Source organism: Benincasa hispida, chromosome 12 (assembly GCF_027475165.1).
Source record: "Benincasa hispida cultivar pf3 chromosome 12, pf3_genome.v1.1, whole genome shotgun sequence".
In the NCBI taxonomy this organism is placed as follows: domain Eukaryota; kingdom Viridiplantae; phylum Streptophyta; class Magnoliopsida; order Cucurbitales; family Cucurbitaceae; genus Benincasa; species Benincasa hispida.
In genome coordinates, this window is record NC_143489.1 from 55,538,025 (window position 1) to 55,610,113 (window position 72,089).

The 72,089-nt window shown below is 32.3% G+C and overlaps 1 protein-coding gene, 1 long non-coding RNA gene and 1 pseudogene across 2 annotated transcripts; 1 reads left to right on the forward strand and 2 right to left on the reverse strand.

The window, feature by feature from the left end:
• Window positions 1-7,639: 7,639 nt before the first annotated feature.
• Window positions 7,640-23,247, reverse strand: LOC120068055 (uncharacterized). The gene is made up of 24 exons (XM_090308540.1): window positions 23,053-23,247; window positions 21,141-21,358; window positions 20,943-21,048; window positions 19,959-20,060; window positions 18,943-19,002; window positions 17,496-17,574; window positions 16,823-16,970; window positions 16,393-16,516; window positions 15,109-15,289; window positions 13,317-13,345; window positions 12,987-13,135; window positions 12,011-12,116; window positions 11,740-11,835; window positions 11,603-11,658; window positions 11,237-11,360; window positions 10,256-10,318; window positions 9,781-9,840; window positions 9,504-9,665; window positions 9,088-9,161; window positions 8,868-8,961; window positions 8,530-8,663; window positions 8,337-8,417; window positions 8,132-8,237; window positions 7,640-7,855 (listed from the first exon to the last, which is right to left on the reverse strand). The coding sequence occupies exons 1-24, from the start codon at window positions 23,224-23,226 to the stop codon at window positions 7,784-7,786; spliced, it is 2,598 nt and encodes an 865-aa protein (XP_090164666.1). The 5' UTR covers window positions 23,227-23,247; the 3' UTR covers window positions 7,640-7,783.
• Window positions 23,248-25,304: 2,057 nt separating this feature from the next.
• On the forward strand, window positions 25,305-26,629 carry LOC150032078 (uncharacterized). Its single transcript, XR_016525467.1, has 2 exons — window positions 25,305-25,923; window positions 26,105-26,629. It is a non-coding gene; the product is annotated as an uncharacterized LOC150032078 (long non-coding RNA).
• A 12,849-nt stretch (window positions 26,630-39,478) lies between these two features.
• LOC150032079 (uncharacterized) lies at window positions 39,479-41,963 on the reverse strand (annotated as a pseudogene).
• Window positions 41,964-72,089: the final 30,126 nt, after the last annotated feature.

Below are 72,089 nucleotides of genomic sequence, written 5' to 3' on the forward strand. Positions count from 1 at the left end.
TATATTCAAGTGTATCAGCAATGTATAAGGTATACGATATTATTGAATAAATAGTAAATATTTTAGGTAAGACATAAGTGTATCGACAATATATCTAACATTAATCAACATTTCAATTTTGTTGCTACCAACAATGAAAATTCAATCAATAAATTTAATTTTCGTTTATTTTAGTTTTTGTTACACATGGATACTTGCTACGCTATTATATCATTTTTGTTTTGTGTTTTTCCCTTTTTTGATGGTGTATTGTTTAATATAGTACCTAATATACTACTATTATAATAACTAATATATATAAAACGAAGTACATCCGTGTAACATTCATAGACATCATTTTAGGTAAATTAGTTAATTGATATACTAAATTCATTAATGAAGTAAAATTGAAGGATATAATATATATATATATATATATATATATATATATATTTACATCTCTCATTTTTAATTGAAATGAGTTGGGCTGGGCTGGACTTTGCAATTTTTGCAAAACAAAAAAGTGATGACACGCATGTCTAATTTTGTAAACATGCTTCGCTAGTTGCACAATATTTGAAAGTTGAAACCTTGATTGATTCATGAAGGTTTTAAAAATAAAAAATAAATAAAATCTCATTGAAAATTTTATTTGGATAATTGTAAATTCATTTAAAATTTTGGAAATTCAAATAATGGTACAGAAATTGGATGAAAGATTTGAAAATTTATGTCAAATTTGATAAAAAGAAGTAAGATTTGATAAAAGATTTAGAAACATTGCACAATATTTTTTGAAAAATTTATAGAATTTCGATTTTTCATCGAAAAAGCCCAAGATAATGGTTAAAATAAAAGAAGTAAATTTTTTATTTAAATCTTGATAGTCGAACCCGTCAAAAGGATTGATCTAGAAAATTTATTTTAATGAGAATTTTTTTAAAAGAATACTAATTATAAAAATAGAAATGTTTCGGGATTATTTTTTACAACTTTCCTAAAAAGTAATATATGTTTAGTGATGGAGATACAAGACCATTCAACATAAATTTATGAGCAAACAACGGTACTTGGTATATTATCTATCTACATATCAAATCATGCCAGCTAATTCACATAATTATAATTTTTCGGAATCCATTTTCTTTGTCATTTTTCTAGATTGTGTTCCTAATACTATTTTCACGGGAAAATTAAAAGGGTATTCTCCTTTTAGAAACTATTTAGGAAAATATTGTTGTTTTCAAATTATTTGTAAAAATATATATATATTTTTTTAAATAAGTCGAGAGTTGAAAATTCGACCTAGATAGGTCGAATTTTGAACCATCGACCTTCCTTTCATTTGTATGTCGAACTTTGAACCCTCGACGTTGCCTTTCTTAATATTATTATTGAGTCTGTTTAATTATCATTCCAGAGACCTTCCTCTATCAAAAGATCGTATTTCTAAATTTTCATAAGGTCCCCCTGGAATTCCTTCCAAAGCTTGTTGAATAATTTTTACGGATTCTGTCATCTCAGCAAGTCTGACTAAATAACGAGCTAATGAATCTCCTTCTTTATGCCACTGAACTTCCCAATCAAATTCGAGAGCAAGATTATGAGAGAGAGCGAGATTTTGAGAGATGAGATTTTAAGCGAGAGCGAGAGCGAGAGCGAAATAGCGAGATTTTGATAGAGAACGAGAATACCGTACAAATTTTCCCTTTTTTTTCTTTTTTAATTATTACACATTCCACCTTCTTCTTTCTAATCATTTCTCTTTTTTTTTAATTTTCAATTTTATAAAAATAATTTCTAAAAATATTTTATTATTTTATTTAAACTCTAAAAAGAATAAATTAAAAAAAATAATAATCATAAAAATAAAAAAAATTAAATTAAATATCTCATTTATATAAAAATAATTACAAAAATCAATGTGTCCCACAATGCGGACGTCGTCGATTTCGAGCTGGTTGTCGTCGTCGACTTCGAACTTGAGGTTGCTCGGGTTCTTCTTGATGTTGCTCTGGTACCTCTGCAAGCACTTCATAATATAAATATTCATTATGTTCTTCAAGACCCCGACCATGTCCATGCACGTATGAAGACGAAGGACCAGCCTCTGAGTCATAATGTCCTGAACCAAATGCTGGCATCATCATCATCGGACTAACATAATCAATTTGACTCTGCGTCTGCATCATAGGGGGCAACTCTTCTACATTATGTGCAACCTCATCAAACTCATCCTCTTATCGAACAGGTCCTCTACATCTAGGAGCTAGTGGAGGAACAATAGGTATATCGTACATATAATGAATTTCCTCCATATAGCTTTGGTTGTCACTACATATAGCAAGAACCTGGTTCGAATCATTTGCAATCTCATGGAGTCTACTGTTGTTCGATCTCTATGAATTATAAAACAATTAGACAATATTTAAAATAAATTTAAATTAAAAAAATTAGATAATATTCATTCATTTACCAGATGACCCATAGCTGCTCCCGGACGAGTGACGTAGCGCCTTATGATTTTATTATACCAATGAATATATTCTGGAGTGACATCTGTGTCAAACTATTCAAGAGAAACCCCCACTGCAATAAACCTTGCATGATAGTGCCATCGCACTACCAAATGTGCGACTTTTTCGGACCAATCTCCAGTTCTTAGGTCAATATCATGCAGTACGGGTTCAGTATTACAAAGCGATGAGACATTCTGCTGAAAACCGAATTGTCTTATCACCTTGTCAGGAATATGCCACTTACCAATGTGAAAACATATGAGAGGACTCATCGTCCGCCATATGTTTTGACCATTCGTACAAAAATTAGGCAAAGTATGCACAATAATTTTGTACGGCTCCCAAATAACCTGAAACACAAAATATTATATTAGAGAATATTAAAGACAAATACAATAAAAATATGAATAAAATAATCAATTAGGTTTAGTGTAATGTATCTGTTCAGGTTGAAGCAGATCAAACATGTATCTATACTGGTTGACTACATGTGTGACTGTCCTAGCTCACAAAATTGTGTTCCTAACCATATTTAATTTAACCTCGATCCTTTAATCTTGTCGGCAGGTGGGGTCGCACCGAGGTACAGTTGACAAACTTCTAACCAGTCATCGTACATCATTCTGGTGATCGGCTCACCATCAACAGGTAACCCCAACAACACTTCTATGTCTTGTAGAGTGATAGTGCACTCTCCAACAAACATATGGAATGTATGCGTCTCGAGCCTCCATCTTTCAACCAAGGCTGTGATCAGATGCCAGTCCAACTGAATAAATCCTAATCGGCAACCCCATAGAATCCAGATCTACGCAGTAGTAGTAGTATGCGAGGGTGGAGCAGGATAGTGCGCTGGAGAACTGCCTCTCAACGTCTACAAGATATTTCTCCAGTAGTACGATGGTGACATTTATACTTTTTATTGAAGTTGCTGACGATATGTCTTAAGCAGAAACGATGGTGACATTTCGGTCCCCTCCAACCTTTGCTGGGTTTTTCACTACTGTAATTATACCAGCATGTCGATCTAAAATTAAACACACCTCTTCGTGTGTTACAATTTCTCTCAGGTGTTTCAGGAACCATCCCCATGAGTCTGCGGACTCTTCATCAGCAACGGCAAAAGCAAGTGGAAGTAGATGGCCGTTCAAGTCAACTGATGTAGCAATCAACAGTTTTCCTCTATATTTGCCGTACAAGTGTGTACCATCTATCTGAATGATCGGCCGACATTTATTAAAAGCTTCTATACAAGGACCAAATGCCCAAAATACAGAAGTTAGGATGACATGGCCTTCAGTAAGCGTTTCTTTAACTCTCTACTCTACACGTGTTCCGGGATTAGTCTGCTTAACTATATATAACCACCTGGGCAACAATTTGTAAGACTCATCTCAATCACCGAACACTTTAGCCAACGTTTTTCTTTTTCCCTCCCATACCCTATGGTAAGGAACATGATATCCAAACTTTGATTTGATGTCGGACTGCAGTTGTGTCACACTGATAGATGATTTTTCTCTTACGGCATCACAGAACTCTAGTGCAATCATTGATGAATCCAATTGCACGTGACTTTGACTTAGTTCTGAATAAAAACAGATATGCTGCTCATCATACTTAGTGATCTCGAACAAGCCATTTCTTTATTGCACGAAGCCTCTACTTGCAACCTTCCTCCCACTTCTTACACCGAATTGTCCAAATCATCAGTGTAGATTCAACAACCTCGTATGGTGCGTGACACTTTATTGCAAAATATTTGACCGTGTGTTGTAGCATTTCCTTGTCTTGACAAATCATTCCTTTATACAATTGTATATTGTCAACGTCCACAGGAGCTACAATTAGGTCATGTTCCCGAATACTATCCAATACATTCATATCCAAATCATTGAATGTATCTAAAAGAATCTCATGTTCACGACCATCGAAATCCAACTCTTCAAATTCGTCATCCGTTTCTAGTTAAGTGATGTATCAGGATCCACCCCTATCATATTTACATTTACATACAAATGTACTACATTTGGCACTGGTATTGCCATTGAGAACATCAAGTTCATAGCTTGTGCATTCGAAATAGGGAATGACATATATCTTATTAATCCTGATAGTTCTAGATTGGGATGTCTATATATTATTTCTATCTGATTTGCTCTCATATCTACACTAAGTAACATCCCAACCATTTGAATGAATTGTTTAAATACAATTCCACTATTCACATTTATGGTAAAACTCCCACTTGGTGGTTGGCCATACTCAACTCCATCAATACCATCAATCATATTACCATTTGTAAACAACAAAAATCCCAAACATTTGCCTGCCATTTTCTAAAAAAAAAAAAGACAAACATCAATTTTTTGTATTATACTTTTTATATGAAGTATATTAAAAAATATTAAATTTTTTAGTATATAAACATAAACTTTTTAAGTTTTATGAACATCAACTCTTTAAACATAACAATAAATTAAATTTTTTATAACTATTTTTAAACATAGCAATAAATTAAACTTTTTATAACTATTTTTAAAAATAACAACAAATTAAAATTTTCAAATTAAAATAAGGTAAATTTTTTTAAACTATTTTTTCAAATTTAATACAAAATAAAAAATTAAGGCTATGGCAGAGGGGCATGAATACGTCAATGAATGCATGGAATCGGAGCAGGGGAATCAGATAACGTCAATGCATGTAGGGAATCGTGCAGGGGAATCAGAGTAGGGGCAACATGGTGACATATATGCACTTTTTTAGACTTATGGAAATTAAATAAAATGAAGACGATTTCCATGTGGCAGACCACGTCAGTTGACTGGTTGACCGTTTAATCTATGTGGCAAACTCAATCTCGCTCTCTCCTACAATCTCGCTCTCTCCTACAATCTCGCTTTCAATCTCGCTTTCAATCTCGCTTTCCATCTCGCTCTCTCCTACAATCTCGCTTTCTCTTACAATCTGCTTCACTCACTTATCTTCCTTGTCGAGGGCTGAAGTTTCGACTTATGTATGTCAGAACTTCAACCTTCGACAACCTAATATACAAAATTAGCGAGATTCTCTTCTAGAGTGAGATCCTCATAAAAAAATTAGCGAGATTTCCTTTTCCTTGTCGAGGGTTGAAGTTTCGACTTAAGTCGAAACTTCAATCCTCGACAACCCTAATTTACGTATTGTTTCCAAGTTTATCTTTGTTTGTCGAGTTCTCAACGTTCGACCTCTACATTAGTCGAATCTTCAACCCCCGACTTCTAGCCTCGAAATCCCAAAACAACAATATTTTTCTAAGTTTCAAAACAACAATATTTCTCAAATAAGTTTTGAAAACAACAATATTAATATTAAAGGTCCCTATTTTCGCCTTTTGTTTTCCATATGGAAATAAAATAAAATAAAAAATAAATAAATAAGAAAACAAAAAAAAGAATCAAGTGACTGCTAATTTCCTAGCTGGTGAACTTATAAATGCTATTTTAATCACTTTCTATAATAATATTAAATTTCTATCCATATATTGATATTTTCATAGATATTTCTATATTTTCATAAATATGACATTGATATGAGGAGTGAATCGATCTTTTTATTATATCATAGAAAAATCTATGAAACATAAATAAATAATAAAATGTCACTAATGTAAATATAATATAAATAATAGACATGGTGATTTATTTAAAAATAAAAAATACTCCCAAAAATTATAAATATTTATTTACTAATTTAAATTTATTTTTTGAACTTTTGTTTTTAAAATTTTCCAGAAATATCTATCAACATCGACATTTTATCGATATTTTCAACAATATTTTTGTAAAATTAAAACCTCAATATATCTACTCATGTGTTTATGAAAGTGAAATCAAATTTTAAAAATTTTAAAAAGTAAACTCTGTTTGGATATGAGTTAGACATTTTAAGCCCAACAATTTAGAAATCTTATACGAGTTCCATGTGTTTGAAATATAAATACCATCTCTTAAAAAAATTTATTTTAATTACAATAACAATTTTTCAAATACTCTCTTCTATTTTTTAATGTTATTATTATCACTAGATTATCTTTTTTTAATTCTCTCTTTTCTTATATATTTAAAATAAAGTATCATCATATTATATAATTATCTCTTTGGGATTGAAAACTATTATTCCTTTTTTTTTTTATTATTGTGCTCTGCACACGATACCTCTACATGACAATGATAATATTTTTTGTTAATTTAATTTAATAATATTTTTAATTTTAAATAAAAATTATAACTCAAATTTTAGGTTTTTTTTTTTTTTTTTGTTAATTCAAACTTTAGGAATTAAAAATGAAATTTGGTGATATATAGATATATATATGGTTCAGTAATTGATTTTAAGTTAGTATATTATAGTTAAAAAAATAACATTTTGAAATTAATTAAAGTAAAAAAGTCTATGAAATTTTATTTTAAAATATAGTAAACTTAAAACATTAGATTATAAATGAAACAAAATTACATTGGAGTCAAATCTCGATTTTAAAATTCAAAACAACAAATTTAATTGAAATTGAGTTGAATTTGAATTACAAACCACTAAACCAAAATTAATAAAATAAAATTTATTTAATTTTAAATTAGTCCTATTAAACAAGTTTTTAATCTACAAATTAAACTTATTCAAGGCAAAAGAAATATATGTATGATATTCAATTTAATATTAGTACATACAAATTATGTATATATTTCTTTTTTCTTTTTAGTGATGATAAATTTGAACTAATATAAAATCTACACGGATTAAATACAAGAACATATTTCCTTAACTCAAGGTTCATGTATAAATCTACATTTTATTTTTATCCTTCCTAACTTTCATTCCAAATACATATTACTTAAAACCAGAATTTCCAAGTCTTTGCTTCATACACAGTTTTCTTAAAATATATATTATATATCAATCTTGAGGTCAGAGGTTCGGTTTTCTCATCCAATATATAGTATAACAATTTTTTGATATTTACCACTCGTAAGAGACTAAATTAAAAATATTTATATATATATATTTCAAATGGTAGAGATTGAGTTTGAAACAAATACATTACATAAACAATTATAGTTTGGTCCAAACCTTTTTAACTAATCTATAATATTCGGGGTAAAATTTATATCACTGTTTGGTATTGGTAATTCTTATAAAAAGTTCAAATTTAGGAGTAAAATGTATGATTTTTATTCCTTACAAAGTAATAAATTGCAAATGAAAAGAGAACCTTACACCTTAAAATTCTTATTAAAATCAATTCAATTTGCTGAAGGAATTCCTTGATATGGATCGCTGAATGTTGCAATATTTCCAGGCCTTGAAAATACGATCTGTCAAAGGAAAGAAGGGAATGTTTAAGGTTGGATTAGACACAATCTAATTTAAGATTTAATTTAAGTTCAGTAGATTAATTAATTTTAAAAGATATTCGATACTTTAAAAGGCCACTAGACACCAAATTAAAAATTCAGAAAAATGAGATTAAACTTATGATTTAACCTAATAAATATTTTTCCCTATTTTTTAATTTATAAATTACATTCACGAAGATAATAATTGAGATTTTGATATTTTATCTCTTCATTAAACCGAAACCATATACTTACTTGATAATCTCCAATAGTGTGTGATTTAAAACCAGCGGAACAATAATCAAAATAGTATATCCAAGTGCGTATGAAACTTTCATCAAATCCGAGCTCGAGTATCTTGCTGAAACATAAAATTTTCATTGCAATGCATTTATAGCAAGCATATGTTTAATAGCTTTCTTCCAAAATGTGACATGAACAAATGATAAAGATTCTTTACCTCTTATTATTTATGAAATTCTTTCTCCAACACCTCAATGTTTGATAGTAATGAATTCCAATATTCTCTAAATGTTCCACACTACAAATAAGAAAGTAATTCATTTAATTAGTTCTTTTTAAACAAGAAGGGAAAAAAGTAAATTAAAATTACCATAAAGAAATCTTAAAAAGATTTAGTGGAGTTTATTAACCAAAGTCTTGATGCTGCAACCATGGCTGTTGTTACTCTATTTAATGATGGAAGGCATCCACCTGGAAATATTTCCTTCATAAAATCAGGACTTAGACGATGTTCGTCATAACGTTGATCCGGTATTGATATGAACTAATGAAATAATCAAATTAAGACATTATTAGTTAACTTTGCATTTATTGTGTAAATACAATAATAAAATTTTCTTTTTTATCAAAGTAAATATAGTTAATTCGACGGTAATTGACATACACTTCTTATTATTTATTGTTTTTTTTAAAAAAAAAAAAAAAAACTATTTTTTCTTATATAGAAATTAAATAAAATTTTTGTAACCTGCAGAACAAAAAGACCATTTTCTGCTAACACTGATTCACAAGAACCAAAAAAATCTTCCATGAACTCGTGGCCAACAGCTTCTATCATCTCACTGGAATACAAAAATAATAATAATTAATTTATATAAAATTAGTACGTTCATATGCGATTATATCACAATTTTCTCAATTTCTCAAGTTGTCGAGCTCATTAAGAAAAAATTGAGGAAAAAATATACCATGATATAATCCTATCATATTTCTTCATTTTCGATAATTGTCGATAGTCACAAAGAAGAAAATTGATCTGATCCTGCAAAATTAAACCAGAAATGAAGCATGGAAAGAACTAATTGAAGTGATAATATGTTTCTTTTTTAAAAAAAAAATAAAATAAAATAAACTTCTCCTTCTTTGTAATAATAAGCTAAAAAATAATTGAAAAAATAAAACAAATTCACAAAGAAAAAAATACCAGAAAAGACATGAACTACCTAAAGAAAATTCATTGGATGGAATTTTCTTCAATCATACGAAATTCTCTTTTCAATCTCAATTACGAAATAATAAAATAATAAAAAGAAACTCTCTGAACGTCGTACCACTAACATAAATTAGAGTTAATACATAAATTTTAGAAACGGTTGATTAATACCTGAAGGTCAATATCTTTTACTTTCTTCTGTGCATATTCTAATTGTTGTTCAGACAAAGTAATGCCAGTATAATGACAACCAGTTTGCTTCACAATTTCAATAGCTAAGCTTCCCCAACCGCATCCAATTTCTAGAACATGATGCTTCTTGTCAATTCTTGCCTAACATTAATTAAGATATATATAGAATATAGAATTAATAATGAAAATAAAACTAATTAAACTGCTCATTAATAAATTATGCAATAATTAAAATTGGCAGTAGAATAGAACTCACCTTTTCAATAAGAAGAGATATTTTTCTCAACTGTGCAACTTTGAGATCTTCGTCTTTTGTCTATTAACAAAAACGAGATAAGAAAACAAAACGAACACCCATTTGTAACTTTTTTATTCTTGTTTCTTGTTTCTTTCTTTATCTATCTTAATTTTTTTTCAATAACCTTTTTTCTTTTTTTATAGTTTTAAAATTAATTATTGAAAAAAATTAGTTATATTTATTTCTAGGTATGTAATATAAATTTTTAAAGTAAAAAATGATAAAATGAGAAGCTTGATTTCATTGATACAAAAATTATCTTCACAAGTTTGAAAACATTTATAAAAATTGAAAAAAAAAAAAAAGTTATCAAATTGTTCTAAAGAATCTTAGTTGAGAACTTAGTTGAGATGTTTTGATACACCTTCGGATCCCACTTTTCTTGAGTACCTTGTTAAAAAAGAAATTTTCTAAAAAATATATATATTCTCACCTTAAAAATAGCGCACGAGTATGTCATTGTTTCATCCAAGAATAAAGAAAAAAGTTGGTTGCTCTAAAACACAACAAAGAATCCAATGATATCTATTAGCCAACAAAGATTAAAGAAAGAAATGACACAAAATTTAAACAAATGAGCTTGAATAATTGTTTTTCTTTTTCAATTATTCTAATATATTCAAATTAACCAAAATAAATTGCTCTCATTTTGTACATTTAAGTAGGTTTCTCACCTAGTAGTCTTGATAAACTATTCTCTTTTCTCATAAAGCTAAACAAAATTACCAAATTTAATTGAAAATTATCAAATACAAAACTAAGAATTTTGACCTTCAATTCCCTAGCATGAAATGGACTAATTATTAAATAATTGGCCATAAGATTAGGTTTAATTTAATAACTCATATATCTTATAAATCAAGTCTCTCATCTTTTCAATTTGTGATCCTCAATTTCAAGATAATACTCTTCGAGGTCACTATTTAATACAACAAATTGAGGTATTAGGTCAAATTCATAGACGAAAAGAAAAATCCATCCCTAAGTTTGAGAGAACGCACTCTAAAAAACAAAGGTTCTATTCAAATAGATTATAAAAAATTCTCTTAATAATCCTAAATGATAATTAACTAGTTAATTGTGACATACTAACTAAACACATTAATTAATCTACATTAACACTGAACAAATATTAAACTCGAACATACTAATTATCCTATTATTCTCCTCGTCACTATTCTTGATTTAGATTTTTTTTTTACTAAATACCCATTTGGGTTTATGCCTTTGGTAATGTATTAAATAAATTTGGAGTCTTATCTCAAAAACAATTGACTATAAGAAGTGTATTTCATATATCTTATAAAGGTTACGAAGTTTCTTAATTTTCTAACGTATAGTCAACATTTATATTGTCTCATTTCTTTTAAAAAGAGAATGAAGAATAAAAAAAAAAAGAAGTAAATATTAATACCAAGTCATAATGACGAGATATATTGGTACGAGCCTGTGTAGGAGTGTTGTTCCTTAAAGCATGTTGTAATGAAGACTTTGCAAAAGCAAAACTGGCTGTAAATAATGGAGGCGTCCACCATCCCCTAAAAAACAATATTAAATGATATATATTTGATTTTTTTAAAATATATGAAAATGAATCAAAATATTTATAAATATAGTAAAATTTTATTGTCTATCGCAATCTACCATAGATGTACTGTGATATTTTACTATTATTTATAAATATTTTCAACAGTTTTATCATTTAAATAATTCTTTTATATATTTACCGAAAAATAAATAAAATTAAAATATAAATTAACAAGTTGATACACATATATACCTTTTCCTCCTTGATTTTGCAAGGGAAGAATTTGTATCTCTGCTGGCAATGAGAATCTACCAAAAAAAAAAAAAAGTATGAAACAAATTCTACCCAAAATATTTTATTAAAGATGGATTAAAATAAACTAAGCTCACCATAAAAAGATTGAGAACATCTTCATCTTTATCCACAACAGAAAAATCTCTATTAATATATGCATCAGCAAGACCCAAATCAGCTCGTGTCATAATCTGTTATTATATTTTTTTATTGATGATCGTTAAATAACACCATAAATTTATGTCATTAGAAAAATGTAAACAAATTTGAAAAGTACCTAAAACTCCATTTTATTGCCCAAAAAATAGAACCTTGACAATTCCAAATGTGTAAAATTGTAGTAAAAACACATTAGAAATTACATACCTTCCAATAAAATTGAGGAGTATGAACTTTTAAAGAGACCTTTAGATCAATAAATTTTTTACTTCTTCCCTCAAAGTTGAACACTGTGCCCCCTTCCTCCATTAAACTGTTGTTTAAAAACCAAGCAACTATGTATATCAGCTTCTTCCCTTTTATAAGAGGAATTTTTTTACTTCCAATCTTGAGGTTAGAGATTTGACTCTTCTGCCTCACACTTTAATTATAATACCTTTGTAAAAATTATATATGCTTTTGGTTTTAAAATTTGACTAATAATTTATGTGTTCTTTTAACAACAACAAAAACCATATACTTGAAAAAATGATAGAAGCAAGCATTAATTTTCTTTTTTAAAAAAATCCAAACAATAAATTTATTGTCAAATGGGGCTATTTTTTGTTTTTAAAAAATCAAGTCTGTCCATCTATTTATATCTTTTCTTTATTATGCACTTTTTAAAAGTTGTTTTGAAAATCTAAAAAAAAAAAAAAAAAAAAAAAACTAAAAATGTAGAAAAAGTTATTAGAATTTTACTTAAGAAATCAAAGGTAGAAAAGATTGAAATTATTGTAGAGAAATTATCATAAATAAATAAACGAATAAGTACTACAATGTTCAAAAACCAAAAACTAAGGTTTTGTTTGAAGTCAAAACTTTGTGTTTATTTTCTCTCCATTATCTTATCATATTGGTTAATATATTTCTTTATTAAAAAAATAAAACATTTAATTTTTAGTCAAATTTTTAAAACAATAACAAGTTTTTAAAAATTACTTTTTTTCAATTTTCAAAACTTGGTTTTGATTTTTGAAAAAATATATAGGCCGTCGAACAAGTGAATAACACAAAATAAAGAAACTTAAAAGTGAGAGTAACATTTATGAACTTAAATTTTAAAAATAAAATAACAAATAATTATCAAACCGCGGAATCTAAATAGATATAAAAAATTTATTGGAGTATAATATTAACTTACCTTAATGATCCAGCAGATATATATTGTCTAAGAAATCTAGTGACAAAAAATCGTGCAGTTCTTTCCACCAAAGAAGGAACCATATGTTTTGGATTGTTCAAAAGACTAAAACTTTTTCCCAATACATTATGAGCTGCCATAATACCAGCCTGCAAATATTATTTATATCTTAGTTTTCAGTTCAATTAATTAAATTATTGAAATTTAGAAAAGCACATAACCAAATTATTTACTTTAGGCTTTTCTCAACTAATCTATAGTTTATTGCATTATCAATATGCAAAGCTAAAAAAAAAAGAAAAAGAAAAAAAAAGAGTAGTATTTAATTGCCTCTAATCCAGCCTCGTGGAACCCGTAACCTGAACAAAAACAACATAACATGTCAAAACTATACTTCATGAAATGCAACACATATATAATAAATCATATAGAAATCATATTTTAGTTTAGATTAAAAATATATGTTACGTAGCTAATATAATTAAAGTTATATGAGAGGGGGAAAACTCAAATTTACAAATTTCAACCAAACATTTGGTTCTAATGTCATTTTTTCCCAAAATTTTATAAATTTTGTATCCTAAATATGTTTTAGGATTCTTGAACACGTAAGTAAATTTTTATTTTTTTTTTAAATAATATTTGAAGTCATAACTGATTAGAGAGTTAAAATTGCAATCCTTCTCAATATTTAAGACAGACTGCAACACTTATTTCCTAAAAAAAAGTTGAAACACTTATTTAAATTTGAGATTTATGAAATTAAAAGTTTTGAAAATTGATATAATTTGACAAAGTTTAATAACTTTCTTTTCTAATAACTTGTAGTCACTTTAATAACTTGTCCTAAAAACTATTTCTAATGATCATGATGATCACTACAACCCTCAATCGTGTTCATATATGTTTGGGAAAAATATATTTTCTCCATGTTTAATTTTAGATCTAACTTCCATTTGATTTGATTGCTAGGATTCAAAATTGTTACACATTTAGTATTTAGTATTTAGTACTTAAATTTTGAGTTTGATTTCAATTTAGTTTTAGATTTCAAAATGTTACAATTTTGTTTAAGTTTTATTTTAATTTGGTCTATACGTTTTAAGATTTATAATTTTAATCTCAATTTTCTACTAAGTATTCATTTAAATCTTCGGTGTTAATGTCTATAGTTAGCTTAAAATAAGGGTTGTTTTCAAATATAGCAAAATGAGCTAACTTATTTACAATGTATTAATATCTATCAGTAATTGATGATAGTAGTTTATCACTATTCATCACTGATAGACAGTGACATTTTATTATATTTGAAAATATTTTCAACAATTTTATCATTTAAAATAATTATGAAACAAAATTTTAAAATTAATTTTAGTAGTGGTGAAAAATAGTAAAATTTAATTACTTATAATTCTTTAAATTCTTTAAAATTAATTAATAGACATTATCATTAAATACTAAACATACTTATTTAAAGAAAAATCAATGGTAAAAGTGTATATCTTTAAACTAAGGAACCAAATTGAATTAAAATACAAATCTCAAGGGTAGTTTGAAATATGTGGAATCAATCGAAATCAAATCAAAATTTAAGGATTAAATATATAACATTTTAAAAGCTAGGAATCAAATGAAAATCAAATAAAAAAAAAGTTAGGAATAAAAAATATATATTTTTCTAATTTTTAATCTATAATTAGATTGGTATTTTTCATTTTCATTTTTTTCCTTTTTTTTACTTATTTCAAAGTCGTAATATTATAAATTAGTTTAAAACATGGCATTTTTATATCCTATATTAGGTAAGTAAAATGGGCAGCTCTTTTATAATTAATAATTAAATGTATGGAAACTTTTTTTTAAAGAATTATAAATATAAAAGTTATCAATGATGGACTCTATCACTAATAGATTTCGAGAGTTGAATTTAAGTTTCACAATATCTACAAATTCTAAGTTTTACATTGTCCTATATCTACTGATACTTAAAACCCGATTTTTATATTTGTAACTGTCCTTTCTATGTTTCTATTGCTATCAAGATCTTTATTCACCAAATTTATTTAATTTAATTAAAGAAAATAAAAAGTGAGAATAATTAAAGGGAATATAAATGAATGACCTTGATATGCTCCACAAAACCAAATTCTTCTGTTTCCTTGAATGGTATGAAGGAGATTTGAAGCCTTTAAAGCTGCAACAGATGGGATTGGATGCCCAGTTGACCACTTCAACAACACATCCTTTGGCTCTTCCTCTGGATTTAAAGTTTCAAGAAATGGAGGATCCCTTTCACCAACATTCTGCATTTTCACAACCCAAACCAACCACTTTTTTCATCTTAAATAATGCCCCATCTCTCCTTCCAACTACAATATAATTATTGATCAATACTTCAAGAAATTCAACTAAAGTTAGACATTGCAACAACAAACCATGGTTGTGTTTTTATTTTAATTTTATTTGAAAAAAAATACATATTCAAAGAAACTAGCGGGAGTCCAATATATAAGTCTCCTCATAACTAGCAGACGAGAACCAAGCAAGCGAACCAAAAGGAATCCCGTCTAGGGATGTAAGCGGTTTGGTCGTTATTCGGTTAAGGAAATACGGAAAACCGAAACCGAACTAGCCTAAAAAAAAATCGTGCCACTTAAGCCGCTCGACTGGTATTTTGATCAGCTTGATTTGCGGTTTACCGTTTAATTGTGTGCACGTGCAAACGACTAGGCCAGCAGAGGGGAATCCACGAATTGCAAATTGTTTTCTTGGGAAATTAAACAAATTTTTGTGCCTATTCAATCTCAAGGATTTTGTGTGCCTCCTGACCAATATAAACTAATGGTTTCTATCGACTTAAGCGTTCTTGCGATTTTTAGATTTTTCCTTGCACCCCCAATCCCTCCCACATCTTCAGAGAGGGAATAATAGAGATTAATAAAATTAACCCCAAAATTATCGAAAGAAACTGTCACTTGAGCAAGATGGTGTGCTGCCCCATGCATAGCTCTCAAATACAGGCAAAAGATATAAGTCGAGAAGCCCTAGACAAGGAAATAATCTCCTCAACTAAACTTTTCAACTCAAAAAGGTCGCTCCCCAAATGAATAATAGCATTAACAAGATTAACAAAGTCAGACTCGACATATAAGAGGAGACAATAAGAAGTACCAACCAGAATCAAAAGATTAGAAAGATTTTTAAATCTATCATTACCTATCAACTTGAACTTTTGAATTAATTGGTGATATAAGTATCTAAAACAAGAGGTCTTGAGTTCGAACCCCTTTTTAAAGACATTCGGTATATAAATCTTTGTTTCTCTCAAATTTTGTTTATATGATAATTAATGTTGAAATCGATGTAATAAATATTTTATATATAGTGAAACAATAGAACTGCTAACCTGGATTATATTCAGCCAGTATGTCAAACACACTTTAGTATTTGTACTTCCGAGAAAGTTCCATGCACCCCATACTATTGGGTTTAAGGGCATAAAATTTTTGTCACGGTGAAGATAAATATCACTGCCAACATTCAGACAAAATCGATTACCATGTCAAGTATAATTCAACTAGTAAAGATAATCATAACTATTTAAATTCTCAATCATTAAAACTAATTTTTTTCGAACAAGAGGCTAATAGTATCTCCACATTATTTTGGAGATACTATTTTTTTTTATATATAGATATAGTCTTTTTAATAGTATAATTGTCTTTTAAAATAAGAAGGTAGTAGTGTCTCTACATTATCTTGATCCTCAGTGTATATATATATACGTACGTACGTATTAACAAATATTTAAATTTAAAACGAGACAAGAAAGGTACCTATAGACATATTGAAAAGCTCCAAGTACTTGCACTTCTTCATATGTTGCTTCATTTCCTAATATTCTTAACGCATCAGGAGCATGCGTTGCTATAACACACGCATCATAATTTTCTTGAAAACCATTTTCACATTTCACAATGCACCCTGATAAATTGTGATGTATACCAAAGGTTAATAATCAATGTTATAATTATCTTGATGGCAAAATTATAGAAATAATACCTTTAAACTTTGTTATTTGTTTTTAAAATATTTTTTTATTTTCAAATATTATCCTTCAACTTTTATAAATATGTCAAAACTACCTTTAAAAATAGAAATCGAGATTTAGACCATATACGTAACAATGGCCTAAAAATGATTTGATAATCCAAATTTTTATTTTAATTAGATCACTACCAAACCATTTCATATTCAATTTTTGTCTAAAGTTCTAAGAGTATATATTCCAAAGATACTTTTGAAACATTTATGAAATCTTCGGAGTAATATTGCAATTTTTGAATGTATGGAGATATTTTTTTTTTAAAAAAAAATAGTAAAGTGCAAGAGTATTTTTTACCATTTGATCTATCCTGATTTCAAAATAAAAATTCCAAATGAAAATGGAAAAGATGGAAAAGAAAAGTATAAAACATTCTTCATTATCTAATTTTCAACTATACTAACCTTCATTGGTTGTTGAGATGGAACAAACTTCTTGAGAGGTTCTTATTTGACATCTTTGACTCGTTAGTACTTCTTGAATCTATTTATATATATATATATTCATTTGTTAATATAAAACCACTTTACACGAAAATTCTAATAACTTGAAATTAGAAATCACTAAATATGTAAAAATCTTCATTAATCCCAAACACTAGAATATCTAAAACGATTAAATTACAACCGTTTTAGATTTACGTCTAGAGACAAATGATCTTTTTTTTTTTTTTTTTTTTTTTTTTTTGTGATCAAGAGTTTTGATCTTAAGACAATATGTATTTAACATAAGCCTTCAAATCGAAATTGAATAGATTCAGAAACTTTAGACCAACATGTTTGGAACAATGATGTATTCAGAATTTCACGATAGGGGACACAAATTTATACAATGTTAGAAGTTTAGCCATAAACTTTTAGATTTGTGCTTATGCATAATTCCTCAATTTTAGAAAACGTCAAATAGATATTGAAATATATATATATATAGCATATAGAGAAAAATAGTATAGCGTATAATATGCCAGCCAAAGATTGATCCATGGACAGCATAGTCACTTACCGTGCCCATCTTTTAACCACCTAGCCAAAATCAAACTCTAAATTATGAGTGAAAAGGCTAAATATATATAAAAATAAGGGGATTTTCAAAAATGAAAATATAAGGAAAAATATTTATATAAAAAGAAAAATTTAATTACAGTTGTGATAGATATCGTTATCAATATCTATCACATATAGACACTGATAGAAGTCTATCAGTGATAGAAACTGATAAGTCTATCACTAATAGACACTGATAGAATAATACAAATTGATAGAAACTTATAGAAGTCTATTATTGATACTATCAGTGATAGAAACTAATACAAGTTTATCATCGATAGAAGTTGATATAAGTCTATCAATGTCTATCAATATTTTTTTTTATATTTCTATAAATAGTTTGATATTTTCTTATATGTGAAAATTTCTCAAAAAATAATACTATATATTTTTTATTTAATAAAAACTCATGTATATATATATATATATATATATATATATATAATTGCATCACTTGATGTGGCACGTGTCTTTGACTCTTAATAGATTTGCAGAAGTAATTTTAACATTGTGTTAAGATCATTTATGTCATATTTAAATCACATCAAAATACACCTTTTAACATTTAAAAAAAAAATCGACATTGAATTTGACACTTTAATGTGATGTTTGCATACAATAAAAAAAACACATATTTTAAAGTAGTTTTTATAAACGATGTGATTTTAGTTTTTTCAAAATTATTCTCAAACATACTATACTAAATATGTTTATGAATTAAGATCAACTCACATATTGGATCAAATATCCCCATTAACAATAATTTTTGTATAAAAAAAAAAAAACAAAACAAAACTTGTACCACCTTCTTGATGTAAGAATGTGAACGCTCCTTAACAGTAAGCCATTGTGGAGAGTTGAATAACTGCAAATCAGTAGAACAAGGAAATTGCATATCAAATCACATAATATACGAGATTTTTAAAAATAGAAAAATAAACAAAAATTATTTACACAAAATAAAAAAATTTAATGATTTTAAACTTATATCAATTTCTATTAATCTCTATCAATGATAGACTTATATCAGTTTCTATCTCTGATAAATACTGGTAGAAGTCTATCAGTATTTTTTTTTATTATTTTTATAAATAGTTTGACATTTTTTCTATATATAAAAGTTTCTTTATAATATATACTCCAATATGAGGAGACATTATATACAAATAAATTAGGGAAAAAAATATTTGAGCGTTTAGTTTCCATTGATCCCTAGATTTCAAAATATTACACTTTTAATTATGATGTTTTGAGTTCATTTCAATTTAGTCTCTGAGCTTTAAAATGTTACTATTTTATCGTTAAGGTTTGAATTTTGTTTCAATTTGATCTTAGGTTTCAAGATTTATACTTTTAACCTAGAATTTTTACTAAATGTTTTTCTTCCATATTTTGTGTTAATGTCTATTAATCAATTTAAAAGAATTAAAAAAACTATAATTAATTAAATTTCACGGTTTTGTTTTCATCACTATTAAAATAAATTTCAAATTTCACTTCGCAATTATTTTAAATTAATTAATATAAATTAACGTCAAAATTAGAAGTTAGCTTTTAGTGAAAAATCAAGATTAAAATAATAAATCTTGAAACATGAAAACAAAAATTAAAATAAAACACAAAATTTAAAGGTTAAAAGTGTGGAATTTAAAATTTAGAGACTAAATTTAATCAAACTCTCAATTAGAAACTAAAATATAAGATTTTGAAATCAAATTAAAGGACTAGATAGAAATTGTATGGAGACATCAAATCAAAAGTGTTATTTCAATAAATTAGATGATAAAATAAAAATATATATATATTGAAAAAAGGCAGAACCTGAAGTGCGTAATGATTTCGACAAAGGGATAAAACCAAGAAAGCAGAAAAGTTGAGAACTTGTTCTGAAGGACAGGACCAAATTGAACAACACATTGGAACCTACACAAAGAAATATTATTGTGAAATATACACTAGAAAAGAGTAAAAGACATATTATATCTCTCATATGTTTGCCTAAATTATAAAAAAAAAAAAATTAAATTATACCAAAAATATACTTATGGATTGATTTCAATTATACTTCAAACTTCAAATCAAGTTTTTTTTTGGTTTCAAACATCCCCTCTTCAAAATTCATGGATAAAAAAATTTGTAACCGTTAATTATATGAACAAATCTAAACATATAGATAGAGGAAAAAAATAAAGACGTATATTGCATTTATGAACTATACTCGTTATCATCGCCCTCTTTTCAACTATACATTTCCAATTTTTTGTTCTTACCTATATGTTTTGTTTTCACAACTCTAAATCCAAAATTTACTTTTGGTACGTGATTAGAATTGTTTTCTTAAATACAACACATAAGCATACACAAACTTTTTCATACATAAATATAATATCAAAAGACTGCCAGGGTTATTTTGAAAAAAAAAAATCAAACTTGAAATCTTAAAATGAAAATTTTCAAAATTCGGGTATAATTAAAACCAACTTCATATATGGTTTGAGGAGTATTATTATTATTATTATTATTAACCTTATAAATAAAATCGCTTTTGAATGTTGCAGTATATTTTTCTATCCTACTTAAAACTATCCTTGAATTAAAAATTTGTCACAAAAATTGTTACCCTTACATTGTCTTCGATCCTAATTTTCGTTCAACATTCTAACAGACTTATTTCAATAATAATTTTGAAATATTTATGAAAAGTAAGTGCCGTGTAATATTAGTTACAACTTTGAAAAGAATAGAGATGTTTTGTAATCAAATTATTTTTATTTGTAAAAAATAGTTAAAAGAATGAATTCTTACGAGATAAGCATTTTGAAATAATTGGGAGTAGCCCATTGACTTGATAAATTGTCCCAATGTTTCATTTCGATCAATGTCTGGATTATTTTCCATAACTTCAAGATAACTGCATATGCATATTACTATTATATTATATGATTTGTTAGTTTAAAACATAATTTGTGTGGAGGGCTATAGTAATAATTAGTAAAACTTAACTTGTTAACATCATCCTCAAATTTGATTATCTCCTTAATCATTAGCCAGAAATATGGATTTAGAATGTTCTTCTTTTGAGCAAAAACACTTGAAAGGCCATTTCGAATACCCCATTCACAGCCTCGTCCTTTGTCTAAACTAACTGAGAATGACATATCTGATGTTTCCATTTCCACACCCAAATCATCGAAAAACTCCATCAAATTTGGATATGTTACCTGTTCAATTATAAAAGGAAAATAATATAAACCATGCAATAGAATTTAATCAACTACAAGAAAAACAATGAAGAATAAACCCATTAGGATCCTACAATATAGTTATAGTTCACATAAGAGATCAAATATAGGTTAAATAATTATAAATTTAGTCCCTGAACTTTTAGTTTTCTATGAAGTAGGTCATCCCTAAACCTTAAAAGTAGACTTTCGAACTTGTGTATAAATTGATTATCTTTGAACTTTAAAAAGTATCTAATAGGTTTCTAGAGTTTTAATTTTGTGTCTAATAAATATAGGCCTACTATATATTCAATTTTTTTTTAAAAATTATTGAACCCTATTAGATATGAAATTGAAAATTAATCATAATAATAGATAATTCAATTTTATGTCCAATAGATTTTATTTCTTTAAAAATGTGTTAACTATAACATAGGCATGTTGGACTGAAAGATCAATATTTGATATTTTAAAGTTAAACGACCATATTAGATATAAAACTAAAAATTTCAAGATGTACATGAAAACTTTTTTTAAGTTTAAAAAGCAATTAGACATCAATATATGAAAGTTCAATCACTGAATTTGTAATTTAATCTAAAATGTATCTGTAAATCAAAACAATTATAAAAAAGTAAAAATATCGATATATAAGAACGTAACTCTCAAAATCAATTATAATTTTTTGTTTCTTTCTCTTTAATCTGGATGATAATAAGTAAATTAATTTTTTTTTTATAAAAATTAATATTTTTCTGCTAACTGATATAGAGATAGTTTTCTTTAAAGCAAAAATTAGCATTACATAACAATCATTAGTACCAACCAGCTTATATTCCCATGAAAATACTCCAATGACAAATATAGCAATAAAGCAAAAAATATCAATAGATATAACATACTGTAAATTTTTTTTTGTAAATATAGCAAGATTTAAATCCATGGTACCAGATTCTATAAATAATAGACCATATCACTCCTATTTTATAAAATATTGTTATATACTTAATTATTATCCATAAAAGTGTACCCATTGCAATTATCCAAAAAATTTTGATCTTACTAAAATTTAAATTGAGTATTTGATAAATAATGGTGTATTTATGCATGTTTGATAATCATTTTATTTCTCTCAATTTACAAAGATTTTTCATCTATCTCAGATAAAAGAATTGAATTTTAACAAATTTTAAAAGGGAAGACAAGTTTTCTAAAACTATATATATATATTTTTCGTTTTCAAAATTTTGCTTAGTTTTGAAAACATTGCTAGGAATTGAAGAAGTAGATAATAAAACATGAACTTAAGAAGTGAAATTAGTGTTTATATGCTTAATTTTTCAAATACCAAAAAAAAAAAGTCAAATAATTATCAAACAAGACCTTAATTAAATGGTTTAGAAAAAGTAGATACAAATAAAGAAACTCGTTGTTCAAAGGAAACTTATTCAACTACATCATATCGTACGTGGTTGTGCCTTTTTTTTTTTTTTTTTTTACAAACATTATAATAGTTGAATTATGCTTATGTTAATATATAATCGTTGTTAATTAAATAAATCGTATTAGACATAGATTTGAAAAACAATCTTTAAATTTCCGTTCAAGTATGAAATGATATTGAGATTATTCCAATTCATAGCAAATAACTTGTTTGTTGTTTAAAAATAGAAAGGGAGAGAAGAAAATACTCGATTAAAGACCATGAAGCCAAGATCCAAATCAAAGCCATCAAAGTTAACAGTTTTGGAATGGCCACCTAAATAATCTTCTTTCTCAAACAATACAACCTCAACTCCAGCTTTAGCTAGAACATAAGCCGAAACTAGACCGCTGATCCCAGCCCCGACCACTGCCACCTTCATCTTCCTCTCTGAACTTTCCAAGAAGTTCAATTTAATTCAGTACAGATGAAGAAGCACAAGGAGAGAGATCGACCATTCAAATAATAAATACAAAATGAAAGCTTTGTTTTTAAGCTATATATTTATGGTGCCTAAACTTTTATCATTCAAAGAACAAAATGGTTAAATTTCAATTATAGTCTTGATGTGACTATTTCGTTTTTAAACTTCCAAATTTTTGTTTAATCAATTTTTTATCTTTCAAATTTGTATTTAATAGATGTCGGTTATTATTTAAAAGTTCTAATATTTAATTGAATGTGTTTTTATATATATTTGAACTTTATGTCATTTCGGGTGATAATATGGGGACTAAAATTTATCATTTTAAAATTAAACTAAATAGTCCCAAATAATAAATTTGTAATTCTTTTTTTTTTCTTTTTTAAAAGATATATCTACATACTTTACAATTAATGGTAGCTAATGGTCATTTATTGTATTGTTTTTTTTTCAATGGGTCATCTCTCTATCAAAAAATTATTGAAATTCATAAATGAAGACCAATTTTTTTTTTCTCTTGGTTGGGAATCTCTTATATAGTCCAGAATAAATTATAGCTGAAAATAAGATGTACAAGATTTTTTTTTTAAAAAAAAAAAAAAATTGCTACAACAAGACTCTCATATATGTAAGATTTTGTTTCATATATAAAATTCTAATTAATTATGCAATTACAATCAACTTGAGTATAATTGAAGTGTGTTAAGTTAAAACATAGTATTTTTTTTTTACCAAAAGATAATAAGTTTCATATATTGATAAACATAAAATGTGTTAATGTGTACTTGGTCAATGTATATTTAGTCTATGTTGTTAGAGAACTTTTAGGCTGGTTGAGTCCTTCTAGGGTCTATTTTTAATCCCTTGATATCGTATTTATACTTCATACATTTTCTATAAAATACAACTCGTGGAAATACATTCTTAACATGGTATCAGAGTCCAACTAGTGAATTACTACCGACATCCTTCATCCAACTGTGCAACCCCTACTTGTTTTCCATCTGTTCTCCGTTCTCAGTTGGGTGCCTCTATTTTTCGTCCACAAGCACCGGTTGTGCTCCCTCCTATTTCTCTTAGATCAACACGTCGATGTTTGTTTTCTTTCTCTCGATCTGCCACAAGCCCAGCCGAGCCTCACACATGCTCCAGATCTCCCGATCTCTGTTCTCTATTCAGATTAGCCAAGCTCCACTCCACCGCTCGCCCTAACTCTGTCGTGTCCATCTCCACCTCCATCGGAGATCTCCACCACACGAGTGCCCCCTGTTTGTAGATGTTGCGCCAACCCCCAATAAGCTAGCCCACTGGATCTCTGCTTGCGGATCCGATGAACCAAATCAAATCGCCCGCCATGTCATATCCCCAACGAGCCGAGTGAGCAAGATCCAGCTAATTGAGCCGAGCACAAAGGTTTCCGTTGTTGGGATCCTCTTTCGAACCGATTGCACATTTCTCGTCATGTCACTTTTTGGGAGCATACAATGTTCTCTAATCTCTCGACCTTTCATGCTTCTTTTTCAGGTCCTCTTCCTGATGGTTTCATTGATCTTTTTCCTTCATATTCATCTTCTCATAATATTGAGCTTGAGCACTCTATGCTCATCTCTGTTGATCCTGATCCGTCATCTATCTTACCTGGGGAGTTTGAACCTACTTCTTCTATATGATGCTCCACTCGTCTTCGAAACTTTCACTGTTTTTCCACTATCAGTTCCTTGGTTTAACCTAACTCTTTTCATGAGGCGAATACTAACTTTCTTTGCCAGCAAGCTATAAGTGACGAACTCCAGGCCTTAGAAAAGATGCACACATGGGACTATGTTGACTTGCCTCCTGTTAAAAAACCCATTGGTTCCAAGTGGGAATACAAGATCAAGACTTGCTCTGATAGTTCTGTTCAACAATATAAAGCTCGACTGGTGGCAACAAGATACTCTTAGGAATATGGGATTGATTATGAAGAGACCTTTGCACCTATGGCCCGGATGACATCCGTTCAAAGTCTTTTGGCCGTTGCTGCAGCCAACAGTGGCCTATTTTCCAGATGGATGTCATGAATGTGTTCCTTAATGAGGCCTTATCTGAGGAAGTCTATATTCAACCACCCTTAGGTGTCTCTCCTCCATCTCAGAAGGTGCGTCTCTTTCATCGATGTTGTATGGGTTGAAGCAAGCTCCGCAAGCCTGGTTTGCAACTTTTAGTTCCACCATTGGTCAACTTAGATTTACATCAAGTTCTCATGAAACGACACTTTTTATGCGTTAGACGGATCATGGTATTATTCTTCTTCTTCTATATGTGGATGATATGATCATTACTAAGGATGATCCTTAGGCTATTTTTGATCTACAACACTATTTTGGCAAGTACTTTGAGATGAAGGATTTTGGGTCATTTAGTTAATTTCTTGGTCTTGAAGTATCAATGAGAATTGTTGGTTACTCATTGTCTCAAGTGAAATATGCTTTAAACTTATTGGTGCGCTCTGGGATCATTGACTCTACTATAACCCTAAAACCACTCGACCCTAGTGTTTGTTTGATTTCGTTTGATGGTGTTCCCCTCAAAGATGCCAATCTCTATCGTCAAGTTGTCGACAATCTTATTTATCTAATAGTAACTCATTCCGACATTGCATATGTCGTTCACATTGTAAGTCAGTTCATGGTTACCTCTCGAAGCATTCATTTTACTACTGTCTTTCATATTTTTCGCTATGTCAAGGAGACGCTAGGACATGGCCTTTAGTTCTCATCTTAATCTTCCCTGGTTTTATCTGGTTACTTTGATGCTGATTGGGTTGGTGATCATTCTAACCGACATTCTACCACAGGTTACTATTTCTATCTCGAAGACTCTTTAATTTCTTGACGGAGTAAGAAACAAAGTGTTGTCTCTCGTTCTAGTATGGAGTCTGAATATCTCACCCTGGTTGATGCTACGTCAGAGTTATTGTGGGTCTGTCGACTTCTTGCTCATATGGGAGTTCCTCAGCCATCTTCCACTATCCTTCACTGTGACAATCATAGTCATCCAGATTTCTCACAATGATGTTTTTCATGAGCGTACAAAACATATCGAGAATGATTGTCATTTTGTTCAACATCATTTTTTGAGTAAAACTCTATTTTTACGAGTTGTTTTTATTGTTGAGCAACCTGCCAATATTTTCACAAAAGCTTTATCCCACAGGTGCTTCCTCCAATTGCTTAACAAACTTAGTTGATTCCTACTTTAGCACCTTTAGTTTGAGGGAGAGTGTTAATGTATTCTTGGTCAATGTATACTTAGTCTATGTTGTTAGAGAACTTTTAGTCCCTTATACATAATTAATACCATATACCTTTTCAGTAAGATACAACTTGTGTAAATACACTCTTAACAAAATGAAAAACAAATTATTCAAATATTTTAAAAATAAAATGATTGTGGTTTAGTTTCTTTTGTTTTGCTTATATATTTGAAATATATTTACAAAAATATTATAAAATTAAATATTAAAAATTCTGTTTTGTTCTTAAAAAAATCATACGAATAAAATAAAATGTTTAAATATATTACTTCTAAAAATTAAAACATTTAATGTGAGTTAAATCTTTTAAATAAATAGTTAGGTAATGTTAGGCCAAAAGGCTAGAATGCAAACTTCCTCCTCTTCCAGCCTAATTCAATAGATTAAAAACTCTTGATTTGATCTTTAAATTATTTGTTCCATATCAATAATGAATTTCTTTTTCTTTTGAAACTCAAACTTCATGAATAAAAGTGTTTTTAAACCCACGTGGATAGTTATTTTGGTTGGCTCTTGATATCAAATTAATTAATCTTAATTAATTAATTAATATTTTGATAAAAACAAACCTACTTTTATTTATTAACAATTTGAAAGTTTTGAAGTGTCTTGGAAAATCTTGATGCATCGATAATATGATATCAGTCGTGGCGAAATCAAAGGTGAAATGAATGACGTGGCACATAACACATACATAGTCAACAGTCAACGTGCTAACGTGATAGATGGTGTGGCACTTCCAATGAGAAAAAAATCTAATCACGGTAGTATGAAAGGAGTCCATATCTCCCCTCTCCATATGTGACATGTGTCACCATCATATTTTTTTATATTAAATTTTTACCGGCCCGACTAATACTTTTAAAGAACCATTACTTCTCTTTTTTTTTTCTAACTAACAACTTTCTCTCTCCATGTTTGATTTATATTATTTTTTATATGCCTAATTTTAACTTGTTCCATTTTATCTATTTCATATTTTTTTCTAACTCTTCACGCTCGCTTTTATTTTTCTTTTTTCACTACTTACTACTTTATTTTTGTCTTCTTTACCAATTTCTTCATTATTTATTTTTGTCTTCTTTACCAATTTCTTCATTATTTTCATTTGAATGTAGAAAAAGAAAGATGTTTTCTATTTATTCTTTTTATATTTGTCCATCTCTAACAACACATGTATTCGTTTTTTTTCCTAACAACTCATATACTCATTTTTTAACTTTTATTTTCAAACTAATTTTACTTCCCTTCTTTATTCCTAGTTCTATTTGTTTTTTTTACTATTTTTTTCATTTATTTTGTGTGCTTTTAAAATAAAACAAACAAGAATAATGACTTATTTCAGTATAGTTATTATATTTATGTTATATTTATATCTATGGTTATTCATTATGATATATTTTATTTGTAACTTTAAATTTGAATAATTAAATAATTTTTTTCACAAACTAATTCAACAATTCATTAAAAAAAGACTTTAATATGCAAATAATAAATTCATATCAAGAGAAGACAATAAATAAAATTGAAATCATAATTGAAATTCTACTCCCTTCATCTTATCTCCACACATCAAAATCATTTATTTTAACCATGTTGGCGCTTCTCATTTAGAAATGGAGCTGTATTTGCTTTAGTGAATTGCGTGCCGTTGTAATTTGGAGAGGGTTGGTTGGGAATCCAATTCGGATACAATACCTATATATATCCGATATTCAAACATCAATAACAAATATAAATTAATTTGATAATCCAGAATATTAAAATGATAATATAATATAGCTTTATTTGAAAATAAAAATGCTATTGAACTATACAACAAATACCTAAGTAAATAGAAGCATTGGATAACTAGTATTATAAAATGAAGTATTTGGAGTCTGATGTGTTGGATAAGTTGAGCATCCAACTGTATAATTAAAATTTATGTGGACATTTGTGTTCTTAAAATCTCCATTTAAATAGGTAAACATCATAGAAATCATTATAAATCTTGTAACATATCATAAAGAAATTAATAGAGTAGATAAAGTTACAATCATAAAAAAAAAAAAGGTGAAACTAACTATACTACTTTTTTTTTTTCTATTTTTTTTTTTTTAGGTTGAGCTTCAATGTTTTTGATCTTTTTCTTGCACTTTTTCTCAAGTTGACTCTTTATTCGAACATTTTTTACTCATTTCATTCTTCGACGTGGAGGATCCAAAATATGAAATGGCTTTGATTCATGAGTACTACCTTCAATGTTTTTTTCTTCATCGACATTTTTATCGATTTCAACCTCTTTAACCACATGACAATCATCCATTTTCATTGTTCTCAACATACTTTCAATACTTTTCAAGCCTTTATCCAAAATATCTTCAACCATTTTAGCTGTTTCATTTGTCAATACATCTTTATTGGCAAAACAAATAGCTTTCTGCATAACTTAACTCATCTTAATGTTTTCTTTAGTTGTTCTATTAATTAGTTCTCGTTCATTACTACTTCTCCCTAATCCATTTTTTTTTTTGCATATTTTGTCCATATCCTTAAGATATATCGAGAAGGAATGGAAAAAATATTATGAAAATTTAGAACTCTTATGTGCAAATACATATTCAAACTTTTTACAAAGTACAGTTGATAATTTGATCAGAATACATGAAATTCACCAAGTACTCTTTCATATCTCTATCTTTCACTAATTTATAAATTCAATGATTCTCATCGTTACTAATCCTTTCAATCCCTACCGATAATGATTCAAACAACTCATCTTGAAATTCTTGAAAATTAGCATGAGTGTACTCTTTGGATGCTTGATGGATCATGCCTCCAATGTTACTTGCACAATTAGGTGTAGTTTGACTACATTTGAAGTCTTCAATCAAATTAGCTCGACGAATCCTTTCTAGCATTTTTTCATGACGAATAATAAATTATGTAAGTGATGTAGACTTACTTGTCATACTTCAAAAAATACTATTCATGCTTTCACCTTTTTGGGTTGACAATGTACTTGAAGAAAAATATTGCTTTCTAAAAGCTGGACATCATTTCCTTGGTAACTCAAAAAAGTTCTAAGCCATGAACTTTGAGACAAATCAATAATGGTTAGAAGTTGATTCCACACATCTTCAAACTCTTTCTCAGTATCACAATTGTAAAGACATCTACTGAATAATATTTTGAAATCACGCATTCTTAAATAATGAGCAAGGTGCTTAGGAGCATTTTGACTCATATGCCATAGACAAAGTCGATGTTGAGTCTTAAGAAATACGTTTTCAATTACATTGGCCACTGTTTGACATTGATCAGTAAATATTGTTTGAGGTTGATGGCATTCCATTGCTTGTAGATAAGCTTCAAATAACCAAATAAATAATTTTGTTGTCTCATCAAATAAAAGTGCACAACCAAACAGGATATTTTGTCTATGATGGTTCACTCCAGTAAAAGGTGCACATATCATGTTATACTTATTTATTCGATATGTAATGTAAAAAATAACATCTCCAAAATAGCGATAATCCATCTTTAACCTACCAAGTGTCCAAAAGAAATTTGATAGATGGTTTTCATAATAAACTTGCAATGTATAAAAGAAAGATGAGTCATAACAATGACATGTTGATTTTGCATCTTATTATGAAAATCCAATAAACGCATCCTTGGCTATAAACTAAATGTTGTAACTTTATGTAGTGACATAAATAGGATCAAGTTGACAGTATATAGCCTAAATGGTCTAATAAGTATATGGATGAAATTGAGTATCTCATCCTGGTAACACTATTGGATGCGGCCCACTCTGTAGTTGTTACAAGAAGTTGTAAGGTGCTACAAACGATGTGATCCACAAATTGTTCATGTTGAGACATGAGAGTGGGGGCATCCTATGCAATGAGTTTACATATAAATTGGACCACGAAAATAGTCATTTTTCTTTATAACGACCGTTTACTGTTAAAACTGACTATTTCATTTATTATATAACGTAGATTAACTCGATCTTAATCCTGAGCTAGTTATGAACTCCTGTTTATTCGGAATTGTCCTTTGATCTGCAAACGGTGAGAGTAGTATAACAGCACTGCTCAATAAGCTTACCATTTTGGGGATAAGACCGGATGAATAGCTGGAGACATAGCCTTGTAAGATGGAATTCACTCCTACCCTATTTAGGGTTAGCAGATAGATTGTTCTCTTAAGTACTGACTCCAGGTCTTGAACAGTCGGGGCCCCGCCTTCTCATGATAGAGAAAGGATTTGATTCATAGAGATTGTGAATCAAAATTGTTCATTAGAGGATCAGTAGGAACTTAAGGAAAAAGATGTAGTCACAAGGGTAAAACGATATTTTTGACCTAGCTGTGATTACGATCAACCCGTGAAGGATCGACTTACTGATTATGGTTATTAAGTGGACATAATATACCTACAGTGAGGGGAGTTCAACTATGAGCTATAGTGGAGTGTCCCATTAGTTAACGAATGGGTGTTAGATCTGACTAATGAGTTTAGCCGATTAATCTCGAATCGTTGGAACCCATGGTCTGTAGGTCCGTGAGGTTCCCCTACTAGCTCGTAAATGGATAAGCTTTAGGATAGCTTGAGAAATTAATTTGAAACGTTCAAATTAAACAGAACAAGAGAATAAATATTTAAATATGATTTAAAAATATAAAGATGATTATTGTGCAAAAAATTAATTTAATATTTGATATTAAATTAATTTTTTAATTAATTTAAGAAAATCAAATTATGAATTAAAATGATTTAATACCATTTTTTATTTTAAAAAGAAAATGGAAAATCGTTTGCATGTTGCACAAAAATGGAAAATGGGTATTTTCCATTACCATCATCTTTATGCTCCCACAAAAAGCATTATCTTCTCTACTTTGATTCTCCAAGCATGAGCTGCAAGCCATGCACTCCATCTCTTTACATGTTCATTATATATATATAAAGAAGAATGGAGTTGTTGGAGAGGGGATAATACAGGATTTCGAGAGAAATTTTTCTGAAGAAGAAATTGTGTTCTTCAGTCAAGCTACTGTGAGTTTCTCTAGTTTCTTCACATCTTCAAGTTGTTCTTGAGTCTCATAACTCTGCTTAAAGTCCAAGAGCATAGTAGGGAAGGCTTTGAGATGGATCACGTTGATAAGAAGTGAAGACAGCAATTGAACAGACGTTTTCTTGGGGAGTTCATCAAAGGTATGTTCATAAAACCCATTTTTTAGAAAAGCATGCTTTAGTTTTTGCTAAAACTAGTGAATTAGAAAGCTTATGGATCCTTGATACTTCCGCTGCATGTTTTTTTCCTCTTTCAATTGGTATCAGAGCATCCTTTAAGCTTTCAATTCGGTCTAATTTTGGCAAGGTGGGTGTTTTTTCATGAGATATATGAAACTGATGCACTACTATGGTTTTCTCTGTTTTGGAATTTTAATTCTCTTTAATTTCTCAATTAAATTTATAATTGGCTCTTGTTTGATGAGCATTTATGTGTTAGCAAGAGTCTTTAATTTATTTGGAGTCATTAGAGTTGAAATTAAAATGTAATTGAAGAAACAAGCGAAGGAGGTCGAGCTGCTGTTCGATTTTTTCAGCTTCTGCTTAAATCTGTTGCTAAGGTCCAGTTGCTAAACGATTGTTTAGATTCAGACGTTACACGATGAGAAGAAAAGCTAGACAATCGTTTAGTAATATACGCTGATCGTTGTGATGTTGAACGCTAAACGATCATGTACCTACGGGAGCTAAGCGATGCATTCATTTGTTATATGATAGCATTATGCGATCGTTTAGTTTTTATCGTGGAAACTAGACGATTCGTTGATTTTGCTAAACGATGGCACTATATGATCGTTCAGCAACGATGTGCGCTACATGATGCGATGAAATGCTACGCGATAGCATTGAGCGTTTGTTTGGTCGTGAGCTAACCGATCGTGTAGATAAATGCTATGCGACGCGATGATGTTCTATATGATGGAGCTATGTGATCGTTTAGCTGTGGGCGGTTACTAAACGACGACTTGAATGTGCTGGGTGATGGTGTTATGCGATCGCTTAGTACTATGTGATGGAGCTAAGCGATTGCACTACGATGGAACTAAACGATCATTTAGTCCTATGTGATAGAGCTAAACGATCGTTCAGGTTTTAGGAAACACTATGCGATCATGTACTTCCTCTCAACCCCAGGCGATGACACTAGACGATTACATCTAGGCATTACACACTCGGCCTTAACAGCATATTGAGATTAGACTGAGAGCAACCGGTTTGATCGGTTTACTCAAGGTTCAATCTGGTTCAGCCTCAAATGGTTGTGGTTGGTCCGGTTCAGGCTTTGTTGGTCCAGTTCAGACTCGTCCAGCCCAATTCAAGTTCAGACTCGAAGACGGTTTTGAAGTTGTTTGTAATAGTTAGCTGTCTGTTTTATTGTTTATGCCAAAACAAAAACCATAACAGTTAGTATTTAATTGTTTATGCATGAAATGTATGTGATAATTAAATAAAATCATGTATATGCATACAGTATGCCATGTAGATTTAAAACCCCACCATAGAAAGCATGTACATGAATTGACAGTATGTTATAATTATTATAATATATAATATGCATGTTAGGATTATGTTTAATATAATAGTTATATTAGATACCTTTGTTGAATGTTGTGGATGTTTAAGCATGTCTAAATTTTGTAAGTTGTTATAAAATTGGTTAGACATTTAAAATCCATAACAAAAAACAGCTGCATGCTCACTTAAGTTAACAACTAATTTTAATCGTTAAAATAGATTGTTACCTTATAAAATACGGTTACAAACTCATATCGGTTCATAAACCTGTCTAAGGCTGGGGGTACTTAAGTTGACGGTTTATGGAACACCTTCTACCTGGGGATTATGACCGAATAATTGAGAGTTGTTAACTAATTTTATGAGCTTGCGTGAGCGATGTGAGGTAATAAAATAGTTTATCACCTAGACATTGTAGGTTAAATCCAATTATAAGAGTTATATTTGGATAAACCACTTAGACTTAGGTTGTATAAAATTAGCCGTCATGCCTAAGTAAATTACCTAAACATTTAAAACACTTCAGTGGGAGATTAACAATATATTTGATATATAGTTATTATCTCTCACATCCCCAAGAGTTCACACCGTGAGATCCATGTTCGGCTTCTTGTCGATTCTACCTCGACTGCTCCATACAGAAAATGTTTGCATGGGTTAATAACAAAGTGAATAAGGGAAGTGGTTCATAGTAAGTGGGTGAAGGAAATGTGTCAACATTGTCCTACGGTCTCCTCCATTAGTTTGAACCGTGAGATTCCTATGTTGTGCCTACTATTGTTTTTATGCGGCACTAGCTAGTCGTTACCCGCGGCAATCCCTACGGAAGGTTGTAACATAGGATTCGGAACAACCCAAGCTTCAGTAAAATGAATAGCGTCTTATAGTTCCATCTTAGATATTGTCTTTTCTCTCGGAGGATTATTCATACCATCCTATAAGATCTGAAAATGGCAGGTCACACTTATAAGAATTACTAAGTGTTAGTAAAGATCTTGACTGAAAACGATAACCAAAAGAATTATTGGGATATGAGTTATTCTAGATAATAGTATTTGGTCAAGAACTGTCTTGCTTCTGTGAAGGAATTCTTGACTGACCCACGGTAGCACTTGTTCTAAATCACTTATGTGAAGTATCGTTGCAAATAAATAAAGATTTATTGGGTACTTTATTAGTTTTGCTAAAATGGATTTAGATGCATATTCAATAGAATTTGTTTAAAATGTTTCAGCAATGTTGAACTCGATTTTACAACTACTTGCTTCTGACAAATTTAACGGAGAGGGTTATTCCAATTGGAAATCAAATATCAATACAGTATTAGTAGTAGATGACTTGAGGTTTGTGTTAACGAAGGAGTGTCCTCCAGTTCCCAGTTCAACGATGACCCGAAATGTTTGGGATGTTTATGATGGGTGGGTAAAGGCGAACGAAAAAGCCCGGGCCTATATCTTGGTGAGTATATCTGATGTACTCAACAAGAAACATGAGGTCATGCCCACAGCTCGTGAGATCATGGCATCATTACAGGAGATGTTTGGGCAACCGTCATCGTCTATTAGACATGAAGCCATTAAATATGTGTATGTGACACGTATGAAGGATGGGACCAACGTGAGAGAACATGTTCTTGACATGGTGGTCCATTTTAACATCGCAGAGGCTCACGGGGCTATGATAGACGAAACAAGTCAAGTGAGCATGATACTGAAATCTCTTCCTGAGAGCTATCTGCTATTCAGGACAAATTCCGTCATGAACAAAATCACTTATAAATTAACGACGTTATTGAATGAATTGCAAACTTATCAATCGATGATGAAACTCAAGGAAAAGGAAACAAATGTTATTTCTAAACCGAAAAAGTTTTACAAAGGGTCTACGTCTGGTACGAAAACCGTTGATGATAAGAAAACTGGTCCTTCTTCTTCTTCTAAAGATAAAATCGTACAGATGAAAAAGAAAGGAAAAGGGAAAAAGAAAACCGCTATGAAGAAAAACAAAAACAAAACACCCAAGGGAAAATGTTTCCATTGTGGAGAGGTTGGGCATTGGAAGCGTAATTGCCTAAAATATCTAGCTGAAAAGAAAGCAGAAAAGAATAAACAAGGAAACTATGATTTATTAGTTGTTGAAACATGTGTAGTGGAAAATATTAGATTCAGGCGCCGCTAATCATGTTTGTACTTTTCTACAGGAAACTAGTTCTTGGAAAAGACTTTCTGAATATGATATGACTTTCAAGGTGGGCACATGTGAAGTCATTTCAGCTGAAGCAGTGGGAGATGTGAAGTTTTTTTTTGGAGATTCTTTTATCTTACTCAAGAATGTGTTCTTTGTACCTAAAATGAAAAGGAATCTGATCTCCATTTCTTATCTTTTAGAGAATATGTACAGTGTATCTTTTGAATATAATGAATTGTTTGTTTATTCAAGAGGTGTTCACATTTGTTCTGCTAGACTTGCAAACAACTTATACATATTACAACCAACGGAAGCAAAAGCTATGTTAAATATAGATATGTTTAAAACAGCTGAAACTCATAATAAAAGTCGGAAAATTTCTCCTAACACCTATCTTTGGCACCTTAGGCTTGGTCACATCAATCTAAACAGGATTGAGAGATTGGTAAAAAAACAGTCATCTAAATCAGTTAGAAGATAGTACCCTACCTCCATGTGAATCATGTCTTGAGGGAAAAATGTCACACCCTGCCCCAAATCACCCTCTTAGCCTAGAGAATGGCGTGACTGCAGCAGTTAACAACCCTTAGGCTGACACTTATTGCTTAAAAACTCCTGCGGAATAACTCTGATACAAATTATATGCAATGGAATGGCTGTAGGCCCACAATTTATTAACTTAGAAACCTAATATGTTTAGAGTATTTACAACATTAGATTTATAAGTCCCAAAACCCACAAACCCTAGTCCCTATATGAACAATAATAACATGTGTACAATATTAACAGTAACCACCTAGCAAACGGTTACAAGTCTTTTCATCCTTTAGTGGTGGAGCAGATACTGAGCTATCTTCAGAGGATTTGACCGCTACCTTTAGGGGGGGGAGGGGAAACAAAACATTTGAAAACAGGGTGAGCTTACGCCTAGTGAGTGACCGAGAAAACATAGTAAATTCTCATGCATAATTTCAGAAGATAGTTTTATCTGAAATATAATTTAATGCAGCATAAACAATTTCCAAGCGTAATGTATATAAAACTGTTTTAAACATAAAACAGTAAAATCATTTCTCAAATCAAAGTACTGTATAACTGGTAAAATAATCCCAACACCAACTACTAGTCCAGAAAGAACCCTTTTGCTAAATCTCTGACTTTATTCACCTGTGGCCACGTTATGTACTACTGCTCAGACACCTTCTCCTTGTACTTCAGTATCGAGCTACTAGGATACCTTCTCCAACGTACTTCAGTATCCCGTTGGCTTGGTACCTTCTTAAACGTACTTCAGTACCAATAGATACCTTTTCCTTGTACTTCAGTATCTAGTTGGGTGGATGCCTTCTCCTTGTACTTCGACATCGCATTTTACCAAAACTATTTATAAACAACTTTTCTCTTTAAAGCATGTACAGTATAACACATATACAACATGACTTTAAAGATGATAACACATGCTGGATAAAATCAACTTATGTAAATAGTTTTTCAACAATATGTATGCATTCAAATCACAATTCAAACTTGCTTGGAAACCACTTTATAAAACTAGTAGGCATGAGAATTATTTTCGCAAACATGCTTTCTGTAAATGTTGTAATCAAAACAGTTTAAAAATCTTCAAGACTAGCCCAGATTGATCCGACAGTCTAACCCTTCTGCCTTCTTCTCAACCTCCAGCCTAGTTCCTTTGAGCCTTTTCCTCCGGCAGCCCTACTTTGAAAACTAGACTTCCAAAGCTTTCAGATGGCTTTGAAATCACTCCAAACGCACGAGTAGATTGGAAGATCTCCTCGTCCAAAGTTGACACATTCCTCTGAACCCTCACTGCCCTCTACTTTCTCTACGAAATTTATGATTTTTGTATGATTTGAAAATGAAATCCCAACTCCCTATTTATAGGCATTCAAATTGCTCATGGGATTGACAACACCTACTTGGCTGCATGGCCAAATGTTTAATCCTCCCTTTATCAACGTAAGCTGACTTCACCTTGGTTCAATGTGTTCTTCCCAAACGCATCCAACACGATTTCTTAAGGTTTAAGAATTTCTCTTAATCGGACACCTAGATTTTAATTGACGTTTGCCCTTACGTTTTCAAGCTTTGTTTGTATTCAAATTAGGGTTTTTAAATGCATAATCCACCCCAACGCGTCCAAATACATCACCCAAAAGCTTGCTCGGCCGTTCAATGCATAGGCGAGGCGTGGGCGTGACGTTCGAATGCAGCATCGGACAAGGCGTGGCTGACGCACGGGTTGCTCTTGCTCTCTCCACTCTCGCTCTCTCCCACTTTCTCGCTCAAAATCTCGCTCTCTCCACTCTCGCTCTCTCCAACTTTCTAGCTCAAAATCTCGCTCTCTCTACTTTCGCTCTCTCCCACTTTCTCGCTGGTCTTGCTCTCTCCCATCTTCTATCCAATCTCGCTTGCTACCATTTTCTCTCCAATCTCGCTGGTCTTGATCTCAATGATCTCGCTCTCAACGATCTCGCTCTTAGCTACTGCGAATTGTTTGTCTCCGTGCAACTTCTACACGTTTTTTTCCAGATTTTCCCCAAAATAATTTCCCATATTGTTCTCAGTTCTTCAATCCTTTCTTCATCCATAACGCATTTCACATAACTTCTCTATACTTAGCCGAAATTTCCCAAACTCAATTTCCATATTTTTCTCTTTCAAATCCTCATTCCTTCTTCACCATTTCACACTAACTTTCTATCAACCTACTCGACTTATTTATATAAATTTAAATAGGGACACACAATTAAGTGGAAATTAAGACAATTTAAATAAGAAAACACACTTAAGTGTAAAATTGGGATTCGGGTTTCACAAAAAATGACAAAAAGATCTTTTTCTGATAAAGGTCTTAGTGCCAAAAAACCTCTTGAACTTATACATTCAGATCTTTGTGGTCCGATGAATGTTAAAGCTCGAGGAGGATATGAGTACTTCGTCAGTTTTATTGACGATTACTCTCGACATGGCTATATTTACTTAATCAGTCATAAGTCTGAAACTCTTGAAAAGTTCAAAGAATTTAAGGCTGAGTTGAAAATCATTTAAGTAAAAGAATTAAAACACTTCGCTCTGATCGAGGATATGGATTTGTGATTCCAGAACTATCTAGTAGATCATGGAATTCAATCCCAACTCACAGCACCTGGAACACCACAATAAAACGGTGTTGCAGAAAGGAGAAATCGAACCATTTGGACATGGTTCGGTCTATGATGAGTTATATTCAATTACCTCAATCCTTTTGGAGATATGCAGAAACACCATATCAATTATTTTCTCTACTTTGATTCTCTCAACATGAGCTGCAAGCCATGCATTCCATCTCTTTGCATGTTCATCATATATATATAAAGAAAATTGGAGTGGTTGGAGGCGGGATAATATAGAATTTCGAGAGAAATTTTTCTGAAGAAGTTGTGTTCTTCAGTCAAGCTGCTGTGAGTTTCTCTGGTTTCCTCACATCTTCAAGCTATTCTTGGGTCCCACAACTCTGCCTAAAGCTTCAAGAGTATAGTAGGGAAGGCTTTGAAGTGGTTCACATTGATAACAAGTGAAGACAGCAGCTGAACAAGCGTTTTCTTGGAGAGTTCATCAAAGGTATGTTCATAAAACCTTTTTTTTTTAGAAGAGAATGCTTTAGTTTTTGCTAAAATTAGTGAATTAGAAAGCTTATGGATCCTTGATACTTCTGCTGCAAGTTGTTTTACTCTTTCATATATGACATTTATTCATCAACCAAATAAACAATATACACGCATTGATAAACTTATATATCAACATAAAACCACCAATATCTCTTTATAAAAACTTAACTTCTTTAACTTGTCAATAGTACAACCTAAGGAACATAATTCTAACATTCAATCTATATAGACATTTCCAAAACAATATGAGGAACATAATTCTAACAGTTAACCCAATATGAACAGTTTCAAAAAATACATTTCCAAAACTTCTATCAACAAAACCATCCTTACCCACACATGTACCAATCCAAAACTATCCCCCACCCCCGTGCATATTTGAATAATACCAAAAGATATTTACAGCTATATGGATATGAAGTAAATCCAGATATTGATCAGCCAAAACAAACACATCCAAAGTGACCAACCACGATCACATGTAGCAACCTAAAAATTTAACCAACTCTATCCGCACCTCATCTAACTCGATTTGTGAGTACGGTTTCCTTATATCAATCTACAAACATAAAAGCCAAATATTATAATAGATTATATTTTTCTCTATGTTATTTGAAATGTTGAAATAACGATAACATACCAAATCTGAGATGACAATGCTTCTTTTGGTCATAATATCCCTCATATACCTCATAACATAGTATCCATATTCGGTGCTCCCAACTTGTAAAGAACACTACAGAGAAAAAACCAACAAATAAGAATGAAGTAATCCTTACGCACTAGATGTCTACTTAATATGATGAATAAGTAGTCATTGTTAATTTATACTTGCCTTTACTGTTCTCCATAAGGTTTTCTTCCGACTTGTTTTTTATTATTCTTTCGAGATTGACACATTACAATTGCCCTATTTGTCAAGAAATAACCACAAATTATTCTAAAATAAAGTATACTTTAAAAAAAAAACACTACAAATGAAAAAGGTTAACTTACGTGTCGATTAAATATCGTACATCTACCCGTGATGTTGTCCTTATTAAGTCTAGGTAGTACACAGTATCATCATATGCATTTATAGTAAGTAACGCCCAATGAGCATTAGTTAATAAAATATAATTAGTATTTTTATTGTTAATTGAAATTAATAAAAACAAAACATCTTTTAACTCACTCAGGATTAAAAAGAGTAAGAATTAATTGGTTTGCTTATGAGACCATAAGTCTACTACACAGGTTTCGATTTTTAACTTCCTGAGAGTTATGTCCAGAGGAAATGAGAGATGGATATACAAAAGTGTATTGTGAACTTTCCTTTGAATCAATAAAGAATGAGTGCAAGTACCTACGAAAGATTTATAACATAAATATAGACGATCAAAATTGGAAAGAAACGTCAAAGCTAAAGTCTACAAAAGCAATAACAGCCACCAAAGTCAATATCTTGACTTCCTTTCGTGGTTTGTTTTTTATTGTTCTTCTTTTCTTTAGAAAATTCAAGATATTTGATTTTTAAATATATAGCCTACCCAGACAATAGTTCTGGAATTGTACTAGGTTCCTTTTGACTGTTAAACGACTTTTTTTTATGCCAGTATGGATGATTTCGTGTTAGAAATCTTCGATGTCCAAGGTATGTCATTTTTCCCCATATTTCAATCTTATAGAAAACGTATTGTCTCCACAAATTGGCCACGCCTTATACCTATACAACATCCACTTAGGTAACTATATGCAGAAAAATCGTTGATTGTCCACAATAAAACTGACCATAAGTTGAATAGTTCTTCTCGATAAGCATCATAACATTCAACACCACTTTCCCATAAAAGTTTTAAATCTTCAATCAGTGGTGCTAAATATGTGCCAATATCGCCTTCTAGTTGTTTTGGACCTGAAATCAACATTGATAGTATCATGTACTTTCTTTTCATACACAATCATGGTGGAATATTATAAATAACCATCACTACAGGCCAACAACTATTTTTAGAACTCAATTCACCATGTGGATTTACTCCATCGGCTGACAATGCTAAACGAAGATTCCTAGGTTCAAGACCGAAGTCTGGTCATTTAGAGTTTACTAACCTCCAAGTCGGAGAGTCTACTAGATGTCGTAACTTACCATCTACAATTATTTCATCAACGTGCCAAGTCAAGTTTTTAACACAATCAATACTTCTAAAAAGCCTTTTGAATCGTGAAATTGGTGGAAAGTACCATATCATCACTTTTGAAGGTATTTGTTTTTTTTCCACATTTTGTATCTTTCCTGTTTTTCCACCTTGATTCACCACATTTAGGACATTCAATTACATCTGCATATTCTTTTCTATACAAACAACAATCATTAGAGCATGCATGAATCTTCTCATATTCCATTCCTAGTGCACCTAAAGTTTTCTTTGCTTCATACATTGAATTTGGGAGCTCATTGCTGGTGGGCAAAATCTCCTTTAAGGTTTTGAGTAGTTATGAAAAACTAGTATCACTCCATCCATATCTAATTTTAAATTATACAATTTGACTAATGTGGACAATTTAGTGTATTTTTTGCACCCTTCATATAATGGTTTTTTAGCATCATTAAGCAACTTCTCAAATCCATTCAGATCTCTTGAATATTCCTCGTGAGCAACTTCAACACTTTCCTTTAAACTCCCATCACTAATCTCTTCATACATATGGGTGTCAAACTTAGAAGATTCTCCACAAAATGATGAGTTAGGAAGTTTTTCCCCATGCCTAAACCAAATTTTACAACTTTCATCAATCTCATTGACATATAAATGATCTCTATTATCCTTACTACTATGCTTTTCACAATTCTCATATTCCAAAAAAGGACAACAAATATAGGAGCTATTTGTATTAGAAAATCCAAATTTTATGAAGTTTTCCACACCCAATTCATAATCTTTAGATAATCTACTTTTGTGCATCCATGATTTATCCATGATTGTAAATCTAGTAAGAAAAGATGATGAACAATGATCAACTTCAAAGAACAAGTTGTGGAAAACAAACAAGTTCCCAATACATATAACTTTTCATTTCTAGCTCTACAACATTCCAACCTCAAGAAAGTAAGACAAATCAGAGAACCTCAAGGCAAATCAGAGAACAAAGACAAACACATCTAAAAAAAATTGAACCCAAGATGTGCACGTGCTCTAATGTGCTAAACATATAATAATTCCAATAACTAAAAATTGAACCCAAGTTTGGCAAAGCATTACTTAGTTCATAAAGCCCTAACAAATCAGACACATTGACAAATCTAACTTTGGCAAACATTTAATTAAAGAAAAGTGGCAAGTTCTTGCAAGTTCTCTAAAATTAAAGCCGTAACTTTGGCAAAGTGGTAATCTCAACTTTGGCAAGTTCTCTAAAATTCAATCTCATTCAAGAACATTATGAAACAAGAGTTTATTATGAGATTCAAGAATATACATGAGAGATTAAACACTAACTTTCAAAGTTCAAGCCTCAAACCAAAAAAACCAAGCCTTAACTTTGAAAGTTCATGCCTCAAACCAAGAAAATCAAGCCCTAATTTTGAAACTTCATGCCTCAGACCAAAAAAAATCAAGAATTAAACCTAATCTAAACAAGATTAAGAATAGTCTAAACAAGAAAATCAAGATCAAGCCTAATCAAGCCAAGAAAATCAAGACTTAAACCCAATCTAAACAAGAAAATCAAGATTAAGCCCTAACTTTGAAAGTTCATGCCTCAAATCTACTTACCTCAATGAAGAATCTCTTCAATATTGATGGAATAACAAAGATGCATCAAAGGGAAGTGAAAAACCAAAAAGATTTTGAGTGCATTTGGAGTAGAATCGACTGAATCTGTTGGAATTTCTTTTAAATCTGTCTGATAGTGTTGCAACGCTACTAAAAAAGCATTGCAACGCTGTTGATAGCGTTGCAACTCTACGAGTTTTGACGAGAAAATTCCGTGCGCGCACGTTTTTCATTTTTTTGTCAAAATACGTAGCATTGCATTGTTACTTTTTAGCGTTGCAATGCTACCCTGTATATTCTACAATTCTTGACATTTTTAAAACGTCAAGTATTGTATTTTCCAGGAAAAATGCACAACCTCCGCTTTTTAAAAATAAATTCTTGATGTTTTTTCTTTGAAATCACCTATTTCTTAACATTTTTTTTCATAAAAACGTCAAGTATTTAAAATTGCAAACGTCAAGAAAGGTGATTTGTCTTGTAGTGTTTGTACATCTCTAACCTGAAGTGTAGTTTTTCTTTTATCCTGTAAAACGTTGTCACAATCAACTTAAAGAATCCTACATTATGGGCACCACCTGCTTGCTCAACCATATAAGAGAATATATTACTAGGTCTAATTCCACCATTTTCCATGGTTTCAATTATATTTGCTTGCGTCTCATCTATGTGTCTATGGGATCGAAGCATATGTTGGTGGTTTTCTTTTGCAAGTTCATAATTATGATCCGAAGAAAATTGAGAGATAATACATTCTCTCCTTTCAATTGTAAATTCTATTTTTACCAAACTTCTTGTCCTTGTCTCTAATCAATTTGTTTTTTTTACGTCAGAAGGATCATTCTACTTTCTGTGACCTTCTTTCAAACATATAAATGATCTCTTCCTTAAAGTTCCATCTGCTAATCATCAATATTGATCTTTTCGGACACTAAAGCCAATTGTTTTTGCATATTCACTATAAAACTTAAATGCTTCATCTTCACTTACAAACATCATTCCAATCTTTGGTATATGTTCCTCATCTAACCTAAAAGGTACAAGAAGAATTTTTTTTCTCTAACTCTATTTCGTCCTCTACTTCAATTGCTACTTGAATAGAATTTAAGTCAATATCACCTACGTATGTATTATAAAAATTAATTTTATAATAAAAATATGAAATAAAACGTGTAGTTTATATCTATATGTTCAATTAGAAGGAAAAATTCACTTAAATGTAGTTTCAAGCTAGCCACTGAGTTGCCAACAAAAGTATAACCTACAATTTAACAATAACCTCACTCAAAATGACAAATCTAAAAAGTATTTAAGAAAATAAAATAAAAGTTTTAGACACAACATACTTAAAGAGTTACTTGTACTTCTTTGGTAGAGGTAAATGAGCTAATTTATTTATGCATTTAAGAAATAAATAAAAATAAAGAAAGTGTTGATGCAAAATTTGGGACAGAGGGAATGCACCTAACCCTCCGTGTCACTATCAGTCGAATTTATAACTTAGGGAAGAGAGGACTTGCAAAACAAAGAAAAATAGTTCTAATGCCTAAGTCAGTAAGAGAATTGAACAAGAGAGAATTAGTCAAAGGTTTTAAGTTCCCAAATACGGAGCCATGGTATATTTATAGGGGATTTGATCTAGGGTTTATCTTAATCATACTAGGATTAAGATATGAAATTTAATCCTCCTAGGATTAGGATATGGCTTTTCCTAATACCAAACAAGCTAGAATAAATCTTATCTTATCATATATTTTTACTGAATTTATACTTTATTCTGATAGGCCAAAATTCTCATCTCAATCGAAAGAATGAATGAAGTAAAATAGTTGGAGTAAGAAAAGAAAAAAGAAAAAAAGAAAAAGAAAAAAAATGAAATGCGAAGAATTAGAAATCAAATATGAGAAAGATAAAATAGAAAAAAATTAAAAATAGATATATAAAGAATAATATAAATTAAAGATGGAGAGAGAAAGTTGTTAGTTAGAAAAAAAAGAGGAGCAATATTTGTTTAAAAGTATTAGTAGAGTCTGTAAAAATTTAATATAAAAAAAATGATGGTGACACATGTCACACATGGAAAGAAGAAATATAGACCCCTTCTATACAGATTGCGATACATACACATGTCACACAATGTGAATTAACTGATAGCTAAAAATAAGATGTTCTAGAAATTAAAAAATTGTTATGAATCAAGTTTCTCACATATATAAGAATTTGTTACATGTATAAAATTTTAATTAATTATGCAGTTACAATCAATTCAAGTATAATTCAAGTGTGTTAAGTTAAAACATCGTATTTTTTATTTTTACCAAAGGATCATATGTTTCATATATTGATAAACATAAAATGAAAAAAAAAAAAGTTATTCAAATATTTTAAAAATAAAATGATTATGATTTAGTTTTTTTTCGTTTTGCTTATATACTTAAAATATATTTACAAAAAATATTATAAAATATTAACAATTTTGTTTGGTTCTTAAAAAAAAAAATCAAATGAATAAAATCAAATGTTTAAATATATTACTTTTAAAAACAATTAATTGTTGGGGATGATGCCCTAAACTCTCATTGGGTCCTTTAGTTTGTAAAAACAGTTTTGAATAAACGCTTGTGATGTTATATGATATTTTCTTCACTTTTGTTTATGGAACATTGGATGTTTTAATTTCTTTATCACAAATCAATAAACTAAGATCCCTAATTGTTTTTGTAACTTAAGCATGTATGTGAAGACATATAGATAGATCATGTCTTAAGTGATAACCAAAATGGTCTGTAGTATATAGATATAGGAGGAAAATCTTATCCTAGTAACGCTACAAATGCGGCCCACTTAGTAGAATAGTTACAAGTGTTGTGACTTACTACAGATGGTATGATCCTAATAATTCATGTAGAGACATGCAAGCGGAGGTGTTATATACAAATGAGTTTGTATAGGACCGGACCACGAAGTGTTATAATCTCGTTATATAATGTCGTTCATGACAGAGACTTCACTTTACAAGAATGACCATAGGTAACATGACCTCATTCCTGAGTGAGTTGGGAACTCCTGCCTTTGAGGGCGGTCCTTTGATTTGCATGGGTGTGAGTGGCCAGATCGCCGACTCAAACCTACCACTTTGGAGATTCATCTGATTTGGGAGCTGGGAACTCAGCTACACAAAATGGAATTCAATCCTTCCCAGAAGCAAGGGTAAGTAGATAGATTGCTCCCTTAAGGGCTGATTCTGGGGCTTGAACGATGTGGCGCCACACACCTTCCCATGGCTCGAGAGGTGTCCACACATAGTTGGACTATGTTGTATTGTTCATTAGGGGGATCAGTGGTACTTAAGGAGTTAGATGTAACTATAGGGACAAAATAGTAAATTGGTTCAGCTGTATTTACGAGCATCTGTGAAGGTTATCGTATTATTGATTGGTTATATCCGATGGACACATAAATATATCTATGGTGAGAAGAGTGCAGTTGTCGATCTTTAGTGGAATGCCTGATAGTTAACGAATGGTAGATCTCATGGCTAAAAAGTTTAGTCACCTATTCACATACCATTGAAGCTTCAAGCCATAGATTCATAAGGTCCCCTTGGTAGCTCAATAGATTCAAGTTAAGAGTCAGTTTTTGAGTCAGTTTGAAGTGTTCAAATTGACAAGAGGGAGTTCGATTATATATGATATGATTGAACAAGTCAATTATATATGATATGGTTGACATAATGTATGAGATACATTAATTTGGAGGAAAATGATATAAATATGATTTATATCTAGTGGAGGAGAAAATATTATGGTTCTTATGTTGCATATGATATAATATTAAACCATAGGTTATAAATATAATAAAATCAGATTTAGTTTTTAATTTAACAATTATGGGATAATTGTGCTGGTTTTTTCTCCGTAACCGAATGAGTTAATGAGAAATTGCATTCAGTTTTCATAACTAAAGGATAAAATGAAAATAGTTTTCATTTTGCAAAGTACCAAACATTCGCTCACCGATTCTGTATATTGCCTATCGCATAGCAAACCGAGAGCATACATGACAGCTCAAAGTTTCTAAACGGTCGTATACACGTGCGCCTTTACCTAAACGATCGCATAGGATTTACTAAACAATCGTCTAGTATTTTCTACATGATCACACGTCCGAGCGTTTACTAAATGATTGTCTATACGATCTCGCCCTTTTTACTACATGATCAAGCATTGTCTATATGATAGACACCCGATTTCTCCCACTTTCTTAGTCGTGGTAAATGATCGTCTCTTTCTCCTTCCTTCTACCAAATCTAACAGAGCCTACACCTCCTGGATTCTCACTACGAGAATACCGAGGGTTCGAAGTGGTGGTATCTTCCCTTGCTGCCTTATTCATGAGGAGTCTATTCATGGGTAGACGACTTTGTGATTTGGTGGACGATAGCTTGAACAATCTCAGCGAGAGTGAGAGGTGCAGTCCGTTTGACGAGAGCGAGATTTCTTTGAAGAAGGGTTCTTCAACTGGTATGTATCTTGTTCTCTTTGTTGTTTAAAGTTCAAAGCATGCCGTAATTTATTTTTAAATGCATAAGTAGTCTGTTTGACTATGAATGCGGTAATTCTGTCACAATGAGTTTGGAACGATCTTGCTTCCGCTCAGAGGTACTCTTTGATAAGAGTCCCTTAAATTGGTATCAGAGCCAAGTTCTGATATTCCAAATTTATTGATGCAATGAATAGCATTTACTTTCTCGGTGGGTGAAGCATGTCTACATTCTGTTTAATTGTTAAATGGTTGGGTGGATGTGGATTAATGGAGTTTCTGGGATGAAGTCCCTGGTTGTTTAAATTCTTTTACATTCGAAGTTAATTGTAAGAGCCCCGTGTTTTTGGGCGTATTAACTTGCTATCGAGTCTGTAAATTCAAAGTGTTTAAGTTTCTGTGAGTCGTTCGTGATGAAGCTTCATGGCAAGGAATTGTTGTTCTTCAAGAATGAAGACGACCAATCATTGGTCGGGTCGTGTAAATGATGGGGTAAATGATCATAAAGTATTGGATACTCGGGAGCAGGTTGACGTGCGCGCACTAGATGATTGTGTAGCTCAGCAAGCTTCATCGCTTAGTTTCTGACTACACGATTGCGGAGAAAAAAGTTTACCAAACGCTTGTTATGTGATCGTCTAGACGATCGTGCTTCACAACAACATTCATTTAGACTCGCGTGTTTTGTTTTGTGCACTAAACGATTGGCTACCTCTTGCTTCATCGCATAGTTATTGGTACTCGATCGTAGCTAAACGATCGTGTATACCCAACCGTGTTTACTAAATGATGGGGAGCTTCACCCGGGCGGTTCAAGACCCGGTTCGACTGTGAACCGATTTGCTCGATGGAATATGTAATAGATAGATTTTTTATTTTCGATTTTGAGGCGGTTCATCCCGGTCCATTAATGTTTGTGAATGTTCATAGGATGTATGTTTATTTATATGCCATATAGAAGAAATCCCACCTTAGGTTATGCATTGGTCATGCATCATCTCTTTATTTTAAGCGTTATGATTTAGAGAAGCATGATTTAAATTACATAAGAGTATGCTTATGCATCATATAATATAAGAGTTATATTTATGCATGCATAAAGCATAGACATGCATCATCATTATAATATAAGTGTTATAGTATAAGGGTATATGGAAGCATGTTTACTTGGTTCATTACATGTATATAAAAGTCATGTATAGTAATGAACGAACATTGCATGAAGGATGACACATAGGTTAAATTTATAAGCATTATAAATACCTAGTTGTGTAGCAATGTATATGGTTTTAGTTGTTTCTTTTATAAAAGTTATAAGGAAATTAGAACTAAAATCTATAAGAAAGATATGCACGCATACTTAGGTTTTAAAAGTGTGTTAAAACTTGTGGAGATAGACATAAGATCACGGTTCTAATAAGATTAGCAACCTAGGCTTTAATATTTTAATCAGTTTAACGGGATTAAATTGACTAATAAAAGGTTAAAGTGTAGCAAATCTATCTATAAGGGACATTTTATCTAAGGCGAGTTCTGTCTAGGCTAGGGTATTTAAGGTGACGGAAATGGAACACCCATACCTAGAAACCTACCTGGAAAGCTGAATTAAATAGATTTGATACATGCAAGCAAATTTGAGGACAGTCCATTAAAGAGTTTAATGTGACTACTTGAACTTGTTTAATTTCAAAGACAAGAGTTTTTTTTTGGGAAAATTAAACCGACTTAGATTAAAATGATTAGTCGGATGGTCTAAGTTAATGAACCCCTAGGTAGAACATTCAGTGGAAGGTACTTGGGGTATCTGATACTTCATTTAAACCTCTTCGCGTTTCTCCCTTTATTATCCACACTGTGAAATCTATCTTCGGCCTCATGGCACCCTAGGAGTGTCCCCCTAAAGAATGGTGTTTGGGTAGATCAATATCAAGGTGGAAGGAGAAAATGTTCATAGTAGATGGGAGCTAGACGTGCGACAACATATCCCACGGTCTCTCTCGTTAGGTTGGATAAGGTTACTGTGCATCTCCTCGAGGCATCCTGGGAGTGTCCCCCTATAGGATGCCAGTTTTGCACGTTTCTTTCTCTTGTCCTAATCTGCTTTTTTCCTACAGTGGGTGCATTAAGGCGGGACTCTAGGGCCAAATTGTTAAGGTTTAATAGTTCTGAACAGAACGAATGGTGACTGTTAGGTGCAGTTACAATAGTTGTTTCTGCCTAATGGTTGAGAGTGTCTCATCCCAATGAAGGGGCATCCGATCACCCTATCGGTGACATTTGTTCTGGCTCGCTGGGGCATCATTGCAAAGAAGTCTTTTCACTTAGGGTACTTGGAAACTATTTTGCTAAAACTAAAATTGGTGTTATAATGTGGTTTTTCATAAACTTATTAAGTTTGTTCTGTTTTCAGCAACGTTTTTAATGGCCACCGCCACATTAGCTCTACTTAGTGCCAATAAACTGACAGGCCAGAATTACGCTAGTTGGAAACACACGATCACAACAATACTGATCATCGTCGATCTTATGTTCGCCCTTATGGAGGAGTGTCCTCTTTTCCACCTCCTAACACCGCTCAAAATGTTCGGGAGGCCTACGAGGATTGGACACGGGCGAATGAGAAGGCTCGAGCCTATCTTGGCCAGTCTTAATGACGTTTTGGCCAAGAAGCATGAGCCCATGGTCTCAGCGCGTGAGATCATGGAGTACCTGCGGGGGATGTTCGGACAACCGTCTGGACAGCTCAAGCCGAGGCTCTCAAATGCATCTTCAACTCCAAAATGGATGAAGGCACCTTTGTTCGTGAACACGTGCTTAATATGATGGTCCACTTTAATGTGGTGAAGATGAATAGGTCTAGGATCGATGAAGGCAGCCAGATTAGCATTATCCTGCATTCGTTGCTGATTAGCTTCTTGCACTTTGTTAGCAATGCGATTCTTAACAAAGTGGACTATACCCTTACAACTCTCCTCAACGAGTTGCAAACTTTCCAATCCCTACTGAAAAGTAAGGAGAAGAGAGAAGGTGAGGCAAATGTTGCTTGATCTTCAAAGATGTTCCATAAAGGTTTACTCTCAGGAACGAAGTCTGCACCTTCTACTCCTTACACTGGAAAGTGGAAGAAGAAGAAGGGTGGTAAGGGGAATGGGAAGGCACTTGCTAACCCACAACCTGTAGCCTAGCGGGGTAGGCGTCTAACACTAATTGACAAGGAAACGTGTTTCCACTGCAACCAGGACAGGTACTGGAAGAAAAATTGTCCTCGCTGGTTGAAGAAGAAGAAAGCAGCTAAGGCTAAGGCTAAGGCTAAGACAAAACAAGGCAAATATGATTTACTAGTTTTGGAAACTTGTTTAGTGGAGAATGATGATTCTGCCTGAATTATTGACTCGGGCTCCACTAATCATGTTTGTTCTTCCTTTGAAGAAATTAGATCCTGGTGGCAGCTGAAGGCTGGTGAAATGATGATGCGAGTAGGCATTGGAAACATCGTCTCAGCTGTGGCAGTGGGAGGAGTCAAGTTGACTTTACAGAAGAAATTTCTTGTTTAACATGATGTATTTGTAGTTCTTGAGTTGAAATGGAACTTAATTTTTGTAAAGTGCTTGTTACAGTGTAAATATACTCTTAATTTCTATTTTATTTTCATTGTTATTTTGGATATATGGCTTCTTCCTTGGTTGTGGTACGTTTGTTCTTGTAGGTGCAACAATAAGTCTCCTCAGTTCGTAGTTCAACGGAAGAATTCCTTTCGCCCTTCAACGCATGGCTTCAATCACGTGGATTCCAACGCATGAGGCATGTGTTGTTCTGCCTAAGGTCTTTTATTGTTATCTTATATGCCTTATCCTTTGGAAATTCTCTTTTTCCCGATTGCATTGTTTTGCAATGTTTCTATGATGGTATGTATAGTTAATCGCATTTTCAAACTAATCAACGCAAGGCATTCTTCACTTTTATTAGCTTCTTCAAATTTTGGAAGTCTCGAGTTTTATCTTGTGCAAACCTTTGTTCAAACATTTATTAACACATTCTTGTATTTTATTTTTAGCTTTGCGGTGAGAACGCTGCCAACCTCTGAGTTTGGGGGTGGCAGTGGTCTCGGGGAATTGCGTTCATTATATTACGATCATATATATATATATATAAAGTTGAAGTGAGCTTTTGGGAATAATAACTCCACTGTCAACGTAATGGGAAAGCCCATGTTGATAAGAGTTAAGTTGTGAAAGGCATTTGCTCGTAGTTGGATGTCTACATGACACACGTGGGAGCAAGCCAAAACGAAGGCAAGTCGCCAGGATCAACGCATTAGCGCAACTCCTCTGTCCGCATTTGAATAAACCATCGCAAAGTTTTGAAATATTTTGAATGAACGCACTCTCAAAAAGCTAAACACAAAATTGCGGTGAATGAATAAAAGTTTTTTAGGAAAGACTTGCCGGATTTAAACGTAGAAAAGATCTTTTTGAAGAAGCAGCCAAAGTGGAGGAGAGCATTTCGGTGATGGTCAAAGGTGTGTGTAAATTATATTCTGAGAAGCTGGTCATTGCAAAGGAAAACATGAAGGTGAGTTATAATTTCTTGAGTATAACGCATGCTTGAGGACAAGCATGATTTTAGGTTTGGGGGTGTGATGACATGTAGAATATGTCATCATGATAGGAATTCACTATGAAGGTTGTTATCTTAGGCCTTTTACTTAGAATTATGAAGGTTGTTAGGCAGAATATGCGTCGATCATGATAGGAATTCACAAGAATATGAGCTTGCGTCGATCAGTATGTCGAATCTCATCTAACCCGTTACTTTGCGTTAATTATGCGTTCAATGTTCTATTTTTTTAGCAATGCAGGAAATGAATGCAAACGCGGGCGGACCATCGCATAGACAACCGCATGCGGAGAAACACTTCATCGCAAGGCAAACGCATCGATCAATGAATGGATGTTGCGGTAATAAGTTGTATGTGTCCATCGCATGGGAGTTGCGCTTGTCAAGCGATTGCGGTCGTCATGTAGATTTGCGGTGTTAAGTGAATGCGACCATTGAATGATTGTGGCTACGCGACAATGCATTCTAATGGGATCAACGCAAGGTAGGTAGAATGAACGCATCAATTCATCTACCACGAGAAAATCCAAAGTTGATATTGACATTTCACCTACCACGCTGTTAGTGGCAGAGGTTCAGAAAAGGACTAACGCCCGAACATCAGACTTAGAGTAGTCCAATTAATGTTGTCGGCGATCCAAGCTCTATAAACAGAGGCCGAAGAGCTGAAATTCGATCATCTGGAGATTATCTCTTAACTGGGGTTTTTCCCTATGATCCAGATAAACGCGTGAGAAGATGGCTAAGAGTTCTTCACCTCCTTCATCCATTCCGATTGACGACCGGAGCCTTCGACTGAAGCTAGATCTCGAGAGAGTCAACTCCTCCACCCATCCATGGCACCACCGGCAGCCTTGACGCACATCCACTGGAAGCAAATTTTTGCTTCCAGACGGTCATTTATTTTTCCTTTCTTTTCCTATATTGTATTATATGAAATTTTGAATTAAGAAATTAATACAATGTGTTTTTCAATGCATTTCTCTATTCCTTAGACTTCATCTCCATCTTCTTACTTAGCATCATTACTTTCATTGCAACATTTAGTGGGATTGCGTGGGTATTGCATACTTAGTTATGTGGATTAGGGATATGAAACATGTAGCAACCCGCCGAGAGGTGTACGTTGCGCGAGTGTGTGAGTAACCTTATTTGCTTAGTATGAAGCTGCATCAACGCCTGTCTATAGGCTAACACATTGCTTGTCTATGAGTGAAGTCAGCAACAATCAACTGCCCGGGAGGGTAAGTGGTTGGATGCATTAAGCAAGGTATGCGTCGTTCACTAGGGATAGTAACAATCTTGCGTCAACCAAATTCATGCGTTTGTCTTGTCTTATGTTGTACCCAACACCCCTTTAGAGCTACTCAAGAGAGAGTCTAAAGAAAGAACCTAATGAATCGAGAGAGCTAGGTTAGAATCTAGACTTGAGAGAGCGAGATTAGGTCAGCATAAGCAAGAGATAGGGACTAAGAGATAAGCTCAGTTTGTCAGCACTGCATCGCATGCACCCTAGGAATAGGAATGATGATATGTGGTCGCCTTGTTTGTGTATCATCGCATAGACAAGAATTAGAGGCTTATGTGTAGGCCCTATAGACACCTCTACACATACATCGCATGTGTTCTAGCATTAGAAGTCGCAACATTCGCACCGGGAGGTGGTTTACTATTGTATGAGTGTTGCATGATCGCATTAGTTTGCATTGACTAGGGTTGCCCTTGCGGTCACTCTTAAATGTTGCAAAGAAAACATCTCCGCATTTTATCTATTTCCCATACATTTATTTCATGTCAAGGTTTGTTGCATCTCTACCTTTCATGCATATTCTCATTACGTTGTCAGATAGATAGGAGTAGGAGTAGGATTAACTTAAATACATCCCCTCCATTCTTTTATTCAAACCGCTGCATGCACATCACCGTAAACATATAGCTACAAGTCCCTGTGTTCGACCTCGGATTACCCAAGAAACTTGCGTTCATGTTATACTTGCCGTGAACGCAAAAAACTTGTGGCAGGATGCATGGTCATTGCATACATTCGTTAACGCATTATTCACTCCAATGCATGACCATCGATGTATGACTATCAACGCATATCTTAGGAACATGCATTGCATACCGCATCCAAGGGAAGTTAATTGTGGAGTAAAATTGACTTCTAATTTCTCGTCATCGATAGGCTACCCCAAAGGTACACGAGGGGTTACTTTTATGATCCGATAGAAAATAGAATGTTTCTGTCTACGAATGCTACCTTCTTGGAAAAGGATCATATTAGAGAGTACAGTCCACGTAGTAAGATCGTGTTACGTGAGCTTTCTATCGAAACTACTAAAACTTCAACAATAGTTGTTGAAGAGTCTGCTTCATCAGCAAGAGTTGTTGATGATAGTTCATCTGGTAGATCGATTCCACCTTAAGAGTTGAGGAAACCTAGATGCAGTGGGAGTGTTGTGAATCCACCTGTTCGTTATATGGGTTTCACGGAAATCCTGGCTATGGTAATCGATGGCAAAGTTGAGGATTCGTTGTCTTATCAGAAAGCAATGGAGGATGTTGATCGGGATGAATCAGTAAAAGCCATGGATCTCGAGATGGAGTCGATGTACTTCAACTCAGTGTGAGATCTTGTAGATCATTCAGATACGATCAAACCGATAGGTTGTAAATGGATTTACAAGCGAAAACTGAAGGAAATCGGAATTGTGATTTCCATGAGCAGCGAAACAAGACTATTCCAAATTACAATCATAAATGAACATAAAATTTACAGTTGACTTCTAATAAGCGGTTATACAATTCAAAAGCAGAAATTACAGCATGAGCAATACAAATGCATAAATAGGGAAAAACTCACAATGGCAGAAGCGTCTCCATGCTCCGTTGCGCATGAACGCTCGAACAACAGCAGCCTCGAACGCCCAATCTACACGACTGCAACACCGCAATGAACACAGCACGAACACTTCGCGCTCGGTCAAGAACTCCTCAACGATCGCCTCAGTCACGAACTCCTCTGCAACAGTGAACGACCTCCACAGCACCACAAACGACCTCCAGAAAACCTCGACGGTGTCGAGTTGAGTTTGACACCACCAACAAGGCAACCTTGGTATTCTCGGTGTGAGAATCTAGAGGGTGAGCTCTGTTCGGACTTGGTATGAGGCAGACGAATGGAGGAAACAACGATCGCGTACACGACTGGGCAAGTGGGAGAAAGCGGAGACCTATCGTATAGGTCGATGTCCAATCGTTTAGATAAAGCTAAACGAACGTCTAGCAAAATCTATGCAATCATTTAGCTAATCGTTTAGCTCAGTCTGTCGCCTGCAGACTCTACACGATCGTTTACTTTGGGCTAGCGATCGTCTAACAAAACTATGCGATCATTTAGTAAATACTGCACGATTGTTTAGATCGCCACTACACGATCATTTAGCTCACCCAGCCATCGTTTAGTAAATTCGAATTTACTTGATGGCTTCGTGAGTTTCTTTTCGCAGAGAGAAAACTCAAAAACCTTTTCAATCGTTTTGTAAAAACCTATTTTCAAAGTAGGAAAACCATTTTCCTTTTAAACTCATGGTTACCATGATCCAATAATCACCCACTACTTTGGTTATTTAAAAGAAAAAGAATTAATTATCCAATAAGTAATATTATTATAAACATAAATGATAACCAATTTATCATACTATATTTATAACCTATAGTTTTAATATTTCATCTCATGAAACATATAAACCATAGTTCTTTTTCTATTCCATGGTACTTAATGTAAATCTCATTTACATCAATCCTCCACTAGATGTATCTTATACATCATACCGATTATATCATATACAATCTTACCTCTTGTCAATTTGAACATTTCAAATCAACACCAAGAACTGATCCTCAACTGAATCCATTGAGCTACCAAGGGGACCTCATAGACCTGGAGCTCGAAGCTCCAATGGTACGTGAATAATTGACTAAACTCTTTAGTCATGGGATCCACCATCCGTTAACTGCCATGCACTTCATAAAGACCGACAGCTGAACTCTCCTTACCACAGATATATTATGTGTCCATCTTAACCAATCTGCAGTGCGTTAACCCTACAGATCGCTCGTAAGTACAGCTGGGCCAATAACCGTTATGCCCCTGTAGTTACATCTATCTCCTTAAGTACCACTGATTTCTCTAATGAACATAAGTCATAGTTCCACTATGATTGAGTCTTCTCTTTGAAAGAGAAGTTGTGGCCACTATGTTCAAGCCCCTGAATCAGCCTTTAAGGGAGCAATCTCTCTACTTATCTCTGCTTCGAGAAAAGGAGTGAATTCCATATTGTGGATTGAGTTCCCAGCTCCCAGAATAGACAAGTCCCCAAAAAGGTAGGCATGTTAAGTTTGCAATCTGGCCACTCTCACCCATATTAATCAAAGGACTGCCCTCAAAAGCAGGAGTTCCCAAAACACTCAGGATTGAGGTCGTGTCACCTATGGTCGTTTAGGTGAGATGTAAGTCTCTAGTATCAACGGCGTTATATACAGAGTCTAGTAATTTCATGGTCCAGGTCTTATACAAACTCTTTGTATAGGACACCTTCGCTTGCACAGGCTCTACCATCTGTAGTAATTTACAACAGTTGCAAACTTCTACAAAGCGGGTCGTATCCATATTGTCACCAGGATAAGGTATCCCACCTTAATCCTTATACTACAGACCTATTTATGTTATCACTTAAGGCATGATCCACTTGTATATCACATATACATGCTCAAGTTCACATAAGATAACCAATGAGCTTTGTTTATTGGATATGAGTAAATGCTAGAATTAAATAACACTTATTTTATTCATTGAACAATGTGTATCTTTACAAAACAACGAGACTCCAGGAGAATTAGGACACCAACCCATAAAAAATGGGGTGCCGATGGGAAGGTGCAAACCTTTAAGGCTCAACTTGTGGTAAAGGGTTATACCCAGGTGGAGGGAGTCGACTATGAGGAGACTTTCTCACCTGTTGCCATGTTGAACTCGGTCCGCATTCTCTTGTCCATTGCCACTTATTATGATTATGAGATTTGGCAAATGGTAGTCAAGACTGCTTTACTGAATGGCAATCTTGAGGAGACCATTTATATGGTGCAGCCTGAGGGATTCTTTGCCCAAGGTCAAGAGCAAAAAGTTTGCAAACTGAATCAGTCCATTTATGGGCTGAAACAAGCGTCTCGATCTTGGAACATTTGGTTTGATACTACGATCAAATTGTAAGGCTTTGACCAAAATGTTGATAAGCCTTGTGTCTACAAGAAAATCATCAACAGTTCAATAGTTTTCCTAGTGTTGTATGTAGACGATATTCTACTCATTGGGAATGATGTAGGAGTACTGACTGCAGTTAAGAACTGGCTAATGACCCAATTTCAATAGAAAGATTTGGGAGAAACTCAGTTTGTTCTTAATATACAGATTTTTCGGGATCGTAAGAACAAAGTGCTAGCACTGTCTCAGACATCATACATTGACAAGATGTTATTCAAGTACTCAATGCAGAACTCCAGAAGGGGCCTACTGTCATTCAGGCATGGAGTTACTTTGTCTAAGGAGATGTGTCCTGATGAGATGGATCCCATATGCATCTGCCATTGGCAGTGATGTATGCGATACTCTGTATTAGACCAGACATCTGCTATGCTATGGGAATAGTCTGTAGGTATTAGTCTAACCCAGACAGGGTACGGGATCGCAGTCAAGAACATCCTTAAGTATCATCAGAGAACGAGGGACTACATGCTCGTGTATGAAACTAGGGATTTGATTCTTACTGGATACACAAATTCTGACTTTCAAACTGATAAGAACTCTAAGAATTCCACTTTAGGGTCAGTTTTTACTCTTAATGAAGGAGCAGTAGTGTGGCAAAGCACTAAGCAGGGGTGTATCGCTGAATCCATGATAGAGGCCAAGTATATAGAAGTTTGTGAAGCTGCTAAGGAGGTCGTTTGGCTTAGGAAGTTCCTGACATATCTGGAATTTGTTCTAGACATTCTCGGCCCATTATCCTCTATTGTCACAATAGTGGTGCATTGACGAACTCCAAGGAGCTTAGGAGTCACAAGCGCAACAAACATATAGAGCAGAAGTATCATCTCATCCGCAAGATAGTGCATCGAGAAGACGTGATAGTCATGAAGATCGCTTTGGAGTGCAACGTTGCTGGCCTATTTACGAAGGCTCTCACGGCTACAGTTTTTTAGGGTCACCTTCAGAGCATCGGTCTATGGGACTGCCCGCGGTTAGACTAGGGCAAGTAGGAGATATTTTGTACTGGGTCTTAGTGCCCTAGTTTAGTGTTTTGTACTAGTTATTTGTACATCTCACTCGCTTTAGGACAAGTGGGAGATTGTTGGGAATGATGCCCTAAACTCTTGTTGGGTCCTGTAGTTTGTAAACACAATTTTAAATAAACGCTTGTGATGTAGTAATATATGATATTTTCATCACTTTTGTCTATGGAACATTGAATGTTTTAATTGCTTTACCACAAACTAATAAACTAAGATCTCTGATTGTCTTTGTAACTTAAGTATGTATATGGAGACATACAGGTGGATCATGTCTTAAGTCATAACCAAAATGGTCTGTAGTATATGGATATAGGAGGGAAACCTTATCCTGGTAACGCTACGGATGCGACCCGCTTTGTAGAATAGTTACAAGTGTTGTGACTTGCTACAGATGGTCTGATCCTAATCATTCATGTGGAGACATACGAGTGGGGGTGTCCTATACAAAGGAGTGTGTATAAGACCGGACCACGAAGTGTTATAATCTCGTTATATAACGTCATTCATGACGGAGACTTCACTTCACTAGGATGACCATAGGTAACGTGACCTTAATCCTAAGTAAGTTGGGAACTCCTGCCTTCGAAGATGGTCCTTTCATTTGCATGGGTGCGAGTGGCCAGATCGCCGACTTAAACCTACCACTTTGGGGATTCGTCTGATTTGGGAGTTGGGAACTCTACTACACAAGATGAAATTCACTTATTCCCGGAAGCAAGGGTAAGTAGATAGATTGCTCCCTTAAGGACTGATTCTAAGGCTTGAACGATGTAGTGCCACACACCTTCTCATGGCCCGAGAGGTGTCCACACGTAGTAGGACTATGTTGTATTGTTCATTAGAGGGATCAATGATACATAAGAAGTTAGAAATAACTACAGGAGTAAAACGGTAAATTGGCCCAGCTGTACTTACGAATATCTGTGAAGGGTTATCGTAATGTTGATTGGTTATATCCGATGGACACAGAAATATATTTATAGTGAGAAGAGTGCAGTTTTTTATCTTTAGTGGAATACCTGGTAGTTAACGAATGGTGGATCTCATGACTAAAGAGTTTAGGCAGCTATTCACATACCGTTGGAGCTTCGAGTCATAGGTCCATAAGGTCCCCTTGGTAGCTCAATGGATTCAAGTTGAGAATCAGTTTTTGGGTCAATTTGAAGTGTTCAAATTGACAAGAGGGAGTTCGATTATATATGATATGATTGAACTAGTCAATTATATATGATATGGTTGACATAATGTATGAGATACATTAATTGAAAGAAAATGATATAAATATGATTTATATCTAGTGAAGGAGAAAAGACTATGATTCATATGTTGCATATTATGTAATATTAAACCATAGGTTATAAATATAATAAGATTATATTTATTTTTTAATTTAACAATTATGGGATAATTGTGCCGATTTTTTCTCCGTAACCGAATGAGTTAGTGGGAGGTTGCATTCAGTTTTCATAACTGAAGGATAAAATGAAAATGGTTTTCATTTTGCAAAGTATCAGACATTCGCTCATCAATTGTGTATACTGCCTATAGCATAGCAAACCGAGAGCATACACGATAGCTTAAAATTTCTAAACGATCGTATACACGCGTGCCTTTACCTAAACGATTGCATAGGATTTACTAAACAATCGTCTAGTGTTTTCTATGTGATCGCACACCCGAGTGTTTACTAAACGATCATCTATACGATCTCGCACCTTTTACTACACGATTGTGTACCTCTTCCTAAACGGTCAAGCATCGTCTATACGATAGACACCCGATTTCTCCCACTTGCTTGGTCGTTGTAAACGATCATCTCTTCCTCCTTCTCTCTACCAAATCCAACAGAGTCCATACCTCTTGGATTCTCACTCTGAGAATACCGAGGGTTCCGAGTGATGGTGTCTTCCCTTGCTGCCTTGTTCGTGAGGAGTCTGTTCGTGGGTAGACGACACCGTGATTTGGTGGATGATAGCTTGGACAATCTTAGCGAGAGTGAGAAGTGTAGTACGTTTGATGAGAGCGAGATTTCTGTGAAGAAGGGTTCTTCAACTGGTAGGTATCTTGTTCTCTTTGTTGTTTAAAGTTCAAAGCATGCCGTAATTTATTGTTAAATTCATATGTAGTCTATTTGATTGTGAATGCGGTAATTCTGTCACAATGAGTTTGGAACGATCTTACTTCTGCTTAGAGGTACTCTTTCATAAGAGTTTCTTCATTAATGCGAGTAAATCTTTTAAAAAAATAGTAAGTTAATGTTAGGCCAGGTTAGAATTCAAACTTCCACCACTTCCAGCCTAATTTAATAGATTAAAAACTCTTGATTTGATCTTTAAATTATTTGTTCTATTTCAATAAAGAATTTCTTTTTCTTTTGAAACTCAAGCTTCATGAATAAACGTATTTTTAAACCTAGTTATTTCGATTAACTTTTTGGCCTTTAATCTCAAATTAATTAATATTTTGACGATAATAAACTTGTTTTTATTTATTAACAATTTGAGGATTTTGAAGTGTCCATTGCATAGAGCTCGGACAATGATCCCAAAGCAATTTGGATCATTCAAATCAGAGTTCAAATGAAAAACTTATGGCCAAAACAAATTCAAAGGAAATCTTGATGCATTAATGATGTGGCAATGGTCGTGGCGAAGTCAAAGATCAAATGGATGATGTGGCACATGACACGTAGATAGTCAATGATCAACGTGCTGACATGGCAGATGGCATGGCAATTCCAATAGTCACATAGGATGATGTGGATGAGAAAGTGGGGGCACGTGGTCAAATATGATTGCGACATGTGGCGAGGTTATTAATAAAATATTAAAATAAATTTTATAATAGTAAAAAAGTAAACGGTCGCATATTTAAATTTTATTATTATTTTAATCGGACCAACAAGATGATGACACGTGGTAGTTTTATTTTTATTAATAATAAATGGGTAAACGGTCAAGTTTTATATTTTATTATTACTTTTAAAATCCAACCAATTAGAAGCTGATACATGGCAGTCCACCGCTAGTTCAATCTTTCTAGTTTAATTTGTAGCCCAAAAAAATTGAAAAATTCTGAAAATTTTCTTAAAAACTTTACAACCTCCTGAGATCTTATTCCAATTTTTTTGCGCAACTTTTTAGCTTCATTTTTTTAAAAGTTTTCATAGCCATTAGAGGGCTTTTACTTGTAAGAATTGTTATTATAAATTCTTTGATTTTAGATTTGTTCATCCACTTTTTGAGAGAATTCTTTCATCTTGTCCTTCATCTCCATATCATTGCAAGGGTTGCTTTTGATCTCAAAAAACATTATATGCACTTTATTTTTATATATTCTTATTTGTCTCTATCAAGGTTCAAAATATTAATGTCGATGGAAATATCAAGGTTCCGAATATCAATATCGATGAAAATTTTAGAAAACTTTATGAGATGGAAATTGTTATAGTTAGTTAATGAAATTTCGACTGTCGTTGAATTAGACTATAATTAACCATTTTTAATAATCATTTCTACAAAGTAAAACAACATTTAGATGTATATTATAAAATATTTGTATAAATGTGATGTGAGAGCAGAAATTAAAAAAAATAAAAAAATAACTACAAAATAAAACCAAACATTGGAAATGAATTACAAAATTAAAGGACGTAAAATATCTGCATATAAAATAATTGTAAATTATTTATTATAAAATAAAAAATCATAACATTAAACTAACATAACATAAGATAATAAGAATAGAAAAATCATAACCTTCCGAACTCACATTAATTGAAATGATATGAAAATTCATTAGAAAATATTTGTACGAAAATATGTGGTTTTTTTTAAAATAAAAATTTTATACGATAAAAAAGAAAAAACTAGTTACTTGCACTTTTCTTGAGATAACATAGCTAATTACTATATATATATATATATATATATATATAAATAAATGAAATATAAAATCTCGAAATTCGAAGAAATTTCGAGAAAATGAGAAAAAATTGAAAAATTTTCACAAAAATTTCGCCTATAAAAATCTCGAAAATTTGACCGAAATTTTGAACAAGGATTTCTACACATTTTTTGATTTGAAGCATTCAATAAGATCATTTGCAGGGTGGTATCATGGTTACTTGGAAAAAGTTTCACACTTTGGCAGAGAGTGGAGCACGTCTTTTTATAACTAGATCCCCTTGCTCAATTTATTTCTATTGGATCATTAATGTGAGTTAATCATTATCATACTACAATAATATCTTAATCACCTTTGTCATACATATTTAACACGCAATTTGACGTATCTATTTTTATGCGTACTTTTTTTTAAAGAAAAAAGACAAACAACTCATCTAATCTTTCCCAATCTAAAACTAGACAACCTATTTGAAAAGCTCACTACTCAAGTCTAAAACTAAAAGAAAAATAAATAAATAAAAGATCAAACTCTAGAATCATCTAATCTTTATCTTCACGTTTGATTCCCCACAAAGTCTACCAAAATATAAATAATTTGGATATCTAAAACAATTCAATGAAGATTTTCTTCGTTTAACTTCATACTTCTCCCTCTAATATTCTTCTTCTTCTTTGTAATATGAGTCATTTTTCTATTGTATTTTATTAACTATTGTACTATAACATCTTAGATGTTTTATATATATATATATATATATATATTGTATTTCAATGTTTATATTCTATTTTGTACTGTTGTTATTAACTTGTATGCTAAATATATCTATATCCTAGATTTTTTTAAGAAAAAGAAAATGTATCTTCAATGTATCAGTATCCTCGTTTTTTAGAAATATATATTAAAAAAATATATAAAAAATGGCATATCTTTAGACGAATCTGTATCTTAGTTTTTTTAGAAATTGACAAATCGTCGTATCTGACCGTATCCATATCATGTAACCGTATCTGTGTTTGTGCTTCATAACATTTACTTTTGAAGGAACTGATAAAAACTCCCTCCAAAAGTTTCGATAAAAGTTCACAGTCCTCAATTTTATTAGAAGGTATGTAATTATAATGTTGGTTTCATATATATATACACATGTATGCATTATATTGGAATGATGAAGTAGAGAAAATGGTGAATGAATGGTTAATCAGTTTAAGGGGATGGGGTTCTGATAATTTTGTAGAAGATTCTATTGAAGAATTGAGGGAAAAAATTATGACATTATTACAAGGTCTCTAGTTGGATATCATGTTAAATCAATTAAAAAACCGTGATGTTATTTGTTCATGAAACTATCTTTTGTCATTCCAAAAATTTAACATTTACAAGAGTTCCTTTTGAACAGATTATGACACATGCAAATTTAGGTCTAACAGATACATATATCAAACAGTTTACGTAGCTATTGGAATGGTCGATATCACACAATTTTTTGGGCCATAAAAAATAGAGTTTTAGGTACTTTTGAAAATTTATGGCATTTTTCTAGTGAAATAAATTTATGTTATTATTTAATAATCATCAATAGAAAATAATTAAATGATTATGACATGAGCTGATTTGGATCTTGCTAATGCATATATTAATAGAGATTTTTCTTTTGTGGATAAAGATGAAGGTCTTCTCAATCTTTTTATGGTGAGTTTAATAATTTATTTTAATGCATCTTTAATAAAATATTTATGGGTAGATTTTGTATCATACTTTGTTTATTTTTTGGGGGTAGATTCTTCTTCAATTGCAAAATCAAGGAGGAAAAGGTATATATGTATGTGTATTAACTTGTTAATTTATATTTTAATTTGAATTGTTTTAGGTAAATATATATCACTTCATATTGGTTTTTAGGGGATGGTGGACACCTCCATTATTTACTGACACTTTTGCTTTTGCAAAGTCTTCATTACAACATGCTTTAAGGAACAACACTCTTACACAGGCTCGTACCAATATCTCTCCTCATTATGATTTGGTATTAATATTTACCTTTTTTTTTCTCCTTCATACCATTTTTTTTTAAGAAACAAGGCCATATAAATGTTGGAAAAATAAAAGACCACGTAATCTTTATGTAACAACTCAAATTTGTACACATACACTATAGAAATTTAAATGTCGAATGTTAGTTAAGATTCAACATGTGAATGAATTCTAAGTTTAAGCCCATAAATTTAAAATTTAGCTCATAAATCTCATAAGACATTAAATAACGAAGATAATATTGATATGGAAATCAAACAAATTGCTAGCTAAGAAAAATATCTAGGAAATAAAACAATGACAATATAGTTAAAAAAAACACAAAAAAAAAAAACAAAACAAAACAACCACAGCAATTAAAGATTAGATGAAATGATAAAAACTATTAAAATATGAAGAAAGCTTAAAATAGTAATAATGATATTTAAAAAATAATAATAATTAAAAAAAAGAAGATAAATATGAAAGAAAGTCAATAAAAAAAAGAATAAAAGAATAAGACAAATATGAAGGAAAGTCGGTTAAGAAAGAAATGAAAAAAAAAAAAAAAAAAAAAAAAGAGACGGTGGAAGTAGCTTATATATAGGCATACATAGTTTTCTTGTTTTGAAAATAATTAGGTGGAGTACAACTTGAAGGAGATAGGGAAGTAAGTTATTTTCTTTCCCTTTTCTTCTTTAATTACTTTTAGTAAAATCCAACTTCTTTCAACATGTTTTTTTTTTAAGAAATCAATAAATATATATAGGGTTACAACTATTAAAATTTTTTTCACTTGACAAATTTGTTAATACTTGAATGTTACAACTTTATTTTCAATTCTTAGACTATAAATATGTTAATAAGTGATTTGTAAGATAAAACTTATCTAAGTTAAATAGTATTATGGTAGTAATATATACACACAACTTTCATAAGTTGTAGTACATTATTATTTGTAAGCTAAATTAAAATTTAAAATTTAATGATAAACAAACTTTTGATTTATAACGTACGCACTTAATATTATTCCTTTAATAAAAGTTTGGAGTTTTATTACTACTATTATATACTAGATATTGCTATATTTACTACTATTCCTTTTACTACACCTCCAATTACTACTAATACAATGTTAAATCTTAATTTTTTTTTAATTATTCTCCACCTGTCTCTTCTTCTTCTTCTTATTATTATTATTATGATGATTATTACTACTACTACTACTATTATTGTTATCATCATTTCACTATTACTGCTATTATTACTATTATTGTTATTATTATTATTATTCTTATTATTTCTATTATTGTTGTTATTATTATTATTCTGGTACTATTATTATTACTCTTATTATTATTACTAATACTAATATTATTATTGCTTTATTATTATTATTACTAGTACTATTATACCATTACTAGTACTACTACTATTATTATACTAATACTAGTAATATCATCATCTTCAGTATTAGTAATCTCATTGTTAAAGAATTAAGTGTAATTGCACTAATACTCTCAAGACTTAATGATTATAATTCTCAAGATAAATAAACCACATTCATCAAGTTCTTTAACATAATAGTCCTAACATTAGTTTTAATTATAAGTGTTTTACGAATTTTATAGGATCAAACCATAAGAAATAATAAGGAATAATTAGGATCGCAGTCGATGTAAGTAGTTTATCTCACCCTCTCTTTAAGTATTTTATGGTAGTGTACCTTTATTATGTTGCATAATTATGTTATTGTTATGTTGCATTATGTGTTTAAAACGCGTTTTGTCGACAAGGGACCCCATGCATTATATTTGTTCACGATGATAAAATAAGATTAAATTTTAATTAGATAAAGGTTATGTTTCTAGGGCTAGTAGGGCATGTATGGTTGCACCCCTCTAGACCCAATTCTATGTCAAGTTTATGCTAGGGACCAACAGGGTATGTATGGTTGTATCCCTCTGGTCCAATCTTACGTTTATGCTAATGGTTGATGTTGGATGCGACTCTGGCCCTACTGACTGCATGACCCGCTAATCATCAGATGGGTTAGTTTCTGCTTAAGTCCTCATCTTCCTACTAGGGCGGAGGAATTTACGTTGGAAGCATAACTGACCACCTCATGTTACTATATGTTTTTATGACATGTTGCACGTGATTGTACATTTGGTCACTACCTTAAGTGAGAACTACTTATTGGGTATATTATATACTCATCCTATTTTACAGACTTTGTAGGTAAGGACACAACATAGGTGGCAGGATCGGACGTCGCTCAAAGAGCCAACCATCAAACTCACTATTATGGCCATATATGCATTTTGTATCACTACGCTAATGTTTTATGGATCCCGGTGTTTTGTAAATTAAACTTTTTATATAGTTTTCTACCTAATTAAAAAAAATTTAGATATGTTCTGTTGAAATTTTTACCAAAACTCATCTCATGATAGAAAAGTCTAAGTATGCATGTCGCAGCGGTCGGACCTTAATATGTAAGGATCTAGTCGTTACAGTTTGGTATCAGAGCATTTGAGTCAAGTAGGCTCTACTACATTAGAAGAGTCGTGGTGTTTGATGGTTTAGCCTATTAAGTGATGCCCATAGTTATGCCAAATACGCTGGTAAGTGTATTTTCAAATAAGTAATTTAGCAAATAATTCAGTAAACATAGGTATGAGAAATAAATAAATAAAGAGGGATTGATTTCTTCCTTACAATGAAAGAATGTGTGTACCACATGTCACCACAACAAGCTCGAACCAGACGAGGCAGACCTCGAAATGAATCCACGAGGGATCAAAATCAAGGAAATGGACAAATGCCTTACATGTTACACCAGATGCACTACAAATACTAATACAGAATATGAGTAATGGAAATACAACCTCATCCACCACACCAATAACCAACGATACAAATGACTTGAAGATCATTCGAGAATTCAGGAAGTTCAATCCTTTAACATTTGATGGGTCATCTGTGGATCTAACTATAGTAGAGAATTGGATAACAGAAATAGAAACCATTTTCCGCCACATGAACATCCCAGAAGAACAGAAAGTAAATTGTGACACCTTCATGTTAAGAGGTGATGCAAAGTTCTGGTGGGAATCCACACAAAGAAAAATCAAAGGTTCAATCTCATGGCAGCAATTCAGTCAGGCTTTTTACAACAAGTATTTCCCTTTGACAGTGATATATCAAAAGGAAGTGGAATTTCTTAATCTTCGTAAAGAGACCATGTCGGTGATAGAGTATGAACGGAAATTTGATCGCTTGTCTCACTTTGTTCCTCGTCTAGTGGACATAGAAGAGAAGACGGTGGAAAGGTTTATTTGGGGATTAAGAGAAGGCATTCGAGACATTGTTACTGCTTTCTGACACAAATAATATGCCCTTACCCTCGAGCCGGCCTTATTCATAGAAGTAGATCTTGTTGCCAAAATCTCAACTTCTGAACGAGGATTCATGCCAAATCAAAAGAGAAAATTCACCCAACAAGGCTTCCAACGTTCACAACAGCAAGCAAAAATTTTTCAAAGCACTCAGGGCGTACAGTCACAACAGAAGAGTCAAACATTCACATATCCTAAGTGTAGAAATTGTGGAAAATACCATCAGGGGCAATGTCTTTGGAACTTAGGAGTGTGTTTCAACTGTGGCCAGACGGGTCACTATGCAAAGGCTTGCTTAAAGCTCGTCAACCAAGTATCAACTGCCCAGACTACCCAGCCTACTAGTAACAAGGTTACCCAAGAACAGAAAGAACGGGTGTTTGCTGTTACACGTCAAGAGGCAGAGGATCAAGATGCAATTATTACAGGTACATTACCAATCCTCGGGTATTATGCCTTCATTTTATTTGATTCGGGCTCTAGTCATTCATTCATCTCTACAACATTTGCACAACATGCTCAACTAACATCAAAGCCCTCAGGCTACATTCTATTCGTAGCTACTCCTATCGGAGTATCTATGTTGGCCAGCTCAACAGTGGAAAACTGCGAGTTGTCAGTAGCAGGACGTAAACTAGAGGTGACTCTTATCATCCTAGACATAAGTGATTTTGACATAATACTAGGTATAGGCTAGTTAGCAGCAAATTATGCAAGCATAAATTGCCATAATAAAGAGGTCATATTCACCTTTCCAACAGGAACTAAGTTTAAATTTAAGAGTTCTAATATACAATCAGCCCCAAGAATAATTTCAGCCTTAAAAACTAAACATTTGCTCAACCATGGGGCTTGAGCATATTTAGCAAGCGTGGTGGATTTACGAAACCAAAAGGATGAAATTAAGGTCATTCTTATAATAAGAGAGTTTGAAGATATATTCCTAGAAGAGCTACCAGGTTTACTACCTAGTCGAGAAATAGAATTCTTTATAGATCTAATTCCCAGAGCTGAACCAATATCTAAAGCACCATATAGAATGACACCTGCGGAGTTAAAAGAACTCAAAATACAATTACAAGAATTATTAGACAGGGGATTTATACGCCCTAGCGTGTCTCCATGGGGAACACTTGTCTTATTTGTTAAGAAAAAGGAGGGATCAATGTGTTTATGTATAGATTATTGAGAGTTGAATAAGTTGACAATAAAGAATAAGTATCCACTCCCACACATTGATGATCTGTTTGACCAATTACAAGGAGCCTCAGCATTCTCCAAAATAGACTTACGATCTGGATATCATCAACTATGAATCAAGGAGTTTGATATACCCAAGACTACTTTCCGAACAAGATATGGGCATTATGAATTCGTTGTGATACCCTTTGGATTAAATAATGCCCCAGTAGCCTTCATGGATTTGATGAATAGAATTTTTAAGGACTATCTTGATAACTTCGTGATCGTATTCATAGATGATATTCTCGTTTATTCCATGTTTAAGGTAGAACATGAAAAACATCTTAGGGACGTCATTTCCATATTAAGAAATAAAAAATTGTATGCCAAATTCTCCAAGTGTGAGTTTTGGGCACGATAAGTTGCCTACCTAGGGCATATTGTAAAACAAGAAGGAATCTCCATGGACACTACTAAGATTGAAACAATTAGCAAGTGGCCTCGCCCAACAACAGTCAGTGAGGTGCGAAGCTTTCTTGGATTAGCAAGATATTATAGACGATTTGTGAAGAATTTCTCAAGTATAGCATTACCCTTAACTAACGTCACCAAAAAGAATAATATTTTTTGTCTAGAACCAAGCATGTGAACAAAGCTTCCAGTAACTAAAAGAAAGATTGACCACAACCCCTATTCTCACTATACCTGACGGATTAGGGGGTTTAACTGTGTATAGTGACGCATCGAAGAAGGGGCTTGGTTATGTATTGATGCAACATGGAAAGATAATAGCGTATGCTTCAAGACAACTAAAACCTTATGAACAAAACTATCCTATTCATGACTTGGAGTTAGCCGCCGTAGTCTTTGCTTTAAAAATATTGAGACATTACTTATATGGGGAAAAGATCCAAATCTATACAGAACATAAAATCCTTAAGTACTTCTTTACTCAGAAAGAGTTAAATATGAGGCAATGAAGATGGCTAGAATTGGTCAAAGACTATGACTGTGAGATCCTCTATCATCCAGGAAAAGCTAACATTGTGGCTGATGCTCTTAGCAGAAAGTCAGCTCACACGGTAACTCTAAGTACCATCTCCAACCACATAATGGATGACCTTGAAAGAGTTGAGATCTCATTAATACTAGAAACCATCACAACTCGAATAGCACAGTTAATTGCAAGTCCTGCATTAAGGAAAAGGATAATTGATGTACAACAAACAGATAAATACCTAAACAAATAACTGTAGTTAGAGAATGGAGAAACCAGTGGATTCTCTATAGCCCTAGACTCTGCATTTCTCTACCGTGGACTTCTATGTGTACCAGATGATGAAGAAATCAAGAAAGAACTACTGAAGAAAGCTCACGAATCATGCTTTTCAATACATCCTAGGAGTACTAAAATGTATCGAGACTTGAAAGCACATTACTGGTGGTGTAACATGAAAAAGGATATAGCCGACTATGTAAGTAAATGTTTGGTTTGTCAACAGGTGAAAGCTCTACGGAAACGACCAAAAGAACTCCTCCAACCTCTAAATGTTCTAGAATGGAAATGGGAGCATATTTCCATGGACTTCATCTCAGGACTTCCAAGAACTATTAAAGGTCACAACATGATTTAGATGATTGTGGATCGACTCACCAAGTCGGCCCATTTCCTACCCTACAAGACTACTCACACTACGAAAGCACTATCTCAAATGTACTTAAAAGAGATCATCTGATTACATGGAGTCCCAGTATCAATTATTGTAGATTGAGACCCTCGTTTCGTCTCCAAGTTCTAGAAAAGTTTGCAGAAAGCAATGGGCACACAACTAAATTTCAGCACAGCCTTCCATCCACAAACTGATGGCCAAATAAAACGAGTTAATTAGATCCTAGAAGACATGTTGAGGGCATGTGCTTTGGATTTTACTGGAGCATGGGATTTGCAAATACACCTTATAGAATTTGCTTATAATAATAGTTATCAGGCGACAATTGGTATGGCTCCCTTCGAAGCCTTATACGGAAAGAAGTGCAGATCCCCTGTACACTGGGATAAAGTCGGGGAGCAAACACTACTAGGGCCTAAAATGGTGTAGCAAACATTGGAGGCAATTAAGCTAATTCGGGAAAGAATGCGAACAACTCAAAGCAGACAAAAGAGTTATGCTAATAACCATCGAAAAAATTTGGAATTCAAAGTAGGAGATCATGTATTTCTAAAGGTAGCACTAATGAAAGGCATTATGCATTTCGGATGGAAAGGCAAACTTAGCCCCTGCTTTATTGGACCTTTTGAAATATTGGAGCGTGTTGGCCAAGAGCTTATCGATTGGAGTTACCACAAACCCTTTCTACAATACATAATGTCTTTCATGTATCGATGCTTCGAAAATACGTACCTGACCCATCACATGTAATAAATTATGAACCTCTACAAATAAGTGAAAACTTGGAATATGAAGAGACTCCAGTTTGCATCCTACCAAGAGAGAAGAAGTCACATCGTAGTCGGAAAATAAGTTTAGTGAAGGTTCTCTGGAGAAATCAACAAGTAGAAGAAGCTACATGAGAACGAGAAGAAGAGATAAAAGTCAAATACTCTTATCTGTTTAAGAACCAAGAAACTTTCGTCACTTTGTAGTCGGGAAATAAGTTTAGTGAAGGTTCTCTGGAGAAATCAGCAAGTAGAAGAAGCTATATGAGAACAAGAAGAAGAGATAAAAGTCAAATACCCTTATCTGTTTAAGAACCAAGAAACTTTCGAGGACGAAAGTTCTTAAGGAGGAAAGAATGTAACAACCCAAATTTGTACGCATACACTATAAGAAATTAAACGTCGAATGTTAGTTAAAGTTCAACATGTGAATGAATTCTAAATTTAAGCTCATAAGTTTAAAATTTGGCTCATGAATCTCATAAGACATTAAATAACGAAGATAATATTGATATGGAAATCAGACAAATTGCTAGATAAGAAAAATATCTAGGAAATAAAACAATGACAATATAGTTAAAAAAAAAAAAAAAAAAAAAAAAAAAAAAAAAACAACAACAACAACCACAACCACAACAGTTAAATATTAGATGAAATGATAAAAACTATTAAATTATGAAGAAAGCTTAAAATAGTAATAATGATATTTTAAAAAAAATAATAATTAAAAAAAGAAGATCAATATGAAGGAAAGTCAATAAAAAAAAGAAGAAGAAAAGAAGATAAATATGAAGGAAAGTCGGTTAAGGAAAAAAAAAAAAGAAGATAAATATGAAGGAAAGTCGGTTAAGAAAAAAAAGAAAAAAAAAAGACGGTGGAAGTAGCCTA

Bases quoted from the DNA above. Each gene is read 5' to 3' on its own strand.
- LOC120068055 (XM_090308540.1), bottom strand. From the start codon at position 23,226: ATGAAGGTGGCAGTGGTCGGGGCTGGGATCAGCGGTCTAGTTTCGGCT. The intron at 19,003-19,958 runs GTTCTGCCTTTT...ACTGATTTGCAG, and splicing joins GAAATCATTACGCACTTCAG to TTATTCAACTCTCCACAATG. The intron at 16,517-16,822 runs GTACCTTTCTTG...GAATGTTGGCAG, and splicing joins GCTTTTCAATATGTCTATAG to TGATATTTATCTTCACCGTG.